Genomic DNA, 72,089 nt, shown 5'->3' on the forward strand with positions numbered 1-72,089 from the left:
ATACACATAGTATTTTATTTCAAAAGAGACTAAGGTCATTTAACAAAATTTAGTTATTTCTATTTTAAGGAAGAATAAAGAGAGAAAAATTAAAGCAAAATATAGCAACTCTCTTTGTTTATAGTAGTATTCTGAATATTTTTATCAATCCCTATATTTATATTTTTATTACTAGAGGTAAATATTCTTAACTCAAAGTTCAAAAGTTATTCTTACTCTTGAGATAATTAACTCTTTTCATTACGTAAATAGATAATTAACTTACTCTTGCTAGTGCTGTACATACTCTTTTATTACTCTTTTGTGGTGTATACACAAGAGTATGTCTTAGCTCGCTAACTATCATCTTGACTTTCACTTGAAATATTTAGAACAATTACTCATGAAGAAGAAAAGTGATTTAATGCACACGTGTAAAGCATACTTACTTTATGAGAATTGAGGTAATTTAGTAATTGATAGTATGGCTTAACTTTTTATTTCAAATATTCCTTTTAAATAATATTATTTAGTTATCAATTACTTATATCGTCTAATAATTTCAAATTAGTATTCGATTTTACTTCAAGGAACTTTAGAGAGAAGATCGGAGAAGGTAATATCATAGTGGACATACATGCGATGGTAGCAAATGCAACATATAAATTCAACTAGTGTATTTGCCTGCATGAGTCAAGCCTTAACTTTAATGATTGGGGAAAGCATTTCCTTATCCAAATCTGTGCTTCGCGCCTGCATGAAAAATTAAAATATGAGATTAAATAATCTATATCATAAATTCTAATAATAGAAAATATTTTATTAATAGCAAAAACAAAGATAATTTTTTTACAAAGCCAATTAGAACCAAGAATTCTTTTTTTACAAAGCCAATTAGAACCAAGAATTACAACACATGATGCTTATAGACTTAGACGTGACGCTTCATGTAGTCTTGGGCTGTAGTGTAGTTAACCTCTGGATAGAGTTTGGATGCCCCTTCTCCTCCTCCTCCTATTTCAAAATTAACAAGGTATCCTTCATTGCAAACGTGATAATAGTGACACATTCCAACTTGTTCTGCATATTCAAGCTCTGTATTTTATGGAACCGAAACAAAGAGAGGAAATTACGTTAGTAATCAAGTTGAAGGCATCAATACACATTTTTTTAAAAGTAAATGTTAATTATAGTTGTTGATGCTCGACTTGTATTGTCATGAAGTATGTGCTTTTTGTCGCACCACCTTTGTACCTCCCAAAAGATACGTATTATGCATTATTATGGGTTAAAGAGTTTTTCTAATTAAAGTGACAAATTTGAGTAGGGATTATTTTATTTACAGAGTCGGCACTTGGAATTGATTTTTTGGGTGTTTCAAGTCACCTTTTATTTGAATCCCTAGTCAAAGGAAGGTTTGACTTTATTATTATTGGTTTGCGAAAATAAAGTTCGGGTAAGGAATTCTATTGACCGAGGAGAAGGTGTAAGGCATTCCCCAAGTTTCTTGGTTCTAGCACGGTCACATTATTGACTACATTTGGCTTAAATTAATTTTGGATAAACTGTGATTTATTGGTTTTCATGCTTTATCTATCCGCTTTTAATTATTAAAATATGAAATTATTTTTGAAACGAATCACGTGTGTGAATCCGTTTTATTTATTGTGCCAAAATCATGTCACGCGTACGTGTACACAATTAATAATATTTTATTATATTAAGATTGTTTTGACCAAAGTTGCGCGAGCACATACTTCGATTTTAATTTTGAAAATTACAATTATGCCATCGCGATAAACTAATTAAAAGCGCGCCTAATGCACTCTAACGATGTTCATTATTCTTCCTAAACTTTGAGATTATTGTGAAGTCATGAATTATGGAATTACTTGTGGAAAAAGTGTATGATTTTAGATATTTGAATAAATAAACCATCATATACCAATACCCTATAGCCCAACAATTGAAGCCCAAACTTATTATGGTCCAAATCTTTAAAGCAAGTTTGAATACCATATTTTCAGAAACATAATTAAGCATATAGCTTTTAAGGACTACTTTACATTATTATTTATAAAAGTTAGGCAAATAAATAAAATCACATGAAATAAGATAAAAAGAACAGAGGAAAGAATAAACCTTTAATGCAAAATTTCAAATTAAATGAGTCTTCAAGAACATGTACAATAACTTAGACGAACGCCGAACAAGCATAAGCGAAGAAGAACATCAAAGTTAGTGAACTGAGCTACAACGGAATTCTCGACCACGACTATTGACTCCACTATTTGGCGTGTGAAAAGGGATGTTTTGAAGTATTTTTTGTTGGGTTTTGGATGATGAATTGCTGGATTTTTCGAAAAAAAGATGAAGTAAGACTAAAACGAGTAGAAATTCCCTTAGCGTAGAAGAATAAAAACAATTTCTCTCAATTCCCTCCTCTCTTCCTTTTTCTTCTCTTTCTCTCTCTCTTTTCTCCTCACATTTCTCTTCTATTTATAGAAAAAATGTCGAAATTTTTTCGGATTTCTATTTTATTTTTTTAATATTTCTTTAATTAAAAAGAATTCCCTCTTCCCATTTTTCTTCTTTTTATAAAGGAAATAATTCTCACTTTCCTTTACTTTTATTATTTTAATTTTTTACTTTTTTTACTTTTATTTTTTTATTTTCCACTTATTTTGCCCTTTTTTTAAAAAACATTTCCACTTATTTTACTTTTTTGTTTTAATTTCCACTTTCCTTTAATTTTTTTTTAATTTCCACTTTCCTTTACTTTCTTTTTTTTTAATTTTCACCTACATTTAATTTTATTTTTTAATTCCAACTTTCTTTTACTTTTTATTTTTTAAATTTTCACATTCTTTCACTTTTATTTTTTTAATTTTCCACTTTCTTTTACTTTTATTTTTTTAATTTTCCACTTTCTTTTACTTAGTTAAAAAAATAATTTTTACCTACTTTTACTTTTACTTTTTAATTTCATACTTCTACTTTTCCTATTTTTTATTCTCATCCGAAATTTTAAAAATATTTAATTTATTTACAATTTTTTTATTTTTATTTTATTTTAAAATAAAGATAAAAATGATATAAATAGTAATAACTGATATTTTAAATTATTTTTAATTTTTACCCTATATATATAAAAAAAAAGTGTAACAAATCTAAAAAATATAGTATTAAATTTCTAAAAATATTTACATAGTAGAATGTGATAAAAATTCAAATATAGTAAATAATTAGTTGCTCACAGCTGCCCCTCTTTTCTTGGAAACATGAAAAGTTTTCAGGCAAAGACTAGGTGAGCCATGTGACAAATTTTTGACCAAACCGTTATTCAAAATGAAAAGAAATAAAAGATATGGTGTAACTGAGTCCTGATTTTGGACAGCCTACATATCACGGGTTATAGGGGAATCAGGTCACGTGTAGTTCAAGGAGAATGGTGGAATGATGAGTTGAGGAGTCGAGTGAGGTTCCGTCAAGGCTCCGATCCGCGGTCCTACTATTATATCAAAATAAAAAAGATACTAAACAAGCCTATCTGCTATGAGTTACAAGATTCCTATCTATGAGTCTTCTGAAACTTGATCTTGAGTCTTGACTGGTTCTTCATGCAGACTCTAATCTAAACCTTGATGCTCGCTAGCTGTAGGTGCTAGTTCATTGTTCTATAGCTTCTTCTAATCAAAACGGGACTCTAATGCTAGTGGCTTCAGTCATGTCTTGAGCATTCCACATCTTTTTAGCTGCTTTTGCATTTTGGATTCACCTATTTTTTCTTTTCTTTTATTCTGAATTGAGACTTCTTGTTTTGGTCATCTCAAACCCTGTGCCTCAAGTTAAAACCTACTCAGACACCAAAACAAACAAATAAACGAAATTTTTCTGCCCCAGTTTGTACTAGAAATATTTTGTGAGATATTGTAACAAAATTCTAAACTACTTATTTATTAAAAGTAATAAAAGGTCGGGAATGTTGTACGCCGAAAACATCAGAGACTAGGAAATGGAGACCCTAGGTCTAAAATGAAAGAAACTAGGGAGTGGAGACCATATGTTGGAAAAGCGACTAGGGATAGGTATACCCTAATACTGGTAAGGAAATGTAACCAGGGGTTGGTACCCTGTATTACTGAAAAGAATGTAATCATGGGATGCCGTCCTATATTACAGAAAAGAAATGTAACCAGGGGTTGGTGCCCTGTATTACTGAAATGAAAATGAATCCCCTGGGCGAAAAGGTTCTACCTAGGTTAAACTACGAAAAAGCTTGGGTGAAGAATACTTCTACCCAGAATATGAGTTGGATCCCTATAGGCGAAAAGTTTTTACCTGGGTTAAGCTTCGTAAAACAACCTGAGCGAAGAATACTTCTACCAGAAACTACGAGCTGGATCCCCCTAGGCGAAAAGGTTCTACCTGGGTTAAGCTATGCAAAACAACCTGAGCGAAGAGTACTTCTACCCGGAACTATGAGCTGGATCCCCATAAGACAAAAGGTTCTACCTGGGTTAAGCTACGAAAAATAACATGAGCGAAGAGTACTTCTACCCAGAACTATGTGCTGGATCCCCCTAGACGAAAAGGTTCTTCCTGGGTTAAGCTTCGTAAAACAACCTGAGCGAAAAGTACTTCTACCCGAAACTATGAGCTGGAACCCCTAGGCGAAAAGGTTCTACCTGGGTTAAGCTACGAAAAGCAAGCATGGGCGAAGAGTACTTCTACCCAGAAATATGGGTTGGATCCCAAGCTACGTAAAATAACCTGAGCGAAGAGTACTTCTACCCAGAACTATGAGCGCGATCCCCCTAGGTGAAAAGGTTCTACCAGGGTTAAGCTACGAAAAACAAGCAAGGGCGAAGAGTACTTCTACCCAAAAATATGAGCTAGATCCAACTAGGAGATAAAAGTTCTACCTGAGTTAAGCTACGTAATACAACCTAAGCGAAGAGTACTTCTACTCGGAAGTATGAGCGGGATCCCCTTAGGCGTAAAGGTTCTACCTGGGTTAAGCTACGTAAAACAACCTAAGCGAAGAGTACTTCTACCCGGAAACTATGAGTTGGATCCCCCTAGGCGAAAATATTCTACCTGGGTTAAGCTACGAAAACCAGCCTGGGCGAAGAGTACTTCTATCTGGAACTATGAGCTGGATCCCCTAGGCAAAAAGGTTCTACCTGGGTTAAGTTACGAAAAACAGCATGGGCGAAGAGTACTTCTACCCGAAACTATGAGATGGATCCCTATAGGCGAAAAGGTTCTACTCGGGTTAAGCCACGAAAAACAACCTAGGCGAAGAGTACATCTACCCGGAATTATGAGATGGATCTCCCTAGGTGAAAAGGTTCTGCCTGGGTTAAGCTACGAAATACAGCCTGGGCGAAGAGTACTTCTACCCGGAACTATGAGATGGATCCCCCTAGGCGAAAAGGTTCTACCTGGGTTAAGCTACGTAAAACAAGTCTAGGCGAAGAGTACTTCTACCCAAAAATATGAGTTGGATCCCCCGAGGCGAAAATGTTCTACCTGGGTTAAGCTACATAAAAACAACCTGAGCGAAGAGTACTTCTACCCGAAAACTATAAGCTGGATCCCCTTAGGCGAAAAGGTTATACCTGGGTTAACCTATGAAAAATAGCCTGGGCAAAAATTACTTCTACCCGGAACTAAGGGCTGGATCCCCCTAGGTAAAAAGGTTCTACCCAGGTTAAGCTAAGAAAAATATCCTGGGTGAAGAGTACTTCTACCTGGAACTGTGAATTGGATCCCCCTAGGAGAAAAAGTTCTACCTGGGTTAAGCTACGAAAAATAGCCTGGGCAAAGAGTACTTCTACCCGGAATTATGAGCTGGATCCCCCTAGGCGAAAAGGTTCTACCTGGGTTAAGCTACGAAAAATAGCCTGGGCGAAGAGTACTTCTACCCGGAACTATGAGCTGGATCCCCCTAGGCGAAAAGGTTCTACCTGGGTTAAGCTACATAAAACAACCTGAGCGAAGAGTACTTCTACCCGGAACTATGAGCTGGATCCCCCTAGGCGAAAAGGTTCTACCTGGGTTAAGCTACGAAAATGGTATGAGCAGTAGTGATGCATGCTAAAAATAAAGGAAAGTGGAGATTTTGAGGAAACTTAACTTTGGTGACATTCGTCCTTTAGGAATCGCCATTCTGCACTACTTTGTTCCTACTGCAAACAAAGAAAAAACATGAGCATTCAAAGTGGTGGTCAGTTTGTGGCCTTGATGCCCTTATCGAGGTTGAGTGCCTTTTCAAAGTATCTGTTCGCTTCAAACAAGAGCCCTGTAATCGGTCTTACCATCCTTTCTTTGCCTTTATTTTGGCACGAAGTTATACCGAAAGGGATTCAAAGAAAAACAACAATGGAATGGAGAATGAGTTTAAACAAGAGGTGTCCTTTTCGGGGAACAGAAATTAAAGAAGGACTTATCTAGGAGTACAAGCGGACTTCAATGAACATAACATGCCTTTTAGACTGGATGCCTGATCTGTGTAAATCGTTCGGCTCTCAGCAATTCATCACAACTTTTCCCTCGAAACCGAGAAACCTTGCCCAGGACTGTGTCGATGCCAATGGATGTGAAGATCCTCTTTTCGATCAGTAGTGCTTTTTGCGGGTTTTCACCAGCTGACCTCCCTCATTTCTCTTCTCACCATCGCCTAATAGTGCCCTTTGCAGGTTTTCACTAACATGACTCTCTCATTTTTATTTTCTCTGCTCGTCTTCGCCTTACGGTGCCCGTAAGGATTTTCACCAATAAGACTCTCTTATTTCATTTCTCTCATTTGGTTGTATCAGTTCCAAGTAACTGTATCCTCCAATTCTTGAACATTCTCGTTGATTGATCGGAAGGACTTGAAAAGGATTTGGATTGAATTACAACTTTGGAACCTTTCAAGCAAAACCATCGTCGAACCAATTGTAACATCTGTCCCAGTTTCAATTTTTTTTTTTGAGAATGTGGATTTTTATTTTGGTGTGACTGAACCCTAGAGAGAGGCTGCCTACGTATAATTTCGGAATCAAGTCGAACGTAGTTCAATGAACATGAACTTGTTTGGATTTTTGTATTGTTTTTCTTCTGTTTTGTTTTCTTTTGCTTTTGCTTTTAATAATAACTTCCAAGTTCCAAAGAGGGTAATCAAAAAAAGGGAAATCAGCTCAAAGGGTTTGCATAAGGTTGATAGTACTTGGATAGTGAAAAAGAAAGTCTTCTTCATCCCAACCATAGAACATTAATGTTATATAAAGGATCAAACATAGTACCTTTTGACTGCACCTGCGTTGACAGTTGTTTGAGGGATATTTCCTTCGATGTTTCTCAAGTACAACACTCTCTTTTGGCAGTATTCCCGTTATATTGTATGGAACTTTCCAATCCGGAGCCAATTTTCCTTTGGCTTCTTCATGATGCGGGAGGATACGTCTTAGGACGAGTTTCCCCACTTTGAACTTTATGGGTCGCACTTTCTTGTTGTAGGCATGGGCCATTCTTTGTTGTTACAACTGCCCGTGGCAAACTGTGGCCATCCGTTTTTCATCAATCATAGTCAATTATTCCAAACCGGTTCTTGACCCAATCTTTATCCTCAATCTCGGCTTCAACAATGATCCGAAGAGAGGGAATTTCAACTTCTTCCGATTTTATTTGGACTTGGCTTAGGCCTATTGTTCCAATTCTTTGTTTATTTTCTCACAAGCCTTATCTTCAATACATTCTTCTTCTTGATTCATTATTTCGAGGTCTGACAACATTTTAGGATCTTGGCATGAAGTCCGCGAGCATGTCATGTTATTAAAATCTGCATTAACAGAACTGAAAAGAGAATAAGAAAGGTGACAAGATTAAGAAAAGAGACATTCCTCGACAATGAAATATTAATTTCATTTAATTGATTTTTTTTTTGATTTTTTTTTTTTGAATTTTAAAGATAGAAGGGCTTACATCGGAAAGTAAGACAGTAAAGTAAAACATCCGGATTACACCCTGAAATAATCCGGACGCAGAAAGGATAGCAAGACTGGCTACCGAGACTCCCGTCTAATAGGGGACTTTCAGGCTTGGAGACTGTTTTTTGGCTTTTCTTCTGTCTCGGCAATGGCCTTCAGTGCCGGATCAAATTCCTTATCTTCACAGATCATTCCAACTACTGGCCCATTGGTGTGAGTAGGAATAGGATTGTTTATCATATTAGGGGCCTCTTCATCCCTAAGCACTATTGCCTTGACCTCGATGAGGTCTTCCACTGCTCTCTTAAGAGTCCAACAGTCTTCCGTATCATGTCCTACTGCTCCAGAGTGGTATTCACATCTAGCATTATCCCGGTGCGAGGGAGACTCGAGGCTTGGCTGTTTGGGGCCACTGGTTGCAGCAGACCTAGCCTGACTAGCTTTTGGAACAAGCTCGAGTATGATTCACCAATAGAGGTGAACTAATTTTTTCTGAAAGGCTCTCTTGGGCGAGGAGTGTATTGGGGATCATTTGGTTGGGGGATTATATAGAGCTTGGAAAGAATGGGCATTTCTAAAAAGTGGATCTCGGTTTTGTGTATAATGTAGTGGTCGCGTGTAAGGTTGCGCGTTCATCACCGCATAGGGAGGTGGTGCAACGGCCTGTGATGCGGCCTTAAAGGAAGCATAACTCAAGATTCGACACGTTATTTAAACCATTTTCGATCATCTCCCCAATTTTGATAGCCTCGGTGAATGGATTACTCATAGCGGGAAGTAGTCTGCCTCTTGGGCCTGTTGGAAGACCGTAACTATTTCTGCTTCATCCATTTGAGCCTTTACCCTGGCGGCTTGTTCGCGCCATTTGACAGTATATTCACAGAAACTTTTCGCCGTCTTCTTTGTCACACTCGACACAAAGTTCACTTTTTGATTTTTCACACTTGCTTTCTTTTTTTTTTGCCTTTTTGTTTTCTTTGTTATTTTGTCACTCTTTTTTTTCCACTCAATTTATTGAATGGATATGATCGAATCCGATAGGGATTGCCCACGTATCATGATGTCGTATGAATCAGATCTTGCGTAGTTCGGGAAGATTAGGAATAAAGTAAATAAACTAACTCTTTTTTTTAGATTTTGGATTTATTTTAATTTTCGAAAGAAAGACTAATAAGAAGAAAGAAAATATTTTTGGTTTTCGCTTCTTTTTTTTTTTGGAACTTTGATTTTTTTTTCTTTTTTCGGAAAGACTTCTAGAGAAGATAAAGAAAAACATATTTTTGGATTTTGATTTGATTTTCTTTTCGAATGAAAGACTTATAAAAAGAAAGATTTTTTTTATTTGGGATTTTTTAAGGAAACACTTCTAAAGAAGGGATTAAAGGACAATATGTTTGGATTTGTTTTAAAACAATTTGGGCTGGAACCGATAAGGTTTGCCTACGTATCTCACATCCGGTGAGAATCAGACCCGAGTAGTACGGTCAAACCGACTATGTTCCCTTTTAATTTTTATGAAAATTAATCTTTACACCCTTTAGTAAAAAAGATTATTTGTACTAAACTAGGAGAATGTTTTTTTTTTTTTTTTTTTCGCTCAACTAATTTTCTAAAGTCGGTCAACAATGCAAGCAAGCCTTCCAAATGACGTAGCAAGTAGCACATAAGTGGACATGATGGTCTCAAAGAGGATACATGTCTTATACGGACCAAGCCCATGTGCCGAGTTTCGCTAAGTCAAATGCATGGGATGAAAATAAAGCGAACCTACCAGGGATATCAGGCATGAGGTTTGTTCTTCTAGGTTTAAATCATGGTGGAGAAGGTACCTAGAATTGCTTACTCGAGCGGACAACTTGAGCCGGGGAGGGTCAGCGTACCGGTAGCATTGCTTTCCGGCTTAGCTGATTGCGCTCCCCGCCTAAACTATGTGTGACTAAAAATCATTCATCGGGTGGCAAACACCTCGGGTATCTCAAAGAAAGGGGGCTATGTCAAGCAAATGCCCAATTTTAATTTCAAGAAGACTCAGAGGGGTGCATGAGAAAATAATTTATATGTACATTTCAACAATATCAAAGCTGTAAAAAGCGGACAAGTAGCATATTAGCCCAAAATAAATCACGGAATATACAAAAATTAATAAAGCCAAATAAAGTCAATGCACAAGATCGAATGCTCGTGGTTCCCCAGCGGAGTCGCCAGAGCTGTCACACCCCTTTTATACACCCCAAAACGATATGTATTATGGATTATTATGGGTTAAAGAGTTCTTCCAATTAAAGTGACAAATTTGAGTAGGGATTATTTTATTTACATAGTCAAAGACGAAGAAAGAATGACACAAGTAGAAATTCCCTTAGCGTAGAAGAAGAAAAATAATTTATCTTAATTCCCCCCTCTTCTTTTTTGCTCTCTTTCTTCCCCTCTTTTCTCCTCACATTTCTCTTCTATTTATAAAAAACATATCGGAATGTTTTTAGATTTTTATTTTTATTTTTAATTTTTTTTTAATTAAAAAGAATTTTCACTTCTCACTTTTCTTCTTTTTATAAAAAAATAATTCCCACTTTCCTTTACTTTTATTTTTTTAATTTTCCTATTTTTTTACTTTTCTTTTTTTATTTTCCACTTATTTTACTTTTCTATTTTTTTTAATTTCCACTTATTTTACTTTTCTTTTTCTTTTTTTTAATTTTCACTTTCTTTTACTTTTTTTTTAATTTTCACCTACCTTTACTTTTATTTTTTAATTTCAACTTTCTTTTACTTTTCATTTTTTAAATTTCCACATTCTTTTACTTTTATTTTTTAATTTTCCACTTTCTTTTACTTTTATTTTTTTAATTTTCCACTTTATTTTACTTTTTTTTAAAAAAAAAATTTCACCTACTTTTACTTTTACTTTTTAATTCCACACTTCTACTTTTCCTATTCTTTATTCCCATCCAAAATGTAAAATCTTTTTAATTGTTTTTCGTTTGTTTTAATTTATTTTATTTAAAAATAAAGATAAAAATAAAAATAATAGTAATAGTAATAATTGACCTTTGAAATTATTTTTAATTTTTACCCTATATATATAAAAAAGTGTAACAAGGCTAAAAATATATTTTAAATTTCTAAAAATATTTACATAGTAGAAGGTGATAAAAATTCAAATATAGTCAAAAATTAGGTGCTCACGCTTTTGATAAATGGGGAATTAACAACTTATAGTACTTTTCAGTGTAGTTCAAAGATTTATATCTTAATAATAGAAAATAAATAACATAGTTCGATTTAATTTTGGTTCTTACCCTTCATAGGAGCCAAAAATTCTTCTTTGGAAAGAGTTGATTTTTTAAGCTCCTTACTAATCGGTTTTTCCCAAATTTGAACAACCTCTCTTTGGGAAAGTATGTTTTTAGGATGCCTAAGATAAACTGTCTTATTGAGTGTCCTTGAATCATCTATGCTCTTTATGGTATATGTTGCAATATCATATTTGTACACACAAATTGCTTTCTATATATATATATCATAAGTGTAACGACCCGCCCGGTTGTTTTGAGTATTACAACTTCGTTTCCCCATTTACTGCTCAATTCGTGCTTTGCAGTTGTTATGTGACTTGCCGGGGTAATTGGTCGGGTCCGGTAAAGTTTTTTAATGAATTGGAACACTTAGTTCCAAGGTTTAAAACTTAACTGAAAATAGTTGACCGAATGTTGACTTATATGTAAACGACATCGAAATAGAGTTTTGATGATTCCAATAGCTCTGTATGGCGATTTTGGACTTAGGAGTGTGTCCTGATATTGAATTGGAGGTCCGTAGGATATTTTAGCGTCAATTGGCGAAAGTTAAAAATTTGATGAATTTTGGAAAGTTTGACCGGGAGTGGACTTTTTGATATCGGAGTCGGATTTCGATTTCGGAAGTTGGAGTATTCCGTAATTTCAATTATGACTTGTGTGTAAAAGTTGAGGTCAATCAGACTAGATTTGATAGGTTTCGGTGTCCTATGTAGAAGTTTGAAGTTTTAAAGTTCATTAGGCTTGAATCGATATGAAATTCATATTTTTAGCATTTTTTGATGTGCTTTAAGGGCTCAATTAAGTTTGTATGATATTTTAGGACTGGTTGGTTAATTTGGTTGAGGTTCCGGGAGCCTCGGGTGGATTTGGGATAGTTAACGGAATTTAATTTGGATATTTGTAGAATGTTTCGACATCGTTTCTTCAAGAATAAGTGGTATCACATTAATCAAATGAACTTCAAATTCCTTTTTATTGAAGTATTAGACCCGTATTGAAATTTCGGAGCATAGAAAAAGAATCGTCTAATTCGGATATTGTATGAGAGAGATATGCCCATTTCTGTGTAGGGAAAGATTTCCCGCCGCGAGCGTCCATGGTAGCGTGGGGCGCTATCCCTGGCGCTGGGACTTTTGGAGTTCTGGAAATGGCGTCACAGGCAGCGCCCCACGCCACCTGTGGCGCTACAGACATAAAACCCCTATAAACAGGGAGTTTTGCCATTTTTAACAAAAATAGAGTGGGGAGCTCGGTTTAGGCGATATTCACAGGGGGTTTTCACAAATTTGAACTAGGTAAGTATTCTTTATCCTAAATCATTTATATATCATGATCCCATACTTATTTACATCATGAATCCGTGAATTTAATTGAAGAAAATCAGATTTTTTGTAAAATCTTCCAAAAATGTAAAATGAAGATTTGAAAGGCAATCCGATGTCGGAATTTGATAATTTTTGTATGGTTGAACTCGTATCAGAATGGATGTTTGGATTTCGTAATTTTTTGTCGGGTTCTGAAAAGTGGTCCCCATGTTGATATTTAGTTGACTTTTCCAAAAATGACTTAAATTAAGTCTCTGTCGAATTGTGAATAATTTCTAAAGCTCAAATTGAATTGTTGGTAAATAAAGTGCTAGGTTTGGAGAAAAATTCGAAAGGCAAAGCCGTGGTTGAGCTTTGAGTGGATTTTTGGTTTGAGATAAGTGACTTGTCTAACCTTATATGGGGGAACTTTCCCTTTGGATTGGTATTGTTATGATAAATGTGATGTGTTGAAAGCCGTGTACGCGAGGTGACGAGTGTGTACACGGGCTAAATGTGGAGAATTATGGCTTTAAATTGAGTAGATCTCGGTCACATATTAATTAAAGTATTTTATCTTGTTATACTCATCATCATTTGTCTACTTTTATATTTTACATTTGCCTTACCTTTTCATGCTAATTGCTTTACCTGCTTTATTAAAACTTTATTTCTTTTATTCCGTGCTCATTATTTGAAAGTTGAATTTCTTAAGCGAATTATTAAAAGTATGAATTATCTGACATTGAAATTTGGTATTGAGGCAAAATGTTAAATTATAAAATATTATTTTGTTGAGTTATTCACTCCCGAATATTTTGTTGAGATTTTTGAATACATTGTGATTGAGATGTGAGCTCCTTATTGTGGAAAATAATATTGTTGATTTATTTTTGGCAAGTTGAAATATTTGGGCAATTGAGGTGCGAATTTTGTTATATTGTGATATTGATACGCATGCGGTGGTATAAGGTCTGGGTGTTGAAACGCATGCGGTGAGATAAGGTGGCTTGATACGCGTGGCTAGTAGGGAAACTACTAGAAGCCATGCGATGTGATAAGGTGGGCTGAAACGCGGGATGCTATTTCGGAAAAAATATTTTTTTAAAAACTAAATGTGAAGGCTCCCGCGGTGATATAAGGAAAAGAAACATTGTGAATTTATTAATGATCTGGGACTACGAGGCGGTACCTCGGGAGTGCCCTTGTTGATATTTTTCCGTTGATGTAGTTGTCTTGATTGTTTTGTTTTTTCCTAAATATGTAAATTACTGTTTTTCTTCGGTGATGTATTATTTGCCCTTATTCTGTGCATTTAAATTGTGGCATACTCCATACTTGATTCATTTCCATTGTCATTATTATTATTATTATATTGTTAAATATTTCGCCCTGTCTTTTATTATTTCTAGTAGGGCCCTGACCTGACCTCGTCACTACTCTACCGAGGTTAGGCTTGGCACTTACTGGGTACCGCTGTGGTGTACTCATACTACGCTTCTGCACATTTATTTTATGCAGATCCAGGTACTTTCTACCAAACCAGGTATCACTGAGCTAGTCCGCACGCGGAGACTTTAAGGTATACCTGCCAGCTTTCACAGACCTCGGAGTCCCCCCTCTATCCTTATTATGTTATTTTCCTTATTCTCTTTAGACTCTCATGTATAGAGACACTTAGTATTTCCTTTAGAAGCTTGTGACTTATTTCTACCGAGTTTTGGGAGTTGTAACTATTTTGAATTATAGTTTTTATTTATTTATTTCATATGTTGAGGTTTGGGTTTCGGTCTTAGATTCCGTTATTCCGCATAATTGATAGGCTTACATATTCTTAGAGACTAGGTGCCATCACGACATCCTACTGAGAGAAATTGGGATCGTGACAAGTTGGTATTAGAGCACTAGGTTCATAGGTGTTATGAGTCACAAGCAGGTTTAGTAGAGTCTCGCAGATCGGTACGGAGATGTATGTACTTATCTTCAGGAGGCTATGGAACTGTTAGGAAAAAGCTTTACTTCTTTGATTCCTTATCGTGCGCATTTGTTGACTTCAAAATTCTAAACCATTGTCTTTCTATTCTCTCACAGATGGTGTGGACATGCACAACTAGATCCGATGATCAGACACTCGCGCCCCTAGTTGGAGCCGCACGAGGCCAGGGTCGGGGCAGAGGCCGAGCCAGAGGCTGAGGAAGACCACGTGGTGCAGCCAGAGCACCTGTACAAGTTGCTGTAGAGGAGCCACCAGTAGCTCCAGCTGGAGAGCAAGCACCAGAGATGCCTGTTACTACCCCTGCACTTCAGGAGACTCTTGTCTAGGTTTTGAGCATGTTTTGCACTCTAGTTTAGGCAGGGTTGATCCCACTTGCTCCTGCCACATCTCAGGCCGGGGGAGGAGCACAAACTCTTGCCGCCTGTACCCCAGAACCACGGGCCTAGGTTGACCATGCCCCAAAGTTTATACTAGTGCAACCAGTTGTCCCAGTTCGGCCCGAGGTTAGGGCAGCAGTTTCTGAGGGGGAGCAGCTCAGGCTCAAGAGGTACAAGAAGTACCACCCTCCCACTTTCAGGGTTTGGTGCCAGAGGATGCACATGATTTTCTTGAGGAGTGCCACCATATCCTCCATACTATGGGTATTGCGGAGACTAGTGGGGTTTCTTTCACTGTATTCCAGCTTAGAGGAGTGGCCTACCAGTGGTGGCGAGCATACACGTTGGATGGTCCGACTGAGGCAGCTTCACTTGGACTCAATTGTCAGATATGTTCTCGAGGAAGTATGTTCCTCAGAGTCTCAGAGATGTATGGCGCAGAGTTTGAGAAGTTGTGCCAGGGCTCTATGACAGTATCGAAGTATACAGTCTGGTTCAGTGATTTATCTAGGCATGCACCTGCCCTAGTTTCTACTGTCAGAGAGCGTGTTTGTCGATTTATTGAGGGGCTTCACCCTAGTATCAGATTCAGTATGGCTCGAGAGCTGGAGATGGACATCACATACCAACAGTTAGTGGCAATCGCTAGGAGATTGGAGGGTATGCGGACCCGAAAGAGAGAAGGTAGGGAAACTAAGAGGCCTCGGGATTCTGGAACGTATAACAGTTCTCGTGCCCCAGTTGCAGCCCGTCATGGTAGAGGCTATATGAGCCGTCCTATTCATTCAGCACTTCCAGCTTCCAGCAGTATTCCGGCTACTCCCAGACCTCAGGTTCCCTATTATGCACTGCCAGTGTCTACTGTACCTCCTGCATGGGGTGCTTTCAGCGGTCAGTCCATCCGATTAGGCCCAAGCCAGTCCCAGCAACCACGCCCTCCGAGGGCTTATTTTGAGTGTGGTGAAACTCGTCATATAGTAAGGGATTGGCCCTGATTTATGAGGGGTTCACCTCTATAGATTTTGAAATCCCTACCTATTCCATGGGGCCCTTAGGATTCTCGGGCCATGATTACTGCACCAATTGCCACTCCACCTGCACAACCAGCTAGAGGTGGAGGTCGGACAGGTAGAGGTCGCCCTAGAGGGGGAGGTCAGGTCAGATATTATGCCCTTCCTGCTAGGACCAAGGTAGTTGCATCCAATTCTGTTATCACAGGTATTGTTCTGATCTATCACAGAGATGCATCATTTTTATTTGATCCAGGCTCCACTTATTCTTATGCATCATCTTATTTTGCTCCGTATTTGGGCGTATCACGTGATTCTTTGAGTTCTTCTGTTTATGTATCTACACTCATCGGTGATTCTATTATCGTTGACTACGTGTATCGGTTGTGTTTGATTATTATCAGTGGTTTTGAGATTAGAGCTGATTAATTATAACTCAGTATGGTGGATTTCGATGTTATTTTGGGCATGGACTGGTTGTCGCCCTATCACGCTATCCTTGACTGTCACGCCAAAATGGTGACGTTGGCTATGCCAGGTCTACCGCGGCTAGAGTGGAGAGGTACCTTAGATTACGTTCCTAGCAGGGTTGTTTCATTTCTTAAGGCTCAACGAATGGTTGAGAAGGGGTGTGATGCGTATCTGGCCTATGTGAGAGATGCTAGTGTTGATACTCTTACCGTGGAGTCTATTCCGGTAGTAAGGGATTTTTCAGATGTATTTCTAGCGGATATTCCGGGTATGCCACCCGACAAGGATATTGACTTTGGTATTGATTTGTTACCGGGCACTCAGCCCATTTCTATTCCACCATATCGTATGGCCCCAACAGAATTGAAGGAATTAAAAGAGCAGTTACAGGAGTTGCTTGATAAGGGTTTTGTTCGGCCTAGTGTATCGCCTTGAGGTGCTCCAGTCTTGTTCGTAAAGAAGAAAGATGGTTCCATGCGTATATGTATTGATTATCGACAGTTGAAAAAGGTTACAGTGAAGAACAAGTACCCATTGCTTCGCATTAATGACCTATTTGATCAACTTCAGGGTGTTAGGGTGTTCTCTAAGATTGACTTGTGTTCAGGCTATCATCAGTTGAAGATTCGGGAGCCAGATATCTCGAAGACCTCTTTCAGGACTCGGTATGGTCAGTATGAATTCCTTGTAATTTCATTTGGGTTGACCAACGCCGCAACATTTATGTATTTGATGAACAGTGAATTTCAACTCTATCTTGATTCATTCGTCATTGTGTTTATTGACGACATTCTGGTGTACTCCTGAAGTCGAGAGGATCATGAGCAGCACCTAAGGACTATGCTTTAGACTTTGAGAGAAAAGAATGTATATGCAAAATTTTCAAAGTGTGAATTATGGCTAGATTCAGTGACATTCTTGGGTCATATAGTTTTGTGCAAGGGAATCAAGGTAGATCCGAAGAAGATTGAGGCAGTGCAAAGTTGGTCCAGACCGTCCGCAGCAACGGAGATCCGGAGTTTTCTTGGCTTGGCAGGGTATTATCGCCGATTTGTAGAGGGTTTCTCTTCTATTGTTACACATATGACTAAATTAACCCAGAAGGGTTCTCCGTTCAAGTGGACCGAGGAATGTGAGGAGAACTTTCAAAAGCTCAAGACAGATTTGACTGCAACCCCAGTATTGGTGTTGCCTACAGGTTTAGGGTCTTATACGGTGTATTATGATGCGTCGCATATTGGTATCGGTGAAGTGTTGATGCAAGACGATAGGGTAATTGTATATGCGTCCAGACAGTTAAAGGTACATGAGAAGAATTATCCGGTCCACGACCTTAAGTTAGCGGCTATTGTTCATGCCTTGAAGATCTGGCGGCACTATTTATATAGTGTCCCTTGTGAGGTCTACACCGATCATCGGAGTATACAACATCTATTTAAATAGAAGGAGCTTAACTTGCGGCAGCGGAGGTGGTTGGAGTTGCTTAAAGATTATGATATCACCATTTTATATCATCCCGGAAAGGCAAATCTGGTGGTTGATGCCTTGAGTCGTAAGGAAGAGAGTTTGGGCAGCTTAGCATATCTACCAGTAGTAGAGGATCCTTTAGCCTTGGATGTTAAGGCCTTGGCCAACCAGTTAGTTAGATTGGATGTTTCCGAGCCGAGCTGAGTTTTGGCCTACGTCATTTCTCAGTCTTCTCTTTATGACCGCATCAGGAAGCGTCAGTATGATGACCCCCATCTGCTTGTCCTCAAGGACATGGTTCAGCACGGCGATGCCAAGAAAGTCATTATTGAAGATTACTGTCTATTACGGATGCAGGGCAGACTATGTGTGCCTAATGTAGATGGTTTACGTGAGTTGATTCTCTAGGAGGCTCACAGTTCTCGGTACTATATTCATCTAGGTGCCACGAAGATGTATCAGATTTGAGGAAGCACTATTGGTGGAGGCGGATGAAGAAAGACATAGTGGATTATGTTGCTCGGTGCCTAAATTGTCAGCAGGTGAAGTATGAGCATCAGCGACCGGGTGGATTGCTTTAGAAGTTAGAGATTCCAGAGTGAAAATTGGAGCGGATCACTATGGATTTCGTTGTTGGGCTCCCATGTACTTAGAGGAAGTTCGATGCACTTTGGGTGATTGTGGATAGATTGACCAAGTCAACTCATTTCATTCCTCTGGTTACTACTTACTCTTCGAAGCAGCTGGCTCAGGTCTATATTCGCGAGATTGTCACGATTCATGGCATACCAGTATCTATCATCTTTTTCCGGGGTGCGCAGTTTACATCATGGTTCTGGAGAGCCGTGTAACGTGATTTGGATACTCGGGTGGAGTTGAGTACATCATTTCACCCTCAAATGGACGGACAGTCCCAGTGCACTATTCAGATATTCGAGGATATGCTTTGTGCGTATGTGATGGATTTTGGGGGTGCTTGGGATCAGTTCTTGCCGCTGATGGAGTTTGCCTACAACAACAGTTATCTGTCGAGCATTCAGATGGCATCGTATGATGCTTTGAATGGTAGGCGATGACGGTCTCCAATGGGTTGGTTTGAGCCAGGCGAAGCTAGGCTATTGGGTACAGATTTGGTTCAGGATGCTTTGGAAAAGGTTAAATTGATTCAGGATCGACTTTGTACAGCCCAGTCCAGACAGAAGAGTTATGCGGATCGGAAGGTTCACGACATTGCATTCATGGTTGTGGAGCGGGTCTTGCTCTGGGTTTCGCCCATGAAGGGTGTTATGAGGTTCAGTAAGAAGGGTAAGTTGAGCCCTAGGTATATCGGACTTTTTGAGATCCTTGAGATGGTTGGAGAGGTGGCTTACAGACTTGTACTACAACTTAGTATCTCAGCAGTACATCCAGTTTTCCATGCTCCGAAAGTATCACGGCAATCCGTCTCATGTGTTAGACTTCAGCTCAGTCCAGTTGGACAAGGATCTATCTTATGTTGAGGAGCCAGTGGGCATTTTGGACAGGCAAGTTCGGAAGTTGAGGTCAAAGAACATTGCTTCAGTAAAAGATCAGTGGAGGGGTCATCCAGTCGAGGAGGTGACTTGGGAGACAGAGCATGATATGTGTAGCTATTATTCTCATCTTTTCACCACTTCAGGTATGTCTCTATACTCGTTCGAGGACGAACGTTTATTTAAGAAGGGGAGGATGTAATAACTCGGCCGATTGTTTTGAGTATTACAGCCCTGTTTCCCCATTTACTGCTCTATTCGTGCCTTGCAGTTGTTATGTGACTTGTCGAGGCAATTGGTTCGGGTCCGGTAAAGTTTTGGAATGAATTGGAATACTTAGTTCCAATATTTAAAGCTTAAGTGGAAATAGTTGACCGGATGTTGACTTATGAGTAAACAACCTTGGAATAGAGTTTTGATGATTCCAATAGTTTCGTATGATGATTTTGGAATTAGGAGTGTGTACGGATGTTGAATTGGAGGTTTGTAGGACATTTTAGGGTCAATTGGCAAACGTTGGAAATTTGTTGAATTTTGGGAAGTTTGACTGGGACTGGACTTTTTGATATCGGGGTCGGATTCCGATTATGAAGTTGGAGTAGGTCCTTAATGTCAATTGTGACTTGTGTGCAAAATTTGAGGTCCATCAGACTTGATTTGATAGGTTTCAGCGTCGGATGTAAAAGTTTAAAGTTTTAAAGTTCGTTAGGCTTGAATAGATACGAAATTCATATTTTTCACGTTGTTTGATTTGATTTAAGGGCTCAACTAAGTTCGTATGATGTTTTAGGAGTGGTTGGTATATTTGGTTGAGGTCCCGTGGGCCTCAGATGGATTTCAGATGGTTAAAGAAATTTAATTTGGATATTTCTAGAATGTTTTGACGTCCTTTCTTCAAGAATAAGTGGTATCACATTAAGAAAATGAACTCCAAATTCGGTTTTTATTGAAGCATTAGATCCGTATTGAATTTTCGGAGCCATAGCAAAACGAATCGTCAAATTCAGACATCGTATGAGAGAGTTATGCCCATTTCCGTGTCGGAAACGATTTCCCGTCTCCAGCGTCCAGGGTAGCATGGGGCTCTATCTCTAGAGCTGGGACTTTTGGAGTTCTGGAAATGGCCCCACAGGCAGCGCCCCATGCCACATGTGGCGCTACAGACATAAAACCCCTATAAACGGGGAGTTTTGCCATTTTTAACAAAAATAGAGTGGGGAGCTCGGTTTGGGCGATTTTCAGAGGGGGTTTTCACAAATTTGAACTAGGTAAGTGTTCTTTATCCTAAATCATTTATATATCATGATCCCATACTTATTTACATCATGAATCCGTAAATTTAATTGAAGAAAATCATTTTTTTTGTAAAATCTTCCAAAAATATAAAATGAAGATGTGAAAGACAATCTGATGTCGGAATTTGATAACTTTTATATGGTTGAACTCGTATCGTAATGGGTGTTTGGATTCCGTGATTTTTTGTCGGATTCCGAAAAGTGGGCCCCATGTTGACTTTTAGTTGACGTTTTCGAAAATAACTTAAATTAAGTCTCTGTCGAATTGTGAATAATTTCTAAAGCTCAAATTGAATTGTTGGTAAATAAATTACTAGGTTTGATTGGTTTGGAGACAAATTCAAAAGGCAAAGCCGTGGTGAGCTTTGAGTGGATTTTTGGTTTGAGGTAAGTGACTTGTGTAAACTTGTGTGGGGGAAATTCCCATTAGGATTGGTATTGTTACGATAAATGTGATGTGTTGAAAGCCGTGTACGTGAGGTGACGAGTGTGTACACAGGATAAATATGGAAAATTCTGGCTTTAAATTGTGTAGATCATTGTCACATATTAATTAAATTATTTTATTCTGTTATACTCATCATCATTGGTCTAATTTTATATTTTATATTTGCCTTACCTTTTCCTACTAATTTTTAACGACTTGGACGGTCCTTTGAGAGTAATTTCCCCGATCCCCTATTTTCTGCTTCCCCCGTATCTTTTTATGCTTATGTGACTTGCCATGGGGTTTTGTTTGTGGTTTCGGAGTGATTTGAGACACTTAGTCTCTAAAACGGAAGCTTAAGTCTTAGGATTTTGACCGTAGTTGGAACTGTATGAAGACGACTCCGGAATGGAGTTTCGTTGGTTCCGTTAGCTTCGTTGGGTGATTTTGGACTTAGGAGCGTGTCCGAAATGTGAATTGGAGGTATGTAGCTGATTTAGGCTTGAAATGACTAAAGTTGAATTTTTGGGAAGTTTGACTGGAAGTGGACTTTTTGATATCGGGGTCGCATTCTGATTCCAAAAGTTGGACTAGGTCCGTAATGTCAAATATGACTTGTGTACAAAATTTAAGGTCAATCGGACGTGATTTGATAGGTTTCGGCGTCAGTTGTAGAAGCTTAAAGTTTCAAAGTTCATTAAGTTTGAATTGGAGGGTGATTCATGTTTTTAGCGTTGTTTGACGTGATTTGAGGGCTCGAGTAAGTTCGTATGGTGTTTTAGGACTTGTTGGTATGTTTTGTTGAGGTCCCGGTGGGCCTCGAGCGAGTTTCGGATGCCTAACGGATCGAAATTAGGACTTGTGTAGCTGCTGAAGTTATTCAACTTCTGGTGTCATCGCACCTGCGGTGGGGTTAGCCGCAGGTGCAGACATGCATGTGCAAATCGAGGAGAACAAAAGCAGAGTTGGGAGGTTTGGACAGGGGTCGCAAGTGCGAGGAAAATGCCGCACCTGCGATGTCTGCAGATGCGCTAGAGGAACCGCAGGCGCGGAGGAAGATCGCAAAAGTGGACCATTGTCCGCAGGTGCGCATACGTAGGTGCGGCCACCTGATTGCAGAATCGGTCCCAATTACCTTAAGTCATTTCCGCACCTGCGATGGAATTTCCGCAGGTGTGGTGTCATAGGTGTCACTGGAAGCCCGCAGATGCAAAATCGTTAGGCAGAAAAGGGCCAAGTTCGAGGGTTTTATCCCATTTTCAATTTTGGGACTTTGAGAGCTCGCATTAAGGCAATAATTCAAGGATTTTTCAGAGAGAACTTTTGGCTAATGATTCTTAACTCACTTATGATTATATTCCACTAATCTATAGTTAATTTCATCATCTAATTAAGGAATTTGGTTGAGAAACTTGGGGAAAATGAGAGAAGTTCTTCAACTAAGTTTTTGAGTTTTGATTGAGATTTTGATATCGGATTTGGATAATTTTGGTACGAGTGAACTCGTGGTTGATTGGGTATTCATATTTTGTGACTTTTACCTGATTTCGAGACGTGGGCCCGGTCAACTTTTTAGGACGATTTTCAAATATTTTGTTAAAGTCTTGACTTCATTAATTAGATTGGTCTATTATAGTTGCATTTATGGTATGTAATTAGTTTTGGCTAGATTTGGGCCATTTGGAGTCGGATAATCGAGGAAAGAGCATTCTTACTGATTAATTGAGCTTGGTTCGAGGTAAGTGGCTTGCCTAACCTTGTGTTGGGAAAATCCCCTTAGGATTTGGTACTGTTGTGATATGTGAGCGCTGTGTACGTGATGTGACGAGTGCGTACACGGGCTATTTGTTGTAAAAACCGATTATTTTTATGAGTAGTAACCTGTTTTCATCTTAGTTGAGTTATACCAACATGTGTAGTTATCCTGCTTAGTCTAATATCGCATGTCTACTTGCTTTAACTGCTTATCTGAACTCTCTGCAGTATGCCTAGTTGATATCCTGTTTCTCCTTGATTTTTATCAATCTTAACTGCAGGATTCTTGCTGTTAACTGTTGTATTTGTTGTTTTGAGCTGTTTGTTTTCTTTTGAGACTACGAGGCGGTACCTCAGGAGATCTCCTCGCATATTTACTTTTGAGATTAAGAGGCGGTATCTCGGGAGATCTCCTCGCATATTTACTTTTGGGACTACGAGACGGTATCTCGGGAGTACCCATATTGTTATCTCATTATGTTGTGTTGTTATTTCTTTGTGAATACTTTCTGTTAACTGCTCCATTTTACTTCATTTTAATATATCATTTGTCTTATTATTATATCCCAGTAGGGCCCAGACCTGACCTCGTCACTACTCTACCGAGGTTAGGCTTGGTACTTACTAGGTATCGTTGTGGTGTACTCATGCTACTTTTCTTCACAAGTTTTCTGTGCAGATCCAGGTCCTTCTTATCAGCCCCACTACTAGCTGAGAGTGCTTGCTGTAGTATGGAGACTTCAAGGTACATGTGTCACGTCCGCAGACCTCGGAGTCCCCCTCTATTCTCTCCTATGTCATTTACCTTCCGTACTTCTTTTATTAGACTCTGGTGTATAGAGAGACTAGTTTTCCTCTGTAGCTTGTAACTTATAATGTTCCGGATTTTGGAAATATTGTGTATTACTAGAGTGTTGGTTATTGTATATGCCAAGTGGCATTGTTACCAGTTATTTAGTTATCTGTTGCAGTTAGTTGTTAAGTTTTACTTCCATTTTTTTTATTTCCGCATTTTGTTAGCCTTACCTAGTCGTAGAGACTAGGCCCATCAGGATGTCTAACGAAGGGAGAATTGGGTCGTGATAAGTTGGTATTAGAGCTCTAGGTTCATAGGTGTCGTGAGTCACAAGCAATTTTAGTACAGTCTTGCGGATCGGTACAGAGACGGCTGTATTTATCTTCGGGAGGCTATGGAACTATTAGGAAAAATTACACTTCTTTGATTCCTTATCGTGCGAAATTGTTGACTTCGAAATTCTAAATTTCTGTATTCTATTCTCTCACAGATGGTGAGGACACGTACATGCGGATCTGATGACCAGGCTCCCGCACACCCTGCTAGAGCCATGAGAGGTCGGGGCCAGGGTAGAGGTCGAGGACGTCCACGTGGTGCAGCCATAGCACCTGCACGAGCTGCTACAGAGGAGCCCCCTTTAGCTCTAGCTAGAGGGCAGACACTTGAGGTACATGTTGCTGCACCAGTACTCCAGGAGACTCTAGCCCAGTTTCTGAGCATGTTCAGCACCTTAGTTCAGGCTGGATTGAATCCACTTTCTCCAGCCACATCTCATGCCGGGGGAAGAGCATAGACCCCCGTCGCTGGTACTCTAGAGCAGCGGGTTCAGGTCGACCAGGTTCCAGAGATTATATTGATACAGCCGGTAGCTCCAGCTCAGCTCGAGGTTAGGGCAGTAGTTTCTGAGGCAGAGCAGCTCAGTTTTGAGAGGTACAAGAAGTACCACCCTCTTACCTTCAGTGGATTGGCGTCAGAGGATGCCCAGGGTTTTCTGGAGAATTGTCACCGTATTCTTTGTACTATGGGTGTAGCGGAGTTGAGTGGTTTTTTTTTACTACATTCCAGCTCAGATGAACAGCCTATCAGTGGTGGCATGCTTATGAGTTGGGTAGTCCAGCTGAGGCAGCTTCACTTACATGGACTCAATTCTCGGACTTGTTCTTGAGGGAGTATGTTCCCCAGAGTATCAGAGACGCATGGCACGTGAAGTTTGAGCAGTTGCACCAGGGTGCTATGACTGTGTCAGAGTATGCAGTTTGCTTCAATGATTTGGCCCGACATGCACCAGCATTAGTTTCCACACTTCAAGAGAGGGTTCGTCGGTTTATTAAGGGACTCCACCCTAGTATCAGACTTAGCATGGCCTGGGAGTTAGAGATAGATATTTCTTATCAGCAGGTTGTGAGTATTGCTAGGAGATTGAAGGGTATTCTTGCTCGGGAGAGAGAGGGGAGGGAGGCCAAGAGGTACTTGTGCCCCAGTTGCAATTCGTCATGGTAGGGGTTATGTGTGTCACCTCGTTCATTTAGCACTTCCAGCTGCCAGTGGTATTCCGGCCCTTTCTAGACCCCAGGAGCCTTATTATGCACCGCCAGTATCTAGTGCACCTCCTGCACGGGGTGCTTTTAGCGGTCAGTCCAGTAGACCTGGCCCGAGCTAGTCACAGTAGACACGCCCTCCGAGAGCTTGTTTTGAGTGTGGCGACACTCTCCATATGGTGAGGGATTTCCCCAGACTTAGGAGGGGTGCACCTCCATAAATTTCTCAGGCACAACATACTCTACCGGGTCCGCAAGCTATGATTACAGCACCAACTACTACTCCACCTGCTCTACCAGCTCGAGGTGGAGATCGGGGAGGTCGAGGTCGCCCTAGAGGGGGAGGCCAGGCCATATATTATGATCTCCCTGCTTGTACAGAGGTAGTTGCTTCCGACTCTATCATTACAGGTATTGTTCTAGTCTGTCATAGAGATGTGTCGGTTTTATTTGACCCGGGCTCCACTTATTCTTATGTGTCCTCTTATTTTGCTCCGTATTTAGGTATAGCCCGTGATTCCTTGAGTTTTCCTGTTTATGTGTCTATACCTATGGGAGATTCTATTGTTGTTGACTGTGTGTATCGGTCGTGTTTGGTTGTTCTTAGTGGTTTTGAGACCAGAGTCAATTTATTATTGCTCAGCATGGTAGACTTTGAGATTATTTTGGGCATGGACTGGTTATCGCTTCATCATGCTATTCTTGATTGTCACGCCAAAACCATGATGCTGGCTATGCCAGGATTACCGCGATTAGAGTGGAAAGGTACCCTAGAGTATACTCCCAGCAGAGTTATTTCATTTCTTAAGGCTCAACGAATGGTTGAGAATCGGTGTGACGCATATCTAGCTTATGTAAGAGATGTCAGTATTGATACCTCTACAGTTGAGTCAGTCCCAGTAGTGAAGATTTTTCAGATGTATTTCCAGTTGATCTTCCAGGTATGCCGCCCAACAGAGATATTGACTTTGGCATTGATTTGTTGACGGGCACTCAGCCCATCTCTATTCCTCCATATCGTATGGCTCCTCCTGAGTTGAAGGAGTTGAAGGAGCAGTTACAGGAGTTGCTTGATAAGGGCTTCATTCGGCCCCGTGTGTCACCTTGGGGCGCTCCTGTCTTGTTTGTGAAGAAAAAGGATGGTTCTGTGCGTATGTGCATTGATTACCACTAGCTGAACAAAGTTACAGTGAAGAACATGTATCCATTGCCTCGTATTGATGACTTATTTGATCAGTTACAGGGTGCCAGAGTATTTTCAAAGATTGACTTACGTTCAGGCTACCATCATTTGAAGATTCGGGAGCCAGATATCTTGAAGACTGCTTTCAGGACTCGGTATGGTCACTACGAGTTCCTTGTGATGTCATTTGGGCTGACCAATGCCCCAACAACATTTATGCACTTGATGCACAGTGTGTTCCGACCCTATCTTGACTCATTCATTATTGTGTTTATTGATGACATTCTGGTGTACTCCTAGACTCGGGGGGATCATGAGCAGTACCTGAGTACTATGCTTCAGACCTTGAGAGAAAAGGAGTTATATGCAAAATTTTCAAAGTGTGAGTTTTGGCTAGACTCAGTGGCATTCTTGGGTCATGTAGTATCGAGTGATGGGATCAAGGTGGATCCGAATAAGGTGGAAGCAGTGCAGAGTTGTCCTAGACCGTCCTCAACTACGGAGATCCAGAGTTTTCTTGGTTAACCGGGGTATTACCGTCGATTTGTAGAGGGTTTCTCATCTATTGTGGCACCTATGACCAGGCTGACCCAGAAGGGTGCTCTGTTTAGGTGGACATAGGAGTGTGAGGAGAGCTATCAGAAGCTCAAGACAGCTTTGACTACAGCCCCAGTATTGGTATTGCCTACAGGTTTGGGGTCTCATACTGTATATTGTGATGCGTCGCGGATTTGTCTCGGCATGGTGTTGATGCAGGATGGTAAGGTGATTGCCTACGCATCCAGACAGCTGAAGGTGCATGAGAAGAACTATCTTGTCCACGACCTTGAGTTAGCAGCTATTTTCCATGCCTTGAAGATTTGGCGGCACTATTTGTATGGTGTCCCTTGTAAAATTTACACTAATCATCGGAGTTTGCAACATCTGTTCAAAAAGAAGGATCTTAACTTGCATCAGCGGAGGTGGTTCGAGCTGCTTAAGGATTATGATATCACCATTTTATACCATCCTGGGAAGGCTAATGTGGTGGACGATGCTTTGAGTCATCGGGCAGAGAGTTTGGGGAGCTTAGCATATCTACAAGCAGTAGAGAGGCTTATGGCATTGGATGTTCGGGCCTTAGCCATCCAGTTTGTGAGATTGGATATTTCTCGAGTCGAGTGTTGGCTTGTGTGGTCACCCGGCCTTCTCTTTATGATCGTATCAAGGAGCGTCAGTATGATGACCCCCATCTATTTGTCCTTAAGGACACGGTTCAGCACGGTGATGCTAAGGAGGTCGCTATTGGAGATGATGGTGCACTGAGGATGCAGGGCAGGCTATGTGTTCTCAATGTAGATGGTTTGCATGGTTTACTGGTGGAGGAGAATGAAGAAGGACATAGTGGAGTACGTAGCTCGGTGTCTAAATTGCTAGCATGTAAAGTATGAGCACCAGGGGCCAGGTGGATTGCTTCAAAAGTTAGAGATTCTGGAGTGGAAATGGGAACGAATCACTATGGATTTCATTGTTGGGCTTCCACGGACTCAGTGGAAGTTTGATGCAATTTGAGTGATTGTGGATAGGCTGAATTTATATCCACGAAATTGTCAAGCTTCATGGCGTGCCGGTATCAATTATCACTGACCGGGGCACACAGTTTACATCACGGTTCTGGAGGGCCGTACAACAGGATTTGGGTACTCGAGTAGAGTTGAGCACAACATTTCACCCTCAGACGGACAGACAGTCCGAGCGCACTATTCAGATACTGGAGGATATGCTCCATGATTGTGTGATGGAATTTGGAGGTTCTTGGAATCAGTTTTTTCCACTCGTGGAGTTTGCCTACTACAACAGTTATCAGTCGAGTATTCAGATGGCACCGTTTGAGGCTTTGTATGGTAGGCGGTGTCGGTCCCCAGTGGGTTGGTTTGAGCCGGGCGAGGCTAGGTTATTGGGTACAGACTTGGTCCAGGATGCTCTGGAGAAGGTTAAGGTGATTCAGGATCGACTTTGCACAGCCCAGTCTAGACAGAAGAGTTATGCAGATCGGAAGGTTTGTGATATTGCATTCATGGTTGAAGAGCGGGTCCTGCTCCGGGTGTTACCCATGAAGGGTGTTATGAGGTTCGGAAGGAAGGGTAAGCTGAGCCCAAGGTTTATTGGCCTATTCGAGGTGTTGCGGAGTGTTGGGGAGGTTGATTATGAGCTTGCCTTGCCTACCAACCTAGCAGGAATTCATCCTGTAATTCATGTTTCTATGCTCCGGAAGTATCACGGCGATCCGTCTCATGTGTTGGATTTCAGCTCAGACCAATTGGATAAGGATTTATCTAATGTTGAGGAGCCGATGGATATTTTAGATAGGTAGGTTTGAAAGTTGAGGTCAAAGGACATTGCTTCCGTGAAGGTTCAGTGGGGGGTCAGCCGGTCGAGGAGGCGACTTGGGAGACCGAGCATGATATGCGCAGCCGTTATCCTCATCTTTTCACCACTTTAGGTATGTCTCTATACTCGTTCGAGGACGAACGATTATTTTAAGAGGGGGAGGATGTAATGACCCGGCCGTCATTTTGAGAGTAATAGACCTGGTCCCCTATTTACTGCTTCCCCCGTATATTTTTCTGCTTATGTGACTTGCCGAGAGGTTTGTTTGTGGTTTCGGAGTTATTTGGGATACTTAGTCCCTAAAATAGAAGCTTAAGTCTTAGGATTTTGACCGTGGTTGGAACTGTGTGAAGAAGGCTCCAGAATGGAGTTTCGTCGATTTTGTTAGCTCTGTTGGGTGATTTTGGACTTAGGAGCGTGTCTGGAATGTGAATTGGAGGTCTGTAGCTGATTTAGGCTTGAAATGACGAAAGTTGAATTTTTGGGAAGTTTGACCGGAAGTGGACTTTTTAATATCGGGGTCGAATTCCGATTCTGGAAGTTGGAGTAGGTCCGTAATGTCGAATATCACTTGTGTGCAAAATTTGAGGTCAATCGGACGTGATTTGATAGGTTTCGGTATCGGTTGTAGAAGCTTGAAGTTTCAAAGTTCATTAAGTTTGAATTGGAGGGTGATTCGCGTTTTTAGCATTGTTAGATATGATTTGAGGGCTTGACTAAGTTCGTATGGTGTTTTACGACTTGTTGCTATGTTTGGTTGAGATCCCGGGGGGCCTCGGGTGAGTTTCGGATACCTAACGGATCGAAATTTGGACTTGTAGAGATGCTGAAGTTTTTCAACTCCTGGTGTCATCGCACCTGCGGTGGGGTTGGCCGCAGGTGCGGACACGCATGTGCGAATCGAGGAGCGCAGAAGCGGAGTTGGGAGGTTTGGTTAGGGGTAGCAGGTGCGAGGAAAATGCCGCATCTGCGATGTCCGCAAATGCACTAGAGGAACCGCAGGCGCGAAGGAAGACCGCAGAAGCGGACCATTGTCCGTAGGTGCGCACACGCAGGTGCGACCACCTGATTGCAGAATCGGTCTCAATTACCTTAAGTCATTTCCGCACCTGCGATGGAATTTACGCAGGTGCGGCGTCGTAGGTGCGACTGGAATCTCGAGGATGCGAAATCGCTGGGCAGAAAAGGGCCAAGTTCGAGGGTTTTATCCCATTTTCAATTTTGGGACTTTGAGAGCTCGGATTAAGGCGATAATTCAAGGATTTTTCAGAAAGAACTTTGGGGTAATGATTCATAACTCGTTTATGGTTATATTACACTAATCTATAGTTGATTTCATCATCTAATTAAGGAATTTGGTTGAGAAATTTGGGGGGAAATGGGAGAAGTTCTTCAACTAAGTTTTTGAGTTTTGATTAGGATTTTGAAATCAGATTTGGATAATTTTGATATGAGTGAACTCGTGACTGATTGGTGTTCGTATTTTGTGACTTTTACCCGATTTCGAGACGTGGGCTCGGGTCGACTTTTTAGGATGATTTTCGATATTTGTGTTAAAGTCTTGATTTCATTAATTAGATTGGTCTATTATAGTTGTATTTATGGTATATAATTATTTTCTGCTAGATTTGGTCCATTCGAAGTCAGATAATCGAGGAAAGAGTATTCTTACTGATTGATTGAGCTTGGTTCGAAGTAAGTGGCTTTTCTAACCTTGTGGGGGGAAATTCCCTTAGGATTTGGTACTGTTGTGATATGTGAGCGCTGTGTATGTGAGGTGATGAGTGCGTACACGGGCTATTTGTTGTAAAACCCGATTATGTTTTTGAGTAGTAACCTGTTTTCATCTTAATTGAGTTATACCAACATGTGTATTTATCCTGCTTAGTCTAATATCGCATGTCTACGTGCTTTAACTGCTTATCTGAACTCTGTGCAGTATGCCTAGTTGATTTCCTGTTTCTCCTTAATTTTTATCAGTCTTAACTGCAGGATTCTTGTTGTTAACTATTATATTTATCGTTTTGAGCTGTGTGTTTACTTTTGAGACTACGAGGCAGTACCTCGGGAGTTCTCCCTGTATATTTATATTTGAGACTACGAGGTGGTACCTCGGGAAATCTCCTCGCATATTTACTGTTGAGACTACGAGGCGGTACCTCAGGAGATCTCCTCGCATATTTACTTTTGGGACTACGAGACGGTATCTCGGGAGCGCCCCTATTGTTATCTCATTGTGTTGGTGTTGTTATTGCTTTGTGAATACTTTCTGTTAACTGCTCCGTTTTACTTCATTTTATTATGTCATATGTCTTGTTATTATATCCTAATAGGGCCCGGACCTGACCTCGTCACTACTCTACCGAGGTTAGGCTTGACACTTACTGGGTACCGTTGTGGTGTACTCATGCTACTCTTCTGCACATATTTTGTGTGCAGATCCAGGTGCTTCTTATCGGCCCCGCTACTAGCTGAGAGTGCTTGCTGTTGTACGGAGATTTCAAGGTACATCTACCACGTTCGTAGACCTCGGAGTCCCCCTTTATTCTCTCCTATGTCATTTACCTTCCGTACTTCTTTTATTAGACTCTGGTGTATAGAGATACTAGTTTCCTTCTGTAGCTTGTAACTTATGATGTTCCGGGTTTTGGGAATACTATGTATTACTAGAGTGTTGGTTATGTACATGCCAAGCGGCATTGTTACCAGTTATTTAGTTATCTGTTGCAGTTAGTTGTTAATTTTTACTTCAATTTTTTTTATTTTCGCATTTTGTTAGGCTTACCTAGTCGTAGAAATTAGGTGCCGTCACTACATCTTACGGAGAGAGAATTGGGTCGTGACATAATTGCTTTACCTGCGTAGTTGAAGCTTTGTTCCTTTTATTCTGTGCTCATTATTTGAAAGTTGAATTTCTTAATTGAATTATTATAAGTATGAATTATCTGACATTGATATTTGGTATTGAGGTAAAGTGTTAAATTGTAAAATATTATTTTGTTGTGTTATTCACTCCCGAATATTTTATTGAGCTTTTTGTATACATGTGATTGAGTCGTGAGCTCCTTATTATGGAAAATAATGTTGTTGTTGATTTATTTTGGCAAGTTGAAATATTTGGGCACTTGAGGTGCGTATTGTGATATATTGTGATATTGATATGCATGCGGTGGTATAAGGTCTGGGTGTTGAAACGCATGCAGTGAGATAAGGTGGGCTTGATACGCGTGTCTAGTAGGGAAACTACTAGAAGCCATGCGTTGTGATAAAGTGGGCTAAAACACGGGATGATATTCGGGAAAAATAATTTCTTTTAAACTAAATGTGAAGGCTCCCACGGTGATATAAGAAAATGAAATATTGTGAATTTATTAATGATTTGGGACTACGAGGCGATACCTCGGGAGTGCCCTTGTTAATATTTTCCCATTGATGTACTTGTCTTAATTGTTTTTTTCCCCCCTAAATATGTAAATTCCTGTTTTTCTTCCGTGATGTATTATTTGTCCTTATTCTGTGCAGTTAAATTGTGACATACTCCTTACTTGATTCATTTCCATTGTCATTATTATTATTATATTGTTAAACTTTTCGCCCTATCTTTTATTATTTCCAGTAGGTCCCTGACCTGACCTCGTCACTACTCTACCGAAATTAGGCTTGGCACTTACTGGGTACCGTTCTGGTGTACTCATACTACGCTTCTGCACATTTGTTTTGTGCAGATCCAGGTACTTCCTACCAGACCAGGTATCAGTGAGCTAGTCCGCACACAGAGACTTCAAGGTATATCTGCCAGCTTCCGCAGACTTCGGAGTCCACCCTCTATCCTTATTATGTTATTTTCCTTATTCTCTTTAGACTCTTATGTATAGAGACATTTAGTATTTCCCTTAGAAGCTTGTGACTTATTTCTACCGAGTTTTGAGAGTTGTAACTATTTTGAATTGTAGTTTTTATTTATTTATTTCATATGTTGAGATTTGAGTTTCAGTCTTAGATTTCGTTATTCCGCATAATTGATAGGCTTACCTAGTCTTAGAGACTAAGTGCCATCACGACATCCTACGGAGGGAATTTGGGTCAATAAAAAAGGGAATTATACAAAATACACAACAAACCATATACAGAAAGATAAAAGGAACTTATACAAACAAATTACCTTTCTGGATGCCATCTCTGAGCAAAACAACAGAATCAGGAGAGGAAGAATGTGGCCAATTTGATAAAGACCATCGAGGAAGTAACCAGCAATGCAGTTAGCAGAGATGCAAGTGTAAGGAATGTGAGCTTTTTCTGTCGCTTTTCTCACCGCCATTTTATCATCAAATGTCACTCCTCCATTGCATTTTCCATTCTTGCTGGATCCTTATCTCAATTTGGATACATGACAAAAACATTCCATATCAATTATCATTGGACAATTTGATCATAATAATTAAGGATATCAGTAAACTAAAAAACAAGGTAGGTGACATGTTAAACATATTAAAATACACTTATAGTATAAAAATTATTTACACTATCTAACATATACATAACTTAAAATTTAAATCCTCTAAAATATGTTAAGAGCCTTAAAAACAATGAATTATTATGATGTCAAACACAAAAATTTGGAGTGTTTTGTTTTCTACCATTAAAGAATTAAGGAAGATGTTTGTTGTCAAATCTTCCTATCAAAAATCAACCAGCCTCGCCGGATATTAATTCTTTTTCGGAAATCCACCATCAACTAAGTGGGTTTCTTTGAACTCTTGTTCAGATTTTAATTAGAATGCTTATATTCTGTATTTCTTTCAAGTAAAAGCATTCTCCTATACTTTGTGCTTAATGCTTAATATCTCATGGCTCCGTGAATACTTGCATTATCTGAGAGTCAGAATGAGACCGCCCTTAGTGAGTCATATATCATGTGTAAAGTGTGGTTTTATGTAGGCCATGTTATTGTGATTGAGTCAAGAACTTGCCCGGTATGTGAGTTGAAGCAAAATTTTAGGTGATGCTCGGTTTGAAAAATGATTTTAGGCTTTCTTTGTTCATTTTGAGCTTAATGCTTATCACAAAATAAAAACTATCCCTAGATAACCCTTTTGAACCTATAGATATTTAATTGGCACCCACGTTACGAGCCTATACCCGTTTGTTCTTAATTGACATTGTTTTGATCTTGTTACCTCTGAAAGCACTTTAATTGTGAAATGAGTGCTAGAAGAAGTAGGACTAGGTGTGGGGTGACTTTCGAGTGGACCTAATGAGAGAGAGGTACACTTATTTTGTTGAATAATATACCACTAGCAGAAATTATGAAAAAAAAGAGAAGAAGAAGAAGAAGAAGAAGAGGAGGAAGAGGAGGAGGGGAGGAAGAAGAAGAAAAAGAAGAAGAATAAGAAGATAGAGATGAATAAATTGTTGTGATGTTTGTTGTCAAATCTTCCTATCAGAAATCAACCAGCCTCGTCGGATATTAATTCTTTTTCGGAAATCCACCATCAACTAAGTGGGTTTCTTTGAACTCTTGTTTAGATTTTAATTAGAATGCTTTTATTCTGTATTTCTTTCGAGCAAAAGCATTCTCCTATACTTTGTACTTAATGCTTAATATCTTATGACTCCGTGAATACTTGTATTATCTGAAAGTTGGAATGAGACCGCCCTTAGTGAGTCATGTGTCATGTTATTAATCTTGTTACCTCTGAAAGCACTTTAATTGTGAAATAAGTGCTAGATAAAATAGGACTAAGTATAGGGTGACTTTCGAGTGGAACCAATAAAAGAAAGGTACACTTGTTTTGTTGTATAATACACCACTAGCGAAAATTGTGAAAAAAAGAGAAGAAGAAGAAGAAGAAGAAGAAGAAGAAGATAGAGATGAATAAATTGTTGTGATGTTTGTTGTCAAATCTTCCTATAAGAAATCAACAAGCCTCGCCGGATATTAATTCTTTTTCGAAAATTCACCATCAACTAAGTGGGTTTCTTTGAACTTTTGTTCAGATTTTAATTAGAATGCTTCTATTCTGTATTTCTTTCAAGCAAAAGCATTCTCCTATACTTTGTGCTTAATGCTTAATATCTCATGGCTCCGTGAATACTTGCATTATTTGAGAGTTGGAATGAGACCGTCCTTAGTGATTCATATGCCATGTGTAAAGTGCGGTTTTATGTAGTCCATATTATTGTGATTGAGTCTAGAACTTGCCCGGTATGTGAGTTGAAGCGAAATTTTAGGTGATGCTCGGTTTGAAAAATGATTTTAGGCTTTCTTTGATCATTTTGAGCTTAATGCTTATCACAAAATAAAAACTATCCCTAGAGAACCCTTTTGAACCTATAGACTTTTAATTGGCACCCACGTTACGAGCCTATACCCTTTTGTTCTTAATTGACATTATTTTAATCTTGTTACCTCTGAAAGCATTTTAATTATGAAATGAGTGCTAGAAGAAGTAGGACTAAGTGTGGGGTGACTTTCGAGTGGAACCAATGAAAAAAAGGTACACTTATTTTGTTGAATAATACACCACTAGCGGAAATTGAGAAAAAAAAAAAAAGAAAGAAGAAGAAGAAGAAGAGGAGGAGGAAGAAGAAGAGGAAAAGGAAGAGGAAGAGGAAGAGGAGGAAGAGGAAGAGAAAGAGGAAGAAGAAGAAGAAGAAGAAGTTAGAGATGAATAAATTGTTGTCTTGTTGTTGCTAGTGAGGTATAAATTAAAGTTGTGCTTAAAGAAAGAGGGAACAATTTTGGGGAGTGATCTTGTTTGTGAAATTGAAGTGGATTGAAGAATTTGTGCTTAAAGCTTATCATGTGATGTGTTAAAGTGCTGAGGAGGGTGAACCACTAATCCTAAATATATCCTACCCGTCCCTTAGCCCATATTACAACCATATAAAGTGCTAATTGATTTTAAATTGAGTGAGCCTATATTAGTGGAGATTTATATTATGGGCAAGCCTATGGTACCTTTTATATGCATGTGACTTCTTTGTGGGAATGAGAGATTTTCTTTGATAGATGTGAGTCCTTAAATTATATTTGATCATGAGATTCGAATGTGTGGATTCAACTTACTATATTGTTCTTGTTGTGAGGGCACATGATTTCACGAGGTATAGGTAACGTTATTAAGACTTCTCTATGATGTTGGGTATTCCAGCCATGAGTGCATTGTGATATTGAGTCGGTTTTTTAGGCTACAATTGTTATGAGCATGTTGTCTTCGATGTGAATATTTCTTTTGAAGAATGACATGAGTCATGGGAAGTATGTGTTGAACGCATATGCCCTAGCTTAATTGTTGCTATCAACCGTGGTCATTGGTGTAGTGTGCCTCAATTGTGTAAAAATAAAGTGCTAAAAAATAATGCAAATTGTTGGCTTACTCGAGGAAGAGCAAGAGTCTAAGTGTGGGGTGTTGATGTTTGGATAAAAATGCATATATTTAACCATTATTGCCTCATATTATAGCACTTTTAATCATATTTTGAGTATTAATTATATTACGTTATGCTTAATATTATATTTTAACTGTGTAGGAATAAAGTGGTGTGAAAATAAAGAGATTTAGAATAAAATTAAATGAAACACGGAAGATAAAAAAAAGAAATTAAAAGAATAAAATAGAAGGAGACTAAGGGGGACACCCTTTGGTGATTGTCCCTCCAAGAAGAAGACAAGAAAAAGAAGAGATACAATTCACAAAAGATGAAAGAAACGCCTAAGCAAGAGGAAAGCTCACTGCCTCCAGCACTAAGGCTAGTGCAAGGCGCTTGCCTGGATCCTGCGTTGCGGGACTTTTTCTAGGTCGCTCGGAATAAGGTTATTTCGGTACTACACGATCTCAATTCGTATAACAAGAGTCCTAAACCTAATTTTGGAGGGGATCTAACATATTTTTTAGAGAGAACACGTCACTTTGGAGGAGGAGAACATAAATCACGCTTGGAACAAGGATTCGCAGTTTTTCTTCTCTTCTCTTCCTTTAACTTTATAGTTCATTAGTTCTAGAGTTGTGGGTGCTACATGAACATTATAGTTTGAAGCTTGAATTATTTTTATTATTTTATCATATTGATTTATTTGTTCAATCTTGCGCTTAATTATTTGATTGTCTTATCACCAATTGAATACTATCTACGAATCCAGGATTGAACTCGGGAGAGAAAATTCTAGATTGCATATAAGATTGAGTAGAGCAAGATCTTGAACCTGAGTATCAAGAACGAATTTGCGGTTAGGATAGGGATATACCTAATCGCCTTGCTTGGTGATTCCACGGAAATTATTAATGTATTCTTGTTAATCCTAATTCCATAGGAATATAGGTGTTAGGTTAGCTTGAATAGTCGAGTAGTACTTCGGGAGAATACTACGAGTAATGTTAACCATGTCAATCAATAAATTAGATAAATTAATTAGACAATTTAAGTGAAAGACTCAACGGGATTGTTTGTTAACCCATAGCTCTAGAATATTGGTTCCCATTGAATTCGTGTCTAATTTCATCAACTTGTTTCCTTTAATCTCTTAGTTTGTTACTCTAGATTAGTTTTAGTTAAATATTCATACTTTAGGATTCGCTTGAATAGATTAATTATTTGGGTTTAATTTAGTTGATAGTTAATCACAAGTCTTTGTGGGTACGATATCTGAACTTAAAATCCTATATTATTGTCGGCCACGTATACTTGCATGTGCATTTGGGAGCAACACACATAAATCCTATCTAAGAAGATAAATGGTGTTGCATCAACACTATGTTTGTAACAAAAGTCTTTATCGCTTATCCCTTTGAACCATAGGATCGATCCGAGGTTTATTTTTTATCTGAAATGCTGTGCATTTAGTAAATACACTTGCGCTGGTTATATATAGATCCTTATCTCAATTTGGATATATGACAAAAGCATTCCATACCAATTATCATTGGACAATTTGATCATAATAATTAAAGATATCAGTAACCTAAACAATAAGGTAGGTGACCTGTTATAGCATATTAAAATACACTTATAATATAAAAATTATTTACACTATCTAACATATATATAACTTAAATTTTAAATCCTCTAAAATATGTTAAGATACATACAAACTTACCACCTTAAAGAAGTCTGTTCTTTATTATTACAAAGAAACAAACACTACGTACTAAAAGTCTGATGGTTGTGACATACACAAATGTTCAAAGAACTTTAGGGATAAGTTTATTGGAAAGCGAAATCAAAGCCATGAATTACAAGAGATCATGCTTAGACAAATTAGACGTAACGCTTCATGTAGTATTGGGCTGTAGTGTAGTTAACCTCTGGATAGAGTTTGGATGCCTCTTCTCCTTCTTCTCCTATTTCAAAATTAACAAGGCATCCTTCGTAGCAAACGTGATAATAGTGACACATTCCAACTTGTTCTGCATATTCCAGCTCTGTTTTTTACGGAACCAAAAAAAAGAGAAAATTACATTATCAATACAACATTTTCATTCTTTTGGAAATGGCAATCAAATTGGGACAAAGGGAGTATATGATTTATGGTTCTTACCCTTCATAGGAGCCAAAAATTCTTCTTTGGAAAGAGTTGATTTTTTAATCTCCTTACCAATGAAGTTTTCCCAGATATGAACAACCTCTCTTTGGGAAAGTATGTTTTTAGGAGGCCTAATGTAAAGTGTCTTATTGAGTGTTCTTGGATCATCTATGCTCTTTATGGTATATGTTGCAATATCATCTTCGTCCACACAAATTGCTGCAAAATATATATATCATAACAAAGAGAATTATACAAAATACACAACAAACCATATACAGAAAGATAAAAGGAACTAATTATACAAACAAATTACCTTTCTGGTTGCCATTTCCGAGCAAAACAACAGAATCAGTAGAAGGAAGAATGTGGCCAATTTGATAAAGACCACCGAGGAAGTAACCAGCAAAGCAGTTAGCAGAGATGTAAGTGTAAGGAATGTGAGTTTCTTCTATCGCTTTTCTCACCACCATTTTATCATCAAATGTCACTCTACCTGGCTCCATTGCATTAATTTCCATTCTTGCTGGATCCGTTCCAAACTCAGAAGGCAAAAATCTCTGTACAATTTTATATTTTCAAATATTTCATATCCCAAATGAATTGTCTTGGCAATGATTTAAACTGCCGAACCTCAATTACACATGCATATTATATAATTATGAATATGTTATCAGTTTGGATGAATAAGTGTTATATTATGTTCGAAGTGCTATGATACTTTCGCGCCACACTCAATGTGCCTAAACTCAGGGTATTCTTCCGATCTTTCAATTAATTTTTCCAACTTTTTTTTTGCAAGTTCTGAATAATTTCAGAAACAAATGCGACGTAACCGTGTACGTGCTAATATCATTAACTAAGAGTTTAAGCTATGTACTATTATCTAGAATACTAGAGTACAATTTAATTGTGTAGAACCAATTATATTATATGAATAAATGACTGTGTTATTAATTGTTAGACTACTTAACTTGATAATGTATAAAAATAGACTCTTAAAAAATAAAGTGCACAATGTACCCCGGATACTAGTGAGAAGCAAAACTTTCTGGGACTTTCTTCGGTTCTTCATGCCATCCACGTGAGGGTTCTCTGATTTTTAAATCTAATTAAAACTTCGTACTTTTCTCCCTTTTAGAAAATTTTATGACATGTTGAAGTTTGTCTTTGACATCACTGTCACAGAAATGGGTATTTGCTAACATATTACTTTCAATATATATATATATATATATATATATATATATATATATATATATATATATATATACTAAAAGCTCAATAATCGATCTATCGTAATATTTTAAAAGTCGAATCGGTCATATTTAAATTCCGGATCTGCATTTAAGCATAGTTAATATAATTAACGAGTTATGCATGAGAAAAATCTTCATTAATTATATTATACCTTGATATTTCCAGCTTCTTTAATGGCATCCACAAGCTTAAGCTGAAGTAAGATATGATGGCTACGAATATGGACGCCGGAGATGGCACAGATGACAACATCGACGAGTTTAACGGCGTCGACGAGGCTCCGATGATCGTTTAAAGAAGCAGAAACAAGATGAGCTCCTTGCATCTTAAAAGAAATAAGCATTTCAACTTTCTCAATATCAACTCCTATCTCTGGATGACGCAAAATGTAGGTTTTATTACCATTTGCTAAACTAGCTTTCACTAATCTCTTCCCAAGGTACCCTGTTCCTCCTACAATCAACACTTTGCTTTTTTCCATCTCAATATATTGATTTCTTCTTTTGTTAATGGATTGTTATATATGATACTTCATTGCCTATTTATAGAATGGATCTTGTTTATGTTAATTTTGTTTTATTTTCCTTCTGTTGTGGGTGTTTTTTGTCTTGGAGTACAAGGCCTTTTTTTGTTTTAGATTTTACTCCCTTTTTTGGGACATTAAATTGTTATATTTTTCTTCTTAAACTAAGACACGAAGCTACAAACGCATGCTATTGATACAAGAATTTTTTCTGTTTCTCTATGTGGTACTCATATTTAATGCCTGATTAATTCGGACCGCATAATATCCACTTAAACTCAAGACCTCTGATTAATAGTGGAGAAATATTATATCCTTCCTACCATAATCCTGGGGGAGGGGTGCTATTGATACAAGTTTAAGCTACTGATATAGCTCCTTGATTTTAACCTTTTCTTCTTTGCTTATTTGCAAGATTTTGTGAAATCGAAGTGATTAGAGTTAGGTTTCAATTCTGATGTTTTTATAACTTAGTTTGATGGAAAATATTAAAATGTGTAGAAAACTTAATAAAGTTGAATAAAATGTAAAAAAGGGGCTCAATGATTACTTTTCAAAAAGATTAAAAGTATTTGAAAATAAAATCTATATAGCCTAACTTCTTGTTATCTTCTTTATTAGTTTTAAACTCATATGAACAAATATGAGAAGGTAGCGGTTAAGGAGATGACTTTTACTTGGGAAATACTATACTATTTGGTAGAAGCAACTTGTTGCTTCTCTTTTAAATCAAGAAAGTCGTATTTAATACATTAATATTGATACTATTTCTTGGGTCACTACTCTATAGGTAATAATATTTTTTGTTGTTTTTCTTCTTTTGATTATGCACCTACAACTTACAGAACGTGCCATCAAAAAGCTTAAAATGTTTCGCTCTATTACTGGAAATTTTATTTCATTTATTTATATTCGTGTTTAAAATCGTTAATTGATAGCTCACTTACTTTTCTGGTTAATTATGAACCGCGCAGGCTAGATTTAATATGGTTCTTTGTAAAGAGCAAATTTGTACCCGACATATATGCATGCTCCATTAGTCTACAAACATGATTCTCGATAATAAAGTGGATGTTAAGAGGGGCAGAATGGGTTCATTTGAATCCTCTCTCCGCCGGAAACATACTGTATATACAAGGTAAGATATTATTTGAATGGTCAGACTCTTTTTTCACCAAAGTCATATAATTTTATTGTCTCACATAAAAATCATAAAACTTTCACTAACTCATACAAAAATTATAATGACCAAAAAACACAAATTTTCGATAGTATTTTCTTATTCCACGTTTTTATTTCTATTAGAATATTACTTCTTAGACTGAAAATAAAAAACAAAAAAAATGTGAGAAAAGAAAATACTACTAAAAAGTTATATTTTTCGGTCACCGTAATTTTTGTGTGAGTTAGTAAAACTTTTATGATTTTTGTGTAAGAAAACAAAGTTATATGACTTTGATGAGAAAAAGTCATAATTGTTTGACCAAAATATATAACTTTCGGTTAAACCTTTATATTTATGTAATGTTGGGTTAAACCTAGTTAATAATAATATTCATAAAAGTGGATCTTGAAAATACGGATAATGTGAGGCTGATCCAGCGGAGGATTAATAATATCGTGCATTAAATATTCCAAAAGTATGAGCAATAAGGGAGGAATAAATAGCAATAAATAAAAATAAATGGCATTTAAGTAAATAGAAGGAATGATTTACCCAATAATGAATGAGTTAGATGATTGTTCCTCCTGACAATGATGCGTGACAGATAAATCCTAGAATGTTCGAACTATTCTCGGATCTGATGGAAAAGTATGGTATAATATGAGCAAGAATCTTGATGAAAATGTAATGTTTGTATCTTTGCTAGAGAGAGATAGAGATTATTCTTCTGAAAAGTGTTCTTATCAAGTGAATATCACATATCTTTAGTCATTGTCTTTTTTCCTATTTATATGGGACATACCGCCAATAAACCCTAATAACACAAGTATAAAGAATACACAAAGGAATATTCTCTTTAATATTCTACTATATTAAATTAGCCGTTACAATTCTTTCCGTCGTGCTCGACATCGACCTGCGTCTGCATCTCGACCACATGTTTCACCATCTCCTGGTCGACCTCGGCTGACTCTTTTCTCGAAGTTACTTCCCACCAAATACTGAAACAGATTGCGACCCATACAGTTAGTCCCTCCACTTATTAAGGCCGGCCTCGGATGACCTTAATGGGCGGATTCTGTTTGTTGCGGTTGGCCAGACTTGGACGAGCGAGTCGAGTCAGTGATGAAAGAGGCCGATCTGGCTGAGCTTAGGGAAAAATTCAACATTCCTGTCCACATCGATCTAGTTCGAGCAGGGCGTGATATCATGCAAATCCACCGCCCCGGATATTGCGTGTTCTATGCATATCCTTTCCAGGTCGGATATACTCCCCTCTTCTCCCATTGGCGAAAGAATTTTCCCGCTACTATGGTGTTTGTCCGGCCCAACTCTCTCCATAGGTCTACAAGCTTATTAGGATGCTCACAAAATTTGCGGAGTTAGCCGGGGTTGAGGTCACACTCTGCCATCTGATGCAGCTCTTCACCCTTAGCTTCTATAGGGGGACGATGTTGCACCTTCGCCACTAAGAAGGTAAATTCCTGGTGGTGAATATGGACGACAAAACAATCCATCAGTTCTCGATCAACTACATTATTGTCACAACCGAAGACGTGGTAGCCAACGCGGACAGCTTTTCGGAGACTTGGAATCACGCTCGTAAGTATCCATTTTTCGTGAAAGGCATTTGATTTGTCTATTTCTAGTCGTAGGCTCTAATATTTTGTCTCTTCCTCGTACAGCCAAGGTTATGCCTCCTCCTTTGGTGAGGGATATTTCTGACTGAGTTGGCCGAATTCTGCCTCACATTATGGGGATTCGTGAGTGGCCGGGCTTTCTCAAGAAGTTCGGGCCTGCTTCTTCCTTGGCCGATGAGTTCATCTATTTTTTATTTTTACTACTTTGACCTCATGGTCGCTTGCTCGCTATAGTTTATTATTGGTAGTGACAACCTTTGATCTTTCTTTTTCAGTTCGAGGATCTTAGAGGAGGCCGATGGCTCCTCCTCCTGCGTTTTGTAAGAGGAAGGCCGCTTCTTCTTCGGAGTCTGTTCCTACTGTGACTGCGGCTATGCCTTCTCGGTCATCTGCTTTTGTTCATTCTTCAGCTGTAGCTAGGTCTACTCATTCATTGACCACACCTACTGCTGCCTCCATATCGGTTTCTTCTCTGCCTGCGGGTATATCGACAGAAGAGCTCCCCGACTTCTCCTTTGCATCATTTAGTGGATGGGGAGGAAAAGTCGTCGCCGAGCGGTGGTAATTTGGTTCCCCATAAAAGAATATTGGTAGACGTCGGTGATGGGGTCGCCCGGGCTGTGGATTCAGTAAGGGGCGATTTCGTCATCCGTGAAATAGTGACAATAGTGCTCGAAAATGACATCGAGTTGCCGCCTGAGATTCTGCCATCGGTTGAGGCCATAAAGGGCGTGTCCCTTCCCGATGTCACGATGGAAGCTGAAGGGCCATCTGCGAGAGTCTCTGATATTTCACGGCAAGATGAACCATCGGCCTCACGACTAGTTGATGGTCCTTCTTCGCTGGTAGACAGGAAACGAGAAAATGTTGCCGAGGATGGCGATGAGGTGATGATGATGGGGAGGGTTTTACCCGACTTGAAGTAAGACTGGAGGGGTCCACGCGGACCATTGCGATCCCCATGGATCGAGATTTGTTGGTAAATTCGGAGAACGTGGTTCCTTCCCTTTGTCCCCTCTGTTTTGACGTGGAGAGTAAAACCCTTGAAAAGCTGGATGACGCTACCTTATCAAGGAGCATAGTCGGCCTCGCTCTCAGGGTAAGCTTCTCGACTTCTTCCATTTTTTGTTTGTCAAGTTCAATGTTTAGGCTTTGTTCTTACTCTCCATTTTCTTTGTCTTTCTCTTTCAGACTGTGATTTTGGAGATTGAAAGTGCCCAAAGAGAGGAGAGGTGTAAGGCTAATATTTTGAAGATGGAGTGAAAATACCGCGAGTACCGTGGCAAGCACCGCAAGATTTTTAGGCGGTTTGGTGAGAGGTAATTTACAGGCTCTCATAGACAAACTGAAGGAAAAGGATGGCGAGATGGTGAGGGTCATCGAAAAATGCAGCGTTCTTGAGGGGGCGCTGAGAGATAAAGAAGAGGAGCTTGAGGTTAGTAGGGGGGTCGAAGCCCAGCGCGGCGATCTCCAAGCCCAGGTAGTCTTATTGCGTGCCGAGCTCGATGAGTGTGCATTCAAAGCGAATACTTTAAGTGGCGAGCTTGCCAAGAAGGCGGAGTTAGCTCGGTCAGGGGCTATGAGGAAGGCAGAGGCTTTGGAGATCGTAATTCGTGTTCTTCATTCCGAGTGAGAGAGTGCCTTGGAGATGGCCAGGCTCAAAGAAGAGCGGCTTGATGAATGGATTGGAGAATTATAGAAAGAGGCTTCTGGCCTTTGTGATCGAGTCGCCGCTCTCGAGGTCGAGAAGGCACAATTACTGGCTCGACCATCCTCTTCCTGCACTTCTAGTTTCCCTGATGTTCCTCGAGATTTGTACGAGGAGTGGATTGACGTTGAGGCCCAGCTGGATATATTTAGAGATCTGATGAGGGCGGGAACCATTTTAGAAGCCGTCTTCGAGGATGCTCGTGTTAAGGCACGTAGATCTCGGGTCGCTTGTGGCTACGATCCTGCTAAACCGGAGGCCGATGATGACGAGGAGGATGTGGGCATGGATCAGATTAAAGAGGACGCCTGGTATAAGGATGAGTATCATGATGGCGATAGTGATGGTGAAGGGGCAGATGGGGATGGCCTAGGCGATCGGGCCGATGGTGCTGCTGGGCCGGACGACGATTAGTAGCTTTTCTTTTCGAGCCTTTGTAAAAGATATTCTAAGTATGAAATACCAGTTTTGTTATTTGTACCTCATTCTTTTTCTTCTGTTCGAGTTTGTATGATTTTTGATTTTGTTGCTTGGTTGGCTTGGTTTCCTAAGTCATAATAACTTAGCTCGAGTAGGATCGAACGAGGTCAGAACAAAACCTAAGTTTGATCATGGCCGAGGGCCAGTAGATGTTAGTTCGAACGAGGTCGAACATATCGTATATTTATTTATGGCCGAGGGCCGATTATGTATTGATTCGAACGAGGTCGAGTATAACCTATACTTAGTTATGGCCGAGGGCCGATTAGGCATTGATTCAAACGAGGTCGAATATAACCTATACTTAGTTAGGGCCGAGGGCCTATTAGGTGTTGATTCGAACGAAGTCAAATATAACTTATACTTGATTATAGTCGAGGGTTGATTAGGTGTTGGTTCAAACGAGGTCGAATATAACATATGCTTGATTATGGCCGAGGGCCGGTTAGGTGTTGATTCGAATGAGGTCGAATATAATCTATGCTTGATTATGGCCGAGGGCCGGTTAGGTGTTGATTCGAATGAGATCGAATATAACCTATGAGATCGAATCTCAGTCCCAGTCTATCTAGTCCCTTCATTGGTCGAGCTGGAGAAGTATTGAGAGGTCGATCAATGACCTAGCTATTCTGTGCCTTCGTCTTTGAGCACTTCAATCCGAAGTGTCCCCTTCATCGCCTCGTTAAAAACCTCCTCGAGAAAACCCAATTGGGACAAAACTCAAGTGAGGGAAAAAAGAGTACGACTTTGGGGACGCTTCATCTTTTAAAAGTTGAAGTACTTGAGGTGTGTAATATTCCAGTTGTTTGGTGGTCGCTTTCCTTCCATTGTTTCTAGTTGGAATGACCCTTTGTTCGTTGTTGCCGTGATTTTGTACGGGTCGTCCTAATTTTTTCCTAGTTTGCCTTCACGTGGGTCTTTGTTTGCTTGTGTTTTAGCTTTAAGCACGTAGTCCCCAACTTTGAGTGGCCTGATCTTTTCCTTTTTGTTATAATAGTGTTCTGCTTGTTGCTTTTGGGCGATCATTCTTACGTAGGCCATATCTCTTCGTTCCTCGACTTCGTCGAGCTCCTGTCTTCTTCTGTCATCGTTCCGGGGTCCGCTTTCGTTGGAGTATCTTAGGCTGGGCTCCCCGACCTCGACCACTATTACTGTATCAGTCCCATAGACTAATAAGTACGGCGTCGCTCATGTGCTCGTCTTTGGCATCGTTTGGTAGGCCCAGAGTACTTCTGGTAATATCTCCGGCCATAACCCTTTGGCGTCTTCGAGTTTTTTCTTCATGATGTTTAGTATTGACTAGTTAGAGGACTCCGTTTGTCCGTTACCCGCAGGGTGATATGGCATTGAAAGTATTCTTTTGATATGCCATTTTTCGAAAAATTCAGCGACCTTTTTTCCTGCAAATTGTGGTCCGTTGTCGCAGCTGATCTCTTTGGGGAGACCGAACTTGCATATGATGTTTTTCCATATGAAGGAGATCACTTCCTGTTCACGTATTTGGGCGAATGCTTTCGCTTCTACCCATTTGAAGAAATAGTTAGTTAAAACCAAAAGAAATTATACGTTACCTCGCCCTGCCGGGAGGGGGGCCATGATGTCCATTCCCCATTTGATGAACGGCCAAGGGGAGGTGACTGAGAGGATGTGTTCGCCTGCTTGGTGAATCATTAGGGCATACTTTTAACATTGCTCGCACTTTTTCACAAAATCCGTGGCCTTTTTTTTCATGGTGGGCCAGTAATATCCTACCTGTATGAGGCATCTGACCAAAGCCCGTTTGCCGGACTGAGCTCCCAATGGCCTTCGTGGACTTCTTCAAGGATACTCCGCGGCTGATTTGGGCCTAAGCATTTCGCCAAAGGGCCGCCATACGTCCTCTTGTACAAGTCGTTATGAATAATGTTGTATCTGGCTGCTTGCATTCGTAATTTCTTGGCCTCTTTTTTATCATCTGGGAGTACGCCATCCTGCAAATATGTAACAATACGGTTGCGCCAGTCCCAAGTCAGGTTTATGGTTCTTACCTCGATTTGATTTATCGATAAGTTGAGGAGGTGAACCACATTTCTTTCTCCAGTTGTAATGTTTTTGGTGGCTGCTGCTAATTTGGTGAGGTTGTACGCCTCCTTATTCTGTGCCTGGGGGATCTGGTAGAGTTGATATTCGTCGAACTCGGACAACAGCTTACAGATCTCAGTCTAGTATTTCTGTAACCTTTGTTCTTTGATCTAGAAAGTCCCTGTGACTTGGTTGACAATGAATTGGGAATCACAGCATAGTCTTAACCGTTTCACCCCGTATTTGAGTGCCAACTTTAACCCTGCAATTACGGCCTCATACTTGGCCTTGTTGTTAGTCATGTCCAAGTATCTTATGGACTGGCGAATCACTTCACCGGTCGGAACTTCGAGTACGAGTCCCAATCTGGACCCTGACATGTTAGATACGTCATCGGTGTAAAGGACCCAAGGGTCCTGTATTTGGAAAGAAGCATGGGCTGCTTCTTTTTTGACTTCGGGCATTGTTTTTGCGCTGAAGTCGGTGATGAAGTCAGCAAGAACTTGTGACTTTATCGTGTTTGCGGTTGATATGTGATATCATGCTCGCTTACTTCTATGGCCCATTTGGCCAACCTGCCCGATAGCTCGAGTTTATGCAAAATACTTCTTAGGGGGGAAAGTCGTGACTACCGAGATGGGGTGGCACTGGAAATATGGTCTAAGCTTTCGTGAAGCCACAACCAAGGCTAGGGCCAGTTTTTCGAGGTTAGGGTATCTCGTCTCGGCGTCGCCTAGTGTTTTGCTAATGTAAAAGATGGCAGACTGCGTACCTTTATTTTATCAGACCAGGACCGCGCTCACAGCTACTTTGGATACAGCGAGGTAGACGAGGAGGCGCTCCCCCGGTTCTAGTTTTCAAAGCAATGGTGGTGATGAAAAGTAAGCCTTCAACTCCTTCAGGCCTTGGGCACACTCAGAGGTCCATTGGAGGTCGTTATCCTTTTTGAGTATGCCGAAGAATTTGTGGAACCTATCAGATGATCGCGAAATGAACCTCGAAAGGGCGGCGATATGGCTAGTAAACCTCTGAACCTGTTTTTTGGTGGTCAAGTGCTCCAGTATCCCTTCGATGGCTCTGATTTGGCCGGGGTTGACCTCGATACCTTGCTGTGACACTAGGAAGCCCAAGAATTTTCCTGAGGCCACACCGAATGCACATTTTTTGGGGTTCAGTTTCATTCTGTATTGCCTGAGTATGTCGAAGGTTTCTCTCAAGTGGTCGATGTGATCTTCTTTCCTTTTGGACTTGACCAGCATGTCATCTATGTAGACTTCCATAGTTTTACCGAGTTGGTCTTTGAACATCCTTGACACTAAACGTTGGTAAGTTCCCCTTGCGTTTTTTAGCCCGAAGGGCATGACCCTGTAGCAGTACGTCCCTTGATGGGTAATGAAAGTGGTTTTCTCCTGATCCTCTTCTTCCATGAGGATTTGATTATAGCCCGAGTAGGCGTCTAAGAAGCTCAGTAGTTCATGCCCGGCCGTTGCGTCGATGACTTGGTCGATGTGAGGTAACAGGAACGAATCCTTGGGGCATTCTTTGTTCAAATCTGTGAAATCTACACACATCCTCCATTTCCCGTCCTTCGTTTTCACCATGACTACATTGTCTGCCCATTGGGAGTATTTCGACTCCCTGATGGAGCCGTTTTCCAATAATATTTTGACCTCTTCGCGTACCGCATCATTAATTGTGGAGTTGAACTTATGCCTAACCTGCCTCACCAAGGGGTGGAATGGGTCGACGTTCAGCTTGTGCGTGGCGATTTCCTTCGGGATACCTGGCATATCTGCATGGCTAAAAGCAAACAAGTCTACATTAGTAGTTAAGAATTGACAAAATTTACCGTTCTTGAAGCTTACAACTGATGTAAGCTTTCTTGTTGTGGTCATTGTCGTCTAATTGAACGGGGTTGAGGTCTTCTATGGTCGATCCCGCGGCTTCAACCGTATCGGGGTCTTTGATGACGTCCTCATTCGACCTCGATCATGTTGATTGTTATGCTTCTTTTTCACTGTCTTTTATTTGTTGAGTGACCGTACAGTCTAGAGTGATGCGGTAGCATTCCCGAGATGTGCATTTTTTCCCCCGTATACTGAATATTCTCCATGGAGTTGGGAATTTGATGACTTGGTACAAGCTGGAATGGATGGCTCTCATGATGTGTATCCATGGTCACCCTATTATGGCGTTGTATGTTGTGTCTTGGTCCATGATATGGAATGTGGTTTCCAGAGTGACGCCACCGGCTAGGACGGGGAGTGTGATCTCGCCAGATGTTCGCTCAACTGCATTGTTAAAACCAGTTAGCATGATGCAGTGCGGTACTATCTTATCCTCGAGTTTCATTTGTGCAAGTACTCGAGGGTGGATAATGCACGTGCCGCTTCCATCGTCTACCATAATGCGTCTCACATCGGTATCTAAACTTTGTAAAGTGATAACAAGGGCATCATAGTGAGGGAAAGCTAAACCGTTGGTATCCGACTTGTCGAAGATGATACTTTCTTCTATTTCATCATACCGTTCGTGGGTGATTGACAGTTTGAGCTTGTGGGTTGTGGTGAATTTCACACTATTCATAGAAGCATCGTCGTCGCCACCAATGATCATGTGGACGGTGTGGGTTGGCGAGGGTGGTTTCGGCGGTCCTTGATGTTATTCACATCCTTTGGCAAAATTAGTTATTCCTCGGTCGCTCAATAACTCTTTAAGGTATCCCTGTTGTAGCATGTTTATGACCTCCTGTCTTAGGGCGATGCAATCCTCGATTTTGTGTGTCCTCGCTCTTGGTGGAGCTCACAAAGGGCATCTGATTTTCTGGTATTCGGGTCTGACCTCATCTTTTGTGGCCACTTCACCTTAGTTTTGAGCTTCTCCAAGGCGTAGACTATTTCTGTAGGTGACACACAAAAATTGTGAGCGGACAATAGGGGGCATACCTCTTTCGTTCCGGTGAGTCCTTGCTCTTGATCGGGGTGGGCCCTCTTCGTGGCGGGAACAGGATGCAATGGCGGTTCTGACATATGGTAGATATTGCTCCTCGTTGGGTCGTGGAACTGCGAGGTCCCTCCTGATATCATTTCTTCGATCTTTTCTGGGTTTGGCTTGTACTGAGGTCAGCCGAAGAGTCGGGACATTGAGGTCGTCCTCGTCTGCTCGGACTTCGACACAATACGCCTTGTGTATTTTATCCCAAGTCGTTGGGGGAACTTCATAAACTGACTTAATAACTTTCTCGTTGCCATTGAACCATATCTGCTCAGCCCGTTCTGGAAATCTGCGATAACCATCCCTTCTAATACATTCGGTAAGGTCATTCTTACTCAGTTGAATCGGGCGAGAAAGTCGCTCAATCCTTCTCCCAGTGACTGTTTGATAGCGAATATGTCGTTTACTCTCGCCTCTGCCTTCTTGGCCCCAGCATGGGCCGTTCCAAACTTGTCGGCCATTTCTTCGAATGTTTCAATGGAACACACGGGCAGCTGTAAATACCATGTTAATGCTCCTCCAGTGAGGGTCTCGCTGAATGTTTTCAACAAAATGGAGGATACTTGTTCCTTGAAAAGGTCATCGCCTTTCACGGCGGTGACGTAGTGGGTCACATAGTCTTCGGGGTCAGTTGTCCGGTATTTCTCGTCGGCAAGAGCTTAGGAGCGCCCGGTATTTTATCGACCATTTCTTGGTATTCTCTCATTTGGTCCCGAAGTACCTTGTTCTCATTTTCCATTTCCTCCATCCTTTTTAGAATGGTCGCGAGAGTGTCGTCACCTGTATTGTTAACAACATTGTGAGTAATACCTGTCGTTGCAAGACGAGGAGGAAGTTGATCATGTTGCTTGTCTGTTGGTGGTATAATGCAAGTCCTTGCGCTTTCTGTTGCCGCGTCCCGAATGGGTTTATGGAGGACTCTGGTTAGCGTATCAGTTAGCCAAGCCTCAAGGAGTTTTTTTTACCGTTGGTGTCGTCTCCTCCATCACGCATGTGGAGTCTCCCTTACCAAGAGATTTCGTGATGCTACAGTGAGAAGGGGTGACCTACCTTACTTGGGGGAGGCGTTGGGCGTTGCGTCCTCGTCCACTGCTTCAGAGCTCTCATTGATGATGCCCATGAGGTTGGTTTGGAGGTCGCTCATTATTCTCACTCCTTCTTCTCTATTACCTGTCATATTAGATCTGTGTATACAAAGAAAGGAAATCTTGTTCTTGGTCTTTCTTTTTTTACGTTAGCAATCCGTGTTAGTTGTAGATCTAGAGGAAACTAAAAATTTAACTAGGAAATCCCCACAGACGGCGCCAAATTATTTGGCCAAAATATATAACTTTCGGTTAAATCTTTATATTTATGTAATGTTGGGTTAAACCTAGTTAATAACAATATTTCTAAAAGTGAATCTTGAAAATACATATAATGTGGGGTTGATCCAGTGGGGGATTAATAATATCGTGCATTAAATATTTCAAAAGTATAAGCAATAAGGGAGGAATAACTAGCAATAAATAATAATAAATGACATTTAAGTAAGTAGAAGGAATGATTCACCCAATAATGAATGAGTTAGATGATTGTTCCTCCTGAGAATAATGCGTGACAATTAATCTTAGAATGTTCGAACTATTTTCGGATCTGATGGAAAAGTATGGAATAATATGAGCAAGAATCTTGATGAAAATGTAATGTTTGTATATTTGCTAGAGAGAGAGAGGGAGATTATTCTTCTGAAAAGTATTCTTATCAAGTGAATATCACATATCTTTATTCATTGTCTTCTGTTCTATTTATATGGGACATACCCCCAATAAACCCTAATAACACAAGTACAAAGAATATTCAAAGAAATATTCTCTTTAATATTCTACCCTATTAAATTAGCCGTTATAGTTCTTTCCACCGTGCTCGACATCGACCTGCGTCTGCATCTCGACCACAAGCTTCACCATCTCCTGGTCGACCTCGGCTGACTCTTTTCTCGAAGTTACTTCCCACCAAATACTGAGACAGATTTCGACCCATACAATAATTATATGACTATTTGTGAAATTTACCCTTGAACCCTTTGGTGAATTAATCCTGCCTCCGTCACTGCATGCGTCTGATGATTGGTATATGGATAGAATTTGTTCATTAACGGTTAATATAAATATGAGCCTCATTAGCTTACTAAGATGTTATTCTACTACTCCCTCCGTTCTAATTTATGTGAACTTGTTTGATTGGGCAGAGAGTTTAAGAAAAAATAAAGACTTTTGGAATTTGTGGTCCTAAACAAGTCAAAAAAAGGTCCAAAGTATTTGTGTGGTTATAAAGCTTCTTATTAAAAGTATAATTGGAAGTTTAAGCTAAATTGTTTTCAAATTTAGAAAGGGGTCATTCTTTTTGGAACGGACCAAAAAGGAAATAGGTTTACATAAACTGGAACGGTGAGAGTATCTAATAAGGGGGAGTTAGCGCACAGCTGGACAACATATGTTCTTGGGATTTAAAGGATAATTTGGTCTTTTCAAGCATAATGGAACACTATGGTTGGCTAAAACGGAATAATACTGTAGCTTTTGTACAAATTTTTGAGTATCTTTACTAAATTGACCTTCGCTTATGTCATCAATTGTCACTACACACTTCTCACAGTGGCCGTCTTACTTTGTACTCCCCCATGTGGGCCCCGCGTCCCATCCCCACCTAAACTGTCTTACACGTCTGCATTTTCCAGGCATTCGTATCATTGCAATTGCCGTTCTATAATTAGTATATAGTGAATTACCATTATATGTAAATTATGTGACTAAATCTTTTGGAAAACCTTATAAATTATTTTAAAATAATTCCACAAGTTTTTTGTTAAATAACCATAAGTATCGTAAAAAAATTTCAAATAGAAAAAAGGAGATTTTATTCTAGAACACTACCATTTAGTTATTTTTAATTTTGTCATATCATATGCAATATTAAAGACTTTCCTTTTTTTTGATTAAATTTACTGTTGTACAATAGTTTAGATTCAATAAATACACAATAAATTTTATTAAATTAAAAATACTTGGAAATATAATACCAATTATTTTTTCAGATAAGTTCAACACGGAACTATAATGAAGAAAATTGTATTACACGCTATCCAATACATGTAAAATGAGACAAAGAAATTGACAAGGATCAGCTTATTAATTTATTAATTTTAATTATTTGATTATTAAATTTATTTTAAGGTCAATTTGACTAATTTCTAAAGCAAAATAGAAAATCAATCCGCTTTTTAAATTATTTTTTTTGCAAATTTCATTAAATTAAACAACATACAAAACTTAAAACTTTAGAAGCAACAAAACATATTTATTCGAAAGCTAGATTTTTACTCAACAATTGGTTAATAAAAATAAAATGATTTAGGCAGATGATTGTAATACGGAATAATAAGTAGCATTTCAATATTTTAAGATGAATTATTACGAAACTATTGATTAGTTGAGCATATTAAAGTAATATTAATACCGATTTGACTTTTTTGACAATGATAGGTTAAATCATTTGTATTAGCATAGCTTTTTATTTATGATAGATGAATTCTCAAATGCTATAGAAGATGAGACACAATTACCATAAAAAATGGATATTTAAATTATGAAAATAAGTCCATAGGGTGGGAAAAAAAAACTCAGGGAAATGTACGAAGAAATTAAGAGAAAAAAGACAATTAAGGTGGGACACAAAAAATGCTAATGCAGCAACAAAAAAAAAAGAATTAAAACCTCTAACTTTGACTAAGGATGAATATAAATTAATTTTAGATGGAGATACTTTACACAAATATTGAGGACCAATAGTAAGAACACGAAAGAATGGAATTGGGAATTTAGGAGCAAGAAAGAACGTTTTCGGAGTCAAATATGAGGAGGAGAAGAGTTTTTATTTATTTATTTATTTATTTATTAATATACTTTTAAAAAAACAAGAATTCAAAATATCATCATGTAATTACCATCAACTTTTGCTCCTTTGACAACGAGAGACTGTAATTACCTCATTTTAATAACGCTCAATTTTATATTGACTAGGTAATTATATATGAAGATAAGTATATCAAACTGTGTAATTTATTCCAATTTAATTGCAATAATTTTTTTAAATAATCATTAAAAATACATATTTGAGCGTTCAATTTGTTGGGCAGCACGGGCCTAACGCCTATCTAGTTCTAGTTCTATGCACAGGTCATGGGCTGTTTTTGGTCAGAATCCTAACTATTGTGTTTTGTAGTATAGAGACACCCATTTTTCGTGTGATTTAGTCAAGCTTCAACTATTTAATTCTGGATTGATTCTAAAATCTGGGAAGAATTATAAAGGTTGGAGATCCAATGAATGTTGGATGATCACCCACAACTACTATGCAGTGCCGCCCAAAGGTGACTTTGGGCCCCATAATTTTTGGGGCCCAAATTTTCCTAATAGGTTATATGGTAATTTAATTTTAAAAGAATATTTAGTGTTCTAAATGAAAAGGTACAAATTTTTATAATTTTGTTGAGCATAAATTGGGGAAAAAATATCTTTTTGGGAATCACTTTCTGAACCATAAATTGAAAAAGAATTCGATTAATAATTCATAACTCAAAAAAGGTTAAAACTTTAATATTATTCCAAAATGTGCCATGGATAAATTTTAACAAACAATAGAAACCTTAAATTAGAAAGTATGTCTCGAAAGAGACTAAATGGATTATATAAAACTATTAATAACTTTGCATTAAAAATTAGAAAAATAAAATTTAAATGAAATTATATGTGAATTTTTCTTCTTTTTTTATTTATAAAAAAAATAAGGCTCTCATAAAGTTTTGCTTTAAATCTCTATGTTTATTGAGCCACCCATGCTACTATGTCTTATAAAAATTAAAGGACTAAGCGGTCGTTGCAAATATAATCTGGTCTAAGAGTCCGGAGTCGAATGCCACAGAAAACTAAGGTTTAGCTTCAACTGTTCATTATCATTAAGAAAACAAACTCGAACAATTCTTAAGTTATAAATATTACAATTCTTGCTTTAAACTAATTAACTAACAACTATTAAAAGCAGTAAAAATTATTAACTAAGGAGACTAAGGATTGGAGACAAGATTAAGGAGGCATAGGGTTATGATTTACCCATTTGTTGAAATCTTTCCCGCTACATTTTATATAATTTCGCCTAATTATTCTCTATTGAGCACTCGATTTATCGTAATTCTCTCTCTAGAAACTATAATAATGTACTAGTCAATTTCGAATTATGCTAGCTCGCACTTTCTCACTGCTCACTATGATCGCGTCAAAGTTTCGTTATCTCTAGTCCCGCTTTTAAATTTGCAGTATTGATCTCTCATATACCTAGGGAGTAAGGTTGTGCAACAACTACGTACCTAAGTACACATTCTTTCTCTAGTAATATATAATGATGCATATTCAATTGAGAGCTCTTCAATTAACTAAAATTAGCACCTAATTAAATAAGTAGGGAAATTCAAAGGCAAAACTATATTAGAATGTAATGAGAATTCATCCTCCAAAAGGTTCAATCAACCTCTACATAGAAATTTAGTTATTCATGACAACCATGTTAATAATTGAAAGCATTAATCTACAAACAAGGAAAGGACGGAAGAAATACTCTTGTGATCCGGTGCTTGCAATTCTTCTAGCCGTCTTTCCTTCTTCAAAACTTATCTCCCCCTTAGCCAAGTTTTTTTTTTATAACAATGTGAATATTACCATTAATAAACCAAATTAATATACCTATAGAGTACTTATTTCCATAGCCACCTTCTAGGAAGGGTACTCTAAACAATAATCCTCCAACAACAGCTAATTACAAATATGCAGAAGAATTGTATTCAACTAAGTATTTTATGTAAAAACTCTCTACTCCTATGTGTTTTTTTTTACGATCTAAGTACTTCTATTCTTTGTACATTTTTTCTCTTTTTCTGTGTTGCTACTTCTGGTGGTTGTAGTATAGCATCCTTAAACACTTTGTAATTCCGAGCTCGCCAGGTTTGGTATGTCATGGATCCCCAAACAACTACTATCACCTCCTTTTGAAACGCTTTCTAGTGCTTCCTCTTGATACATTCCAACACCCATTTCAACTCGCCAGCGGGGAGTTGAATATTAGTCCATTGAGTAAGTTCAACTCTCAAAGTTGTGATCCAATTACAGTCCACAAATAAATGTGTACTTGTCTCCATAACCTGATGAATAAAGAGCAATTGGGATTCTCTACTAGTATGTGCAATCTGAGCAATCTTTATTTTGTCAATAGCCTACCATAGACTACTAGCCACATGTGAAATCTGTATCTAGGTAGAGCTACTGAGTTCCAAATGAGATCTGCCATTTCCATTTTGATGTGTTCTCCCTTCAGCTGCAAGTAGCTTTTAGTGATTGAATATACTCCCCCAGTTGTGAGAATGTATCTTGCCTAGTCATACCAGCTTTGCATCTGGTTCTTGAGGGAATTGATCTTTCTCTAGTACCAACTACTATTTTAAGGTGCATTATGGCTCCATATATCTGAGTCTGTTTTTATATACACACCATGTACCCATCTCACCCATAGTGAGTCATTCATTTCTATCAATTGCTACAATAGCTTACCCACTGAAGCAATTTTCTAAGTTCTTCAATCCTTGACATTTAAGCCTCCTCTACTCTTAGGCAAGCAGACCTTATCCCAAGAGACTAAGGATTCTTTCTTTTGTTCTCCTATTTTACCCCATAGGTACTCCCTACACTTCCTATCAACTTCTTTTAGAATGTTCTGTGGCAGGATGAAGAATGGGCCCCAAAAGTTGTGTATAGAAAACATGACAGCATTGAGTACTTGCAGCCTTCCAGCATATGATAATTTTCTTGCATAAGTAGTTGTTATCCGACTTGTAATCTTGTTGATCAACTGCTGGCATTCAACCTTACTCCATTTCCTAGATGACAAAGGTATTCCTAAGTATCTAATAAGAAAAGTCCCTTAAGCAAATCCAGTCTTTTCCAACAATTGAGCTTTAATTTGATCAGGCACACCAGCAACAAACATATGTGATTTATCCATGTTGGCAATAAGTCCTGTAGCAGAACTAAAGTGGTTTAAAGTCTCTAGGACTCTATTGACTGAGTCTTCATTCCCTTTATAGATTACCATCAGGTCATCCGCAAAGATCAGATGAGTAAGTTTTAGAGATTTACACATTGGATGATATTTGAAGTCTGGCAACAGACTCATACAATTCAGGACTCTAGTTAAGTATTCCATTACCAACATAAATAATAAAGGAGATACAAGATCTCCTTGTCTGAGCCCTCTTTGACCATTAAAATAGCCCTAGATTTCTCCATTAATTTTGATAGTGAACTTTGGAGTGGATACACATGTCATGATCAACCTGATGAACTTCTCAGGAAACCTAAACCCCCTCAAAGATTCCTCCAAAAATTCCCAACTTACCATGTCATACGCCTTCCTGAGATCTATTTTCATAAGACATCTTGGTGAGGTTTTTCGATTGTAGTGTCTGAGGAAATCATGGAATATTAAGATATTATGGATCATAGACCTGCCTTGAACAAATGCAGACTGATTATTTGCAACTATATGACTCACTGCTTCCTTGAGTCTCCTGCACAATATTTTTGAGATGCACTTGTATAACACATTACAGCAAGTTATAAGCCTATATTGGCTTGCACTTTTAGGATGATCAACTTTTGGAATAAGGGCAATGTTTGTGGAATTGATTTGTCGAAGCATCTTCCCATTATGAAAAAACTCAAGAACAACTTTAGTGATATCTTTTCCCACAATACTCTAAGCTGCTTTATAGAATCCACTTCCAAATCCATCTGGCCCAGGACTTTTGTTTTTGTCAATACTAAACATGGCTGCTTTGACTTCTTCCTCTGTGAACTCCTTTATAAGCTGCATTTGTTCTGTTGTTGACAAAGTGTTTCCCCTCTTAAAGATTATTGGATGAGCTGGCACCCTAGTTATTGCCTTCTTTCCTAGCAGGTCTTGATAGTAATCTACAAATACCTGAGCTATGCTGTCTTGATCAGATTTTAGCTCACCCTGGTCATTCTTTATCTGAGTTATTGCTTGCTTCAGTTTCCTGTGCTTTATGATAGAGTGAAAGTAGCTAGTATTATCATCTCCCAATTGCAGCCAAATGGCTTTACTCCTCTTTTGCAAATACATTTCTGCTAAGTAAGATGATCTTTTAAATTTCAGATACTTCTCATTTTCAATTGCTTGAAGTTTAATATCTAAAGGTCTAGTATGTAATAGAGTTTGAGCCTGGTACAGAGCCTTTCTATCCTCTTTTGCCTCTGCTACTATATTACTGGAGTGGTCCTTATTCAGCTTCTTTAACTTCTTCTTGAGCAGTTTCAGCCTCTTAACTATCTGAAACATTTTGTACCCTGTAACTTGCACTCTTTAACCAAGTTAAAAAGGTATTTATATGCTAGGGTACAATTAAGGTTGGATTAACTAAGTCCAAAACTGACTGGGAGTCAAAATGCCTCGAAGCAGTGCCCTTGACGTGCCGCGCCCTTTCCACCTCACCCTGGAGCTCGCCTTGCACAGTGAGGGGTGCCAAGTTTGGCACTATAGACCTCGCGATGTTCCTTCTAAGGCGCCAACCAGAGCTCGCCTAGCGCGATTGGGGGAAGAGTGCTTTCACGATCTTGCATCGTGGTTCCTCTCGTGCTCTATTTTGTTGTCTTTGATGCCTCTTTCTTCAGTCTTTTTTCACTTTATTCCCAAATGAGCCTACATACAAAAACAACTCAATTAAGTGTGAATCGTCAATATTACAAACAAACATAGGGTAAATGACGATATAAAGTATAGTCTGTTGCTTTTGTTGTATTTCGGGGAACCAATCATACCTATGCCAGTCAACTTCCCAACAAAGCCAAACTGATAATCATTCTATCCTCATTGTGTAATATTTTATTCATTTGACTCCTGATATAATTTTGCTCAAAGTATTTCATTTTGGTTTGTGGCTCAGCCTTTACAGTTTGCCAAAAGCCGTGAATAGGGAATGCCCTTTCTATTGCTCCTTTTCTGGCTAGCATGACATCCCTCTCCCTTATGTTCATTTTATATGGTTAATTAGTCACTTGCAAGTTATTAGTTAATTTGTTAGTCAACTAAAATGTGAAATATGTAGGATGAATTATTGTGGGCAGTGTTTACCCGAAAAATAGATAGAGTTAAATTTGTACGTAGTTCTAAGGGTATGTGGTATAACTTGACACAAATTGTAAGAATGAATAGAAATATCAAGTGTCGACTGTAGAGAATGAAAAATAAGCAAAGTTGGGAAGAAGATGATTTATAGATTAAGCAAGATGAATCAATTTATGAAGCTAAAAAAGGATAACTCTTCAATATAGGAGTGTATGATATCTCTGTTACAATGTATGCAAAAACTTGGTCCTTACAGAAATAATAACCATCCCCTTTAGAGTGCAGGGATCATACTTTAGATATAATTAAAAATACATAGTGGGAGACCCATGATAAATTAGCTTTTTCATAATTCCTGCCAGGATTCTCTCCTCTAGTGGGATTGCAATGGCTCTTGTCTATGAGCTCGATATTGACTCGAGCTCCCGATCTTGACTAGAGCCCTCGATCTTGACTCGAGCTCGATTTCGACTCGGATCATTGTATTGATTCGGGGTCAGTGTAGGTCGGTCTCTGCCTCATAAGCTCGATAACTTCACTTTGCATTATAGTTCGATTTGAATTGATCGATCTCTAAGGCTCGAGGCTTGGTCCAGTGACTCTTGATATTATGAAAACCCTTCTTCGATCCAATGCATTACCATTTCGACCAGTTCGTACGAAGGACTAACCGGTTTTTATCATATACAGATAGTCCCCTCATTTCTCGGGAAGGATGTAGTGAGAAACGACATGATTTTCCAACGACTCGATCAGATATAATCTGACATTTACATTGGGCTCGATCATGACGCACGTGATAGTTCTCCCGTCGGTTTAGTTCTTCAAGGCATTTAATGCGTGTTAGATGGTGGTCGGCCATTATCGAAATTGAACTGCCATTGCTATAACTATAAATAACCCTTTTTCACTTTTAATCACTTTTACATCTTCAAACTCTAAATTTTCTAACTTCTTTCTCACACTTTCTGAATTCACTCGCAAATCTGTGATTCTTCTCTGTAAAATCTTTCTTCAAGAACACCACATCTCTGTTACCTCCTTCTATTTTTGATCTTTAAATCCAGAAATGGCAAAAACATCAAAAACCATTCCTCAGAAAGAAAAAGCTCCTTCTTCATAACCTGCCGCCGACAAAACACCGGTGGAGCCACGGCTTGAGGAGTGTGTTCCTGGGCGCGTGTGTTCTTACCTCCGATTTTAAGGTCGATAAAGGCTCGTCGGTTCCCAGCTGATGTGATCCAGTATTAAGGTATATGTGTTCGATAACCGAGAGGCACCTCGAACAACTAAAGAAAGATTGCAATTGGGAGAACAAAGAAATAGTAATCCCGTCTTCTGAAGAAGATATCACCACTTATGTGAAAGGGTTTTTAAGTGTGTATACTTACCGTTTCATGTTAGGTCCCCTCGATTCTGTTATTATTGATTTATGCCATCAATACCAAATAACCCTAGGCCAGATCCATCCTTCTTTTTGGTAGATCGTTATTTTGATCCGTTACTTTGTGAACAAAATCGAAGGGATGCCTTTCACCCTCGACCATCTCATCCGATTGTACTGCCCTCGCCGCTTTTGAGGTGGGTTAATAAAACTTCAGTGTCAGGCTACCAAGGTTCTATTCTCGAGTATAGACGAGGACAGGGATCGAGGCTGCATGGGCAGGTTCGTTCGAGTAAAGACTTCGGACCTGATTTCGACAGAAAAGATATTTTTTCCAGAGGAGTGGAACATGAAGCGTAAGTGTAATTCTGTTGTTATCTCCTACTATTTTGCCCCTTCATTCCTTTCCTCACCGATATCCCCCTTTTGTGATGCAGCGGTTCTTTGAATGCCCGGTGCAGTCCCCGATCTCAAAGACTGGGTACGAGATCTAGCTTCGACCTCCACATACACCGAGCGCTTGTGGCGTGATTTGTTAAAGGGCCGATAGGAGGCCAAAATTCATGGTGAGACTCTTTCTTGTATCTTTGGTAGTTCGAATGAGATGCTTTCTATATACTTAAATCAATTTTCCTGTATGTAGGTGTGGGCAAAGATGCAGTTTTGAGGCCCTCATCCATTGGGGAAGAGGCTTCGGCCTCTGATCCAAAGCCGGTGAAAGATAATAAGAGAAAAAGGGCCTCCGCCTCTGAAAATCAAAAATCGAAGATGAGGATGGCTCGTAAGCCGAGAAAGAATACCATTCCTTTGATCGTAGAATCAGTTATGCATCTAAGGGATGAAGACCAAAAAGAAGAAGAAAATGACGGGTCCGTGCTGGTGGCCCGAATGAAGAAAACAATCTATGCCCCAAAGGCAGTTGCGTCGATGGTGATTTATAAAGCTCTGCCTCGTACTGAGGAGATATTTGAGGAAGGTTCGGGTAGAGTCACCGAACCGTTAGAGATCAAGAATGCTTCCTACCAAAGTCGATAATCGGTGGGTATATCAGAAGAGACTGATCCTGAAGCTCTCCGAACTAAGGAGAATGCCCTAAGCGAGTCACTTGGGGCAATAGTAATCACGGACTCGCCCAATCTCCCTTCCTTTTCTGAAGGGGCGATTTGGGATGCCCAAGCTTTAGGGGCCTCGAGATAAACCGATCACATGAAGAGGAGGACCCCTTCTGTGATTTGTTTACTTGTGTCGAGGATGTTGCTGGCCCTAGTGATGTGTCGGGCCTTTTCTGTGAAGTGCAACAAGCTCTAAATCGGGTAAGCTCTAACTCCCTTCGTTGATACCACTTTCATGTTTGCTATTCTATTCTAACTTCTTTTATTCTTTCTTCGTAGGCTGCAACAATTCATCGAGAAGCATGTTCTCGGTCTCGAGCCGAGCTGCGTCGATACGAGGCCGGCCTTCAACGGGTCATGGAGGAGAGGAACGCCCTTAAACTCCTCTTAGGGAAAAGGGGAGAGGAAATCAAAGACCTCTAAGCTGAGTTGGACAAGGCTCACCAGGATCAGACCGATCTGTCCGAGCTGGTAATGATACTATTAAAAGCCTATGGGCCCGATATCGGAACGATGGCTAATTTTTCATTCTCACAGCTGCAGCACAACCTTGAAATGATCGGGAAACTCTGTGAGAAGGTCGATGTGATAAAGGCAGAGTCCTTGAAGTGGAGGGAAAGTATGGACCGCTTTGCTGTAGAGAAAGAGGCTGCTCGAGCCCAATCATCAGCCGAAAACCAACTTCAGAGCATGAAGGGGAAAATCTCGGTTCAAGCAAGAAGAATAGAGAAGCTCGAGGCTCGATTGGCCTCCGAACTTGCCAAGGGCAAATCTGATGCTGAAAAGGCAAAGGCCGATGCGGATGCATTTGTGGCCGTCTATCGGGCCGATGCTGAAGCTGCTCAGGTACAAGCAAGAGAGGCAGCCGAGACCGCCAACACTTGAGCATATTGGGTTGCTGAACTTGCTAAGTGTCGATCTCGGAGGGAGACCCTCAAGGAGATCCATGCTCGAGGTTTCGATCTCGCCGAAGAGATAAAAAAGGCTAAAGAGCTCGAAGCCGATGCTGAAACCTTGGCTTCCGATGATGACGATGGTGATGCTGATGATAATGCTAATGATGGGAGCAAAAGTGGGTCCGAGAGCGGGGCGGAGCCCAATGGAGAAGAGACTGCCCCTGTAGATAACTAAGAAACTTAGCCCTTAGTTTTCATTTTGGTTTTCTGTGTAGGGTCCTGTTCGGACATTGTAAACATTCTTGTATATATGTATAAAGATCTTTTCTTTTCCCGACTTTCCTCTGTTTTATTCTATGCCTCGTGAATATTTTTTTTCATTCATGCCTTATGAAGATTTTCATAAGGTTTTAGGCAATTAGATCGTATTTGGACCTTGTAGCCTTTATAACTGAGTGAGTGCTTTCTCGAACTCGAAATAAGGTAGCCTGTAGGCTTAGTAATCGAGTGAGTGATTTCTTGAACTCAAAGTGATGTATCCCGTAAGCTTAATGGTCGAGTGAGTATTTTGCTCGAACTCGAAATAAGAGTAGCACATAGGCTTAGTAGTCGAGTGAGTGCTTGCTCGAACTCGAAGTGATGTAGCCCGTAGGCTTTATTGGTCGAGTGATTATTTGCTCGAACTCGAATTAATAGAGCTCGTAAGCTTAATGATCGAGTGAGTGATTTTGAACTCGAAGTAATGTAGCCCGTAGGCTTAATGATTGAGTGAGTGATTCAAACTCGAAGTAATGTAGCCCATATGCTTAATGATCGAGTGAGTGATTCGAACTCGAAGTAATGTAGCCCATAGGCTTAATGGTCGAGTGAGTATTTGCTCGAACTCGAAATAAGAGTAGCCCGCAGGCTTAGTAGTCGAGTGAGTGCTTGCTCAAACTCGAAGTGATGTAGCCCGTAGGCTTATTAGTCGAGTGAGTGTTTGCTCAAAACTCGAGATGATCTAGCCCAAAGGCTTATTAATTGAGTGAGTGATTCGAACTCGAAGTAATATAGCCTATAGGCTTAATGACCGAGTGAGTGATTGCTCGAACTCGAAGTAAGATAGCCCTTAGGCTTAATAGTTGAGTGAGTGATTGCTCGAACTCGAAGTAAGATAGCCCTTAGGCTTAATAGTCGAGTGAGAGATTGCTCGAACTCAAAGTATTGTAGCCCGCTGGCTTTATGGTCGAGTGATTGTTTGCTCAAACTAGAGATGATGTAGCCCGTAGGCTTATTAGTCGAGTGAGTGATTCGAACTCAAAGTAATGTAGCCTGTAGGCTTAATGGTTGAGTAAATGACTTCTTAAACTCGAAGTAAGATAGCCCTTAGGCTTAATAGTCGAGTGAGTGATTGCTCGAACTCGAAGTAAGATAGCCCTTAGTCTTAATAGTCGAGTGAGTGATTGCTCGAACTCGAATTCAAAGTATTATAGCCCGTAGGCTTTATGGTGGAGTGAGTGTTTGCTCAAACTCGAGATGATGTAACCCGTAGGCTTATTAGTCGAGTGAGTGATTCGAACTCGAAGTAATGTAGCCCGTAGGCTTAATGGTCGAGTGAGTGATTGCTCGAACTCGAAGTAAGATAGCCCTTAGGATTAATAGTCAAGTGAGTGATTGCTCGAACTAGAAGCATTGCAGCCCGTAGGCTTTATGGTGTAAGATTTTCAAAACTCCTTCGGTAGTGGTCGGCCCTTAAGCCTATTTGAATCATGAAGCAGAACGAAATTTTCAAAATATGAGTTATCGGTAAAGATATAATTATACATGTGTTCGTATTTTGTGCCAGGGCTCGAGAAAAACTATGCGAGCATGGTTCGTTTTTGTCACGACCCGAAATTCCATAAATGCTCCTCTCGACTGCTGGAGTAAATTAAGATATCATCTATGAATACAACCACAAAAGAGTCCAAATAAGGCTTGAACACCCGATTCATCAAATCCATAAATGTTGTTGGGGTATTTGTCAACCCAAATGACATTATTAAGAATTCGCAATGCCCATACCGAGTTCGAAAAGTTGTTTTAGGGACATCAGATGCCCTAATCTTTAACTGTTGGTAACTAGACTTCAAATCGATCTTCGAAAATACCTTGGCACCCTGAAGCTGATCAAATAAATCATCAATTCTTGGCAGCGGATATTTGTTTTTGATAGTGGCTTTGTTCAACTGCCGATAATCTATACACATCCACATAGAGCCATCTTTCTTCTTTAAAAATAATACTGGTGCACCCCAGGGTGAGACACTAGGTCTAATGAATCCCTGATCAAGTAAGTCTTGTAACTGCGCTTTCAATTCTTTCAACTCCAGCAGGGCCATACGGTATGGTGGAATAGAAATGGGCTGAGTGCCCGGAGCCAAATCAATACAGAAGTCAATATCTCTGTCGGGTGGCATCCCCGGAAAATCTACAGTAAATACTTCTGAAAATTCACGAACAACTAGTACTGAGTCCATAGAAGGAGCATCCGCACTGGGATCGCGAATATAAGCCAAATAGGCTAGACACCTTTTCTCTACCATACGTCGAGCTTTCATATAAGAAATAACCCTGCTGGTAGAATGACCAGGAGTTCCTTTGCACTCTAACCGAGGTAACCCCGGCATAGCTAGGGTCACTATCTTGGCATGATAATCCAATATAGCATGATAAGGGGACGGCCAATCCATACCCAAGATGACATCAAAATCTACCATATCAAGAAGTAGAAGATCCACACTAGCCTCAAGATTACCAATAGTAATCACACACGAATGATAGACATGATCTAATACAACAGATTCTCCCACCGGTGTAGATACACACACAGAAGCACTCAAAGAATCACAAGGCACAACCAAATATAAAGCAAAATAGGAGGACACACAGGAATAAGTAGATCCTGGATCAAATAGAACTGAAGCATCTCTATGGTAAACTGGAATAATACCTGTGATCATAGCATCAGATGACTCGGCCTCAGGCCTAGCTGGAAAAGCATAAAATTGGGGTTGGGCCCCACCACTCTGAACTGCGTCCTTGGGACGGCCTCTGACTGGCTGGCCTCCACCTTTAACGATCTGATCTCCACCTCTAATGGCCTGACCTCTACCTCTAATAACCTGACCTCTACCTATAGCTGCCTGACCCCTACCTCTAGCTGGCTGAGCAGGCGGTGAACCAACTGTTGCCGGTATGATGGAACGAGAATCTTGCCGAGATCTGTTACTCGCCAATCTAAGGCAATACCTCCTTATATGACCAATGTTCCCACACTCATAACACCCATCCTGATTTTGTGGCTGCTGAAGATGAAGCTGACCCAAATGGGCCGGACAACCGCTGTAGTAACTCTGGAGTGGTGGTGCACTGATAGGAGCTGAATGTGCACTGAATGCTGGCTTCCCAGAATAAGGCATAATAGGACCGTGACTCCCTAAAGCACCGAGAGATGCATGAAGTGCTTAATGAAATGGTCTAGGAGGATGACCCCTACCAAAATTACCTATGCCTCCAGACGAGGAACCACTGTAACCACCAAACTGACGAGGCCTCTTATCAAACCTCTGCCCTCTTATCAAACCTCTGCCCTCTCTCCTGTGCAAGAACCATCTCGATCCTCCTTGCGACATTAGCAGCCGCCTGAAAAGAAATATCACTTACGGTCTCCTTGGCCATCTGAAGTCTGATAAGGTGAGAGAGTCCCTCAATTAACCTCCTCACTCTCTCTCCTTCCGTAGGTAGTAAAAGGAGAGCATGACGGGCCAAATCCACAAAAAGGGAGACTCATACTGAGTAACAGTCATACTGCCCTGATGTAGACGCTCAAATTGCTTGCGGAATTCCTCTCTCAGTGTGATAGGGAGGAACTTCTCCAGAAATAGTTGAGAGAACTGCTCCCAGGTAAGTGCAGGCGATCCGACTGGTCGGGTCAATGTATAATCTCTCCACCACCTCTTGGCGGCACTCGTCATCTGAAATACAGCAAAATCAACCCCATTGGTCTCAACTATAGCCATGTTCTGCAGCACCTCGTGGCAGCGTTCAAAATAATCCTGTGGGTCCTCAGAAGGTGTACTACTAAAGTGAACTGTAAAGAGCTTAGTAAACTTATCCAGTCTCAATAAGGCCTCAAAAGATATGGCGGGCCTATCACCGATCTGTGCCACAAAAACTGGCTGAACTACCCCAACTGCCGGAGCTGCTGGAGCCTAATTCTGGGGAGCCATCTGCTCCGGAGCGGGAGTAGTGGGAGTTTGTGCTCCTCCCCCAGCCTGTGAGATGGCTGGTGCCACTGGAAATGTACCATTCTAGGCCACGCCCTCCATAAGACTTACCAGACGGACTAGAGCATCCTGAAATACTAGAGTGGCTATGAATCCTTTCGGGACCTGAACTGGTCCAACTGGTACATTCTGAACTGTAACCTCCTCTTGAAGGTCCACCTGAGGTTCTACAACAGGTGCAGCTGCTCGAGCTCTGGACTGAGCTCTACCTCGGCCTCAGCCTCTAGCACGACCTCGACCTCTACCCCTGGCCATAGTTGCCACCGGGGGTTCTGGTCCCTATCCTTCGGTAGAGGTATTACGTGTTCTCACCATCTGCGAGAGAATAAGAGTAGAATGGTTCAATCATCGATGATAGAATAAAATCGCACGACAGAATAAGAAAGAAATGATATTGTTCCTAAACTTCATAGCCTCTGAGAGATAAGTACAGACGTCTCCGTACCGATCTTTCAGACTCTACTAAGCTTGCTCGTGACTCATGAGACCTATGTAACCTAGTGCTCTGATACCAATTGTCACGACCCGAAATTCCCACCTTCGGACCGTGATGGCACCTAACATTTCACTTGCTAGGCAAGCCAACGTTAGAATAATATTATCTATTTTTAAAACAATTTTTAAATTTATTAATAATCAAAGAACAAATGCGGAAGTAAAGTCTGAGATATAGTGAAATAATCCATAAAAACAACGGTGTCTAAATACCATCCCAGAATTGGTGTCACAAGTGCACGAGCTTCTAGAATAATACAAATGAAGGTCTGAATAAAATAAAAATGCTTGAAAATAAACATACAGCTAAAGTAAAATAGACGGGGACTTCAAAACTGCGGACGCCATCCAGTTATACCTCAAGTCTCCTCCGAGTAGCTGAAATCCGAGCAAGTCTATGGCACGCCGCTGCGACCAACTCCGAATTCTGCACAAAAAGTGCAGAGTGTAGTATCAGTACAACCGACCCCATGTACTGGTAAGTGTTGAGCCTAACCTCGACGAAGTAGTGACGAGGCTAAGGCGGGTCACTTACATTACCTGTACGCAATATTAGTAACAACAACAATAATAGAAACAAATCAGGTAAGTCATTTATAATAATTGAAGCCAACTCATCAGTCATAACCAATTATCATTACCATCAATTTTGTTGTAGTGTGCAATCCGCTCTCACAATATATTCATATTCAATTCTATTGCAGCGTGCAACCCGCTCTCACAATATATTCACATTCAGTTTTGTTGCAGCATGCAACTCGCTCTCACAATATATTCACATTCAGTTCTGTTGCGGCGTGCAACCCGCTCCTCCAATATATTCATTTTAATCAAGTCTGTTGCGGCGTGCAACCCGATCCCCTAATATATAAATATGTATGTCGACTTTTAAATAAGTCTGTTGCGGCGTGCAACCCGATCCTCCAATATGGACTTCTAATAAGTCTGTTGCGGCGTGCAACCTGATCCTCCAATATGGACTTTTTAATAAGTCTGTTGCTGCGTGCAACCCGATCCTCCAATATATTCATTATAATTAATTCGGTTGCGGCGTGCAACCCGCTCCTCCAACATTTTTCATTTACCAATTCTTATAGAAGAAATTTCCCCAATAAATGCAATAATTAATATAAAATTAAAAGACATCAAGCATACAATAATTATGATTTAATTATGAAACAAACAAAGGCAAATAGTAAATTATTATAAAAATCAGAGAGAAAATATGCAGTTTAATATTTAATATGCTAAATGTCAAATAATAATTAAGGCACATAATTCAAATAGCATGTAACAATAAATGCAGGAATTCAAGAATTAATATTTGACAAAGAATAGGAGAGAAATAATTATTATAATATTTAATTCATGATTTAAACAATTTATGATTTTTCAAGTAAGCAGGAAAATAATTAATTAGACAAAGTATAGACACTCGTCACCTTGCCTATACGTCGTTCACATGCATTTCACATAATAAATAATTTAAGGGTTCTATTCTCTCAAGTCAAGGTTAACCAAGACACTTACCTCGCTTTGCAAATTCCAATCAATTACTCGGCCACAACTTTTCCTTTTAAATTTTTCTCCAAAAGCTTCAAATTTATTCACAAACAATTCGATATACTCAATACGAATCATAGGAATTAATTCCATATGAATTTATAAATTTTTCGGATTAAAATCCAAAATTTATTAAAATATTCGGCAGTGGGACCCACGTCTCAAATCCCGAAAAAACTTACGAAATCCGAACACCCATTCCGAGACGAGTCCAACCATATAAAAATTATCCAATTCTGATGTCAAATGGACCTCCAAATCTTAAATATTCGTTTTTGAAAGATTTTATAAAAATCTGATTTTTCTTCCTTAAATTCACGGATTCATGATATAAATGAGTATGAAATTATGAAATATAATCAATAAAGGATAAGGAACACTTACCCCAATATTTTCCCGTGAAAATGACCCAAAAATTGCCTTACCCGAGCTCAAAAATGGAAAAGGGTTGAAAATGGGACGAATCCCATTTTCCAGAACTTAAGTTCTGTTTCTCGGACTTTTATCCTTCGCGAACGCGGTCAGTGCCTCGCGTTCACGAAGCAAAAATTTGTGCTATCCCATTTTACACTTCGCAAATGCGAGGGCTACTTCGCGAACGCGAAGCTTGCCTAGCTTGGCCTTCGCGAACGCGAGATGCCCTTCGCGAATGCGAAGGCAATAATCCTGGCCAGCCTCTTTCCCTTCGCAACGCAAGTCTTCGGTCGCGAACGCGAAGCACAAAATGTGCCAGCCCCAATTGTTCTTCGCGTTCGCGAACGCGAAGAAGAACACACCAGAAGCCTGAAGTCTGCAGCAAACCAGATTTTCTAAGTCCGAAAATGATTCGTTAACCACCCGAAACCAACCCGAGCCCTCGGGGCTCCAAACCAAACATGTACCCAAGTCCTAAAATATCATACGAACTTGCTCGCGTGATCAGATCGCCAAAATAACACCAAGAACTACGAATCGGACACCAAATCAAAGGAAATTTCCAAGAAAACTTTAAAACTTATATTTTTACAACCAGACGTCCGAATCACGTCAAATCAACTCCGATTCTCACCAAATTCGGCATACAAGTCATAAATATTATAGTGGACCTATATCGGGCTCCGGAACCAAAATACGGACCCGAGGTCAATAAATCCAGTATCAGTAATTTTCTAAAAATTATTAAGCTTTCAAGCTTTTGATTTTTTCATCAAAATTCCATATCTCGAGGTAGGGACCTCGTAATTCGATTCCGGGCATACGCCCAAGTCCCAAATCACGATACAAACCTACCGGAATTGTCAAAATACTAATCCGGGTCCGTTTGCTCAAACTGTTGACTAAAGTCAACTCAATTGTGTTTTTAAAGCTCTATTTCACATTTAATCTATTTTTCACATAAAAACTTTTCGGAAAATTGTACGGACTGTGCACGCAAGTCGAAGAATGATAAATGGTGCTTTTTGAGGTCTTAGAACACAAAATTACTTGTTAAATTTAAAGATGACATTTTGGGTCATCACATTCTCCACCTCTAAAACAAACGTTCGTCCTCGAACGGAGTTAGAAAAAGTACCTGAGCTGGTGAATAAGTGTGGATATTTACTCCGCATGTCCGACTCGGACTCCCAGGTAGATGCCTCTACCGGCTAACATCTCCATTGCACCTGAACTGAAGGATAACTCTTAGACCTCAACTGTAGGACCTGCCGGGCTAGAATAGCCACCGGCTCCTCCTCGTAAGTCAAATCTTTGACCAATTGGACTGAGCTGAAATCTAACACATGGTACGGATCACCATGATATTTTCGGAGCATAGACACATGGAACACCGGATGAACCGCTGATAAACTAGGTGGTAATGCAAGCATGTAGGCTAATTCACCCACCCTTTCAAGAATTTCAAAGGGTCCGATATACCTAGGGCTCAACTTGGCCTTCTTCCCGAATCTCATATCACCTTTCATAGGTGAAACCCGGAGCAATATTCTTTCTCCAACCATGAATATAATATCACAAACTTTACGGTCGGCATAACTCTTTTGCCTAGACTGAGCTGTGTGAAGTCGATCCTGTATAATCTTGACCTTATTTAAGGCATCCTGTACCAAATAGGTACCGAACAACCGAGCCTCTCCAGGTTCAAACCACCCAACTGGCGAGCGGCATCACCTTCCATATAATGCCTCATATGGAGCCATCTGAATGCTCGACTGGTAGCTATTATTATAAGCAAACTCCACGAGTGGCAAGAACTGATCCCAAGAACCTCCAAAGTCTATAGCACAAGCGCAAAGCATATATTCCAATATCTGAATGGTACGCTCTGACTGTCCGTCTGTCTGTGGATGAAATATTGCACTCAACTCAACCCGCGTGCCTAACTCACGCTGTACAGCCCTCAAGAAGTGTGAGGTAAACTGTATACCTCGATCTGAAATACTAGACACGGGCACACCGTGAAGGCGGACAATCTCAAGAACGTAAATTTTAGCTAACCTCTCTGAAGAATAGGTAACTGCCACTGGAATAAAATGTGCTGACTTGGTCAACCTATCCACAATGACCCAAACTATGTCAAATTTTCTCTAAGTCCGTGGGAGCCCAACAACAAAATCCATAGTGATACACTCCCACTTCCACTCGGGAATTGCTAACTTCTGAAGCAAACCACCAGTTCTCTGATACTCGTACTTAACTTGATGACAATTCAGATACCGAGCTACATAAGCAACTATATCCTTTTTCATTCTCCTCCACCAATAATGTTGCCGCAAATCTTGATACATTTTTGCGGTACCTGGATGAATAGAGTACCTGGAACTGTGTGCATCTTCAAGAATTAATTCACGAAGCCCATCCATATTAGGCACACAAACACGACCATGCATTCACAGAACTCAATCTCTCCCCACAGCAACCTGTTTAGCATCACCGTGCCACACCGTGTCCTTAAGGACAAGTAAATGAGGATCATCATACTGCCTCTCTCTGATACGCTCATATAAAGAAGACCG

The 72,089-nt window shown here is 39.7% G+C and overlaps 2 protein-coding genes across 3 annotated transcripts; both read right to left on the bottom strand.

Annotated features, from left to right (window-relative positions):
* Positions 1 to 853: 853 nt before the first annotated feature.
* Positions 854 to 40,044, bottom strand: LOC104102952 (bifunctional pinoresinol-lariciresinol reductase 2-like). 2 transcript variants are annotated; one of them, XM_070177717.1, is made up of 4 exons: positions 39,689 to 40,044; positions 38,594 to 38,837; positions 11,255 to 11,458; positions 854 to 1,074 (listed from the first exon to the last, which is right to left on the bottom strand). In XM_070177717.1, exons 1-4 carry the CDS (start codon positions 40,016 to 40,018, stop codon positions 911 to 913), a joined length of 942 nt encoding a protein of 313 aa, XP_070033818.1. In that variant the 5' UTR covers positions 40,019 to 40,044; the 3' UTR covers positions 854 to 910. The 2 variants fall into 2 exon arrangements, with proteins under 2 accessions (XP_070033818.1, XP_070033817.1); XM_070177716.1 differs by lacking the exons at positions 854 to 1,074; positions 11,255 to 11,458 and adding exons at positions 37,741 to 38,176; positions 38,293 to 38,496.
* Positions 40,045 to 49,292: 9,248 nt separating this feature from the next.
* On the bottom strand, positions 49,293 to 49,730 carry LOC138894641 (uncharacterized). The gene has a single exon (XM_070179355.1). It carries the CDS (start codon positions 49,728 to 49,730, stop codon positions 49,293 to 49,295), a length of 438 nt encoding a protein of 145 aa, XP_070035456.1.
* Between the last annotated feature and the right edge of the window lie 22,359 nt (positions 49,731 to 72,089).

The sequence above is a fragment of the Nicotiana tomentosiformis genome, chromosome 6 (assembly GCF_000390325.3).
Source record: "Nicotiana tomentosiformis chromosome 6, ASM39032v3, whole genome shotgun sequence".
Classification (NCBI taxonomy): domain Eukaryota; kingdom Viridiplantae; phylum Streptophyta; class Magnoliopsida; order Solanales; family Solanaceae; genus Nicotiana; species Nicotiana tomentosiformis.

What these genes read in the sequence shown, in the direction of transcription:
- LOC104102952 (XM_070177717.1), bottom strand. Translation starts at nt 40,018, where the DNA reads ATGGAAAAAAGCAAAGTGTTGATTGTAGGAGGAACAGGGTACCTTGGG. An exon ending in AAGAAGCTGGAAATATCAAG is followed by an intron (nt 38,838 to 39,688) that starts GTATAATATAAT and finishes AAAATTGTACAG; the next exon opens with AGATTTTTGCCTTCTGAGTT. An exon ending in CGGAAATGGCAACCAGAAAG is followed by an intron (nt 11,459 to 38,593) that starts GTAATTTGTTTG and finishes ATATATAGAAAG; the next exon opens with CAATTTGTGTGTACAAATAT.
- LOC138894641 (XM_070179355.1), bottom strand. Translation starts at nt 49,730, where the DNA reads ATGATCATTGGTGGCGACGACGATGCTTCTATGAATAGTGTGAAATTC.